Raw genomic sequence first — 72,089 nt, 5'->3', positions numbered from 1 at the left:
TATTCCCCCACTTAAATAAAATAATTATAATTTGTGGATGAAAAATAGGGAAGGTAGGCGTGTATTTTAGAGAGAAAAAAAGGGGTTGTGAATTTTTGACTAATTAAATTGAGATATGGTTCAAATCAAATTTATTTGGAGAGAAAGAATCCCAAAAAATAGGAACAAAATATTAATCCCTTTAGAAAATAGAGAGGGGTCGAAATTTTGAGGATTATTTCCACAAGGAAATAATTTAAATCCTAATTTAAATAGGATAAGAAAAGATTTGGCAAGGTATGGTAGGATTTAATTTGGATAAATATCCCAAAACAATTAATTAAATCCAAGAAAGAGAATATTTCTTCCAATAAATAGAAAGGGCCAAAAATTTCAAATAAAATGGCTAGAATGATTATGCATTATCCCATTTAATTTAATTCACACACTGGAAGCTTAATCACATTAACTTACATAACTCACAACAACTAATTTCACATAATTAACTCAAACACATAGAGACACAATTTCCACAAAAGAAATTCTAATTCACATCCACATTAATTAAAATAAAATAAGCCATTAAATAAAAAAATAATAATAAAAAAAAGTCACAATTTTCCGGGGTGCTACATCCTTCCTCTCTTAACAGAAAATTTCGTCCCGAAATTTGGTCGTCTTTCATAAACAATTCGGGGTACTTCTCTTTCATCTTATCTTCTAACTCCCACGTGGCTTCCTCGGGACCAGGGTGTTCCCACAACACTTTCACGGATGCTATTGACTTGTTTCGTAACTCTTGCACCTTTCGATCTAAGATTGCTTCGGGCCTCTCCTCGTAGCTCATGTCGGGGTGTCAGGACAACCTCTTCTTGATGGATCACATGCTTGGGTTCAAACACATACTTGCTCAACTGCGACACGTGGAACACTTTGTGCACATTCCTAAAACTAGGAGGTAACGCCAGACGATACGCTACAGGACCTACTTCATCAATAATCGCGTACGACCCTACAAAAAGTGGTTTCAATTTGCCCTTCACTCCAAACCTCACAACTCCTCTCGTCGGGGATACTTTCAAGAAGACTTTGTCACCAACATCGAATTTGATCTCCGTCCGGCGCACGTCAGCGTACGACTTCTGCCTATCTTGAGCTTCTTTGATCCTTGCACGGATTTGATGTACAATTTCGATCATCTCCTTGATAGCGTCGGGTCCTAACATCCTTCTTTTCACCAACCGCATCGTTCCATCCTTCTTCTTCACGAATAAAACATGCACTCCCCACGGTGACACACTAGGTCGAATGAAGCCTAAATCTAGTAGTTCTTGCAACTGAATCTTCAATTCCACCAACTCTTTAGGGGCCATTTGGTATGGTGCTTTCGATACTGGCGCAGATCTGGGTTCCAAGTCGATGGTAAGCTCCACTTGCCTGTCAGGCGGCGGTCCAGGCAAAGTTTCAGGAAACACGTCGAGAAAGTCCCATACTACGGCCACGTCTTCCACCTTCAAGTACTTCTTCTCATCTCCATTCAAGTACACAAGATACGCCGGACGCCCTTTTCTGATCATCGTGGTTGCTCGCAAAGCGGAGATTATGGAGGTTCGTCGGTTCATGGAGATTCCATACAAGATAGTCGGCTCTTTGCCAGGGGCTCGAAAGGGAATTTGTCTCTCCTTGCAGTGGATCGTCGCGTGGTTCTCGGCAAGCCAATCCATTCCCAAAATTATGTCGACGTTCTCCAAAGGCATGACGTGTAAAAGATGAGCTACTACTCCTAACTCTCCTAAAACAAACTCTACGTTCGGGCAAGTTTGCACAATATCAACTAGACCTCCTACGGGTGATGACACCCTCTTCCCTCTGCGTCTCGGTGGCATTCTGATCCAAAACACATGTTAGCATCGTTGTTAGTATTCCTTGTTATCAAAATCATAACTTCGTTGCATTCGTCGCACTCTGACACTATATTGAGCGCCCTCGTGTGCGGGTTGTTTTATCTGTGCCATCTACGCAAAGACGAAGGTTTTCCAACATATATTTCATCTCGTTATTTGTGATAGATCTAGAGTTCGTCACACATCACCAAATTTGAGGCTGTCCTAAGGCTTCCTATGTTCACATGCTTACGTCGTAGTACTTTCGCACATAACACATACTTATGACATCATGTAATTCATGCTCATGTCCAACATAATCATACCATAACAATATCATATTCGCACATACAACACGTACTTAGATCATCTTTCCAATCATGCTTATATTCCACATAATCACACTATCACAATATCATATTCACACATAACGTTTATTCACATGCGTACACTTGCCAAAACATTCTCATCATATCATCATCAATTTTATACATCGATCTCACATTCTTTCAACAACTTAAAACATACCTCACTTTCTTTGGTTGAGCGCGATGTTTTGGATGTTGAGCATTCGTGACACTTTTATTCTAGGGGTACTAATCTAGACTTAATCTGAAAGAAGACTCTCGGACCAGAGCGAAAGAACGAAGCTCTGATACTACTTTGTCACGACCGCCCTTACTAAGGATAGTGAAGACTGGGAAAACGTGACGAGGAGAGGGACTAAGGAGGGGGGAAGAATAGGGGGACGCAATGAAAGACAACAATAAAGGACGAGATTGAATATGAAAACCCAATTAACTTTAAAAAGAAATATTTTGGTCTATCGAATAGTTAAATAACGGATTAATGTCTCAAGGTAAATAATGTCATAACGTAGTGTGGGAAAAAATGAAAGACTTTATCAAGAACGATTCGAAACAAGGAAGCGGAAAAACAAGTATCAAAGGATAGTCATAGGATGACGCCCATGTATGAAGACACAACGCATCCGAGAATTCCTAAAGCTCACTAAACATTCATCGCAACATCCCGCTCAACCTGCAAAATTTTAAAAGAAATGCAGGGCTAAGTACTTGTTGTACTCAATGGGCTCATGCCAAAAACATTTTATAACAGTTATGTCATCCATACCAGTGAACTCGAGTTTTACATGTAGTTAAGAAATATCACCGAGAACACAAAAACATTTTTCATAGTCTGGCCAGACAAAACAATCTCCCCACTTTCTCATCAATCAATCAATCAATCAATCAATCACATCCTCTTACCATAGTGCGACGAAAGTGTGGCCACACTATTCGCCCACGAGACCGGCCGACTAGCAAGGACGGCTCACGATCCCCTCTGTGTAAACAACCTGATAGGGTTTGCGGCCCTACTCAGACCCGAATTCGTTTATCATAGCCCTATAGCCTAATGGAGCGAACTCACAAACTAGGCATCAAGCACAATCTCAACATAGCCCTATAGCCTAACGGAGCAAGCTCAAACGAAATAGGCATCATGAAACAATCTCAACATCAAAACAATCATGGCATGACATAACACTTTAAACCACCCTTATAGCTCCATAATCATATTTCGAAACATAAAAGAATTTTAGTAAAAGAAAGCCCACCTCGATTGCTTACAAACACGGTTCACAACTTTATTGAAATCCATGCTCTTCGTACCCACGTACGCACAACAATCCTTATCAACATCATAACCACATAATACAACACAATCAGCCTTCCATCAATACAATTTATCATGCATGTCCTATCGTTCCTTTCATCGTTTTCTTAAATTACACATCCCAAACGTTCACCAACATAAGGAAACACCCCATAGTATACCTCAACGTATAACACATAACCACGCCATAAGATACGTTCCTTAATCACACATGTATCATTTATTCACTCAAAACTTGACAACAAGTATTATTTTAACATGATAGAAATCTGGCAGAACTGTGCGGTCGTTTTGTAAAAATCATTAAAAATCCATCCGACCTCCGTTGGGGCTGAAATTTTACCACAATACAGTAGACCTCCGTTGTAAAAATCATTAAAAATTCATTTAAAATTCATCTATCGTCAAAAGAGGATGAAATTTATACAAAACACAGAAGACATCTCAAATTTACTCAGTTAAAAACTCGTGCCAAAATAAGATCGTTTGGTCGGTCAAACACACGATGGAATCTACTGTCCGAAAACCACAATTTTCATGCTTCACAAATTCGAATTAGGGTTTATCTATCATTCATCCAAACACATATATTCATGTTTCCAACACATAATCATGCTTTAAAAAGATCTCACCACCATGGTCTTATATATTCACATATCATTCACCAACGAATCATCCACATCAATAAATGCATACACATATATTTTCTCATGTAACCCTCAATCCCAACCGATTAACTTTGAGATCTATGATCTCTACACTCACTATATGCATGAGAGGTTCAAAATTTATGAATTCAATGATAAGAATGAGAAGGATGATTCAAAGTATACCTTTCTCTTGAAAAATAATCGGTTGAAACGACGAGTGGTTCGATTCCTCAACGAATCTTGAGTTTCAAACTCCAAATCGAAGCAAGAATGAAGAATTGATTTGGAGCACTTGAGAGAGATGGGAGGGGAGAAGAAAAACGTGTGGGGGATGAGAGGAAGAGTGGGAGGCGTGTGAATGAGGGATTAGGGTTAGGGTTTTGTATTTATATTCAAGGATTTATTCCCCCACTTAAATAAAACAATTAAAATTTGTGGAAGAAAAATAGGGAAGGTAGGCATGTATTTTAGAGAGAAAAAAAGGGGTTGTGGGATTTTTGACTAATTAAATGGAGATATGGTTCAAATCAAATTTATTTGGAGAGAAAGAATCCCACAAAATAAGAACAAAATATTAATCCCTTTAGAAAATAGGGAGGGGTCGAAATTTTGAGGATTATTTCCACAAGGAAATAATTTAAATCCTAATTTAAATAGGATAAGAAAAGATTTGGCAAGGTATGGTAGGATTTAATTTGGATAAATATCCCAAAACAATTAATTAAATCCAAGAAAGAGAATATTTCTTCCAATAAATAGAAAGGGCTGAAAATTTCAAATAAAATGGCTAGAATGATTATGCATTATCCCATTTAATTTAATTCACACACTGGAAGCTTAATCACATTGACTCACATAACTCACAACAACTAATTTCACATAATTAACTCAAACACATAGAGACTCAATTTCCACAAAAGAAATTCTCATTCAACATCCACATTAATTAAAATAAAATAAGCCATCAAATAAAAAATAATAATAATAAAAAGTCATAATTTTCCGGGGTACGTACTTCCGTCGCCGTTTGGGGAGATACGTACTTCCGTCGCCGTTTTCGCATGGGGAAACCACTATTTCTCCACATCACGAATACTTTGGCAGCCCGTGAAGAGTTCTTCCATGAAGGGTTTGACGCGGTCGGCCGTCCCAGCCACACGACGCTGCAAAAATGTACTGCAGCAATCCGCCAGCTTGCGACTAGACAAACGGCCGACATGTTCGACGAATACCTCCACATCGGAAACACCACTGGGCGAATACTTTGGCAGCCAGCATGGGGAAACCACTATTTCTCCACATCGCGATTACTTTGGCAGCCCATGAAGAGTTCTTCCAGGAAGGGTTTGACGCGGTCGGCCGTCCCAGCCACACGACGCTGCAAAAATGTACTACAGCAATCCGCCAGGGAAACCACTATTTCTCCACATCGCTCGACCGTCCCAGCCACACGACGCTGCAAAAAATGTACTGCAGCAATCCGCCAGCTTGCGACTGGACAAACGGCCGACATGTTTGACGAATACCTCCACATCAGAGACACCACTGGGCGACTGTGCTTGCTCAAATTCTGCAAAGGCGTCCGGGCAGCCTTCACCGATGAATTTCTCCGGAGGCCAAGCACGACCGATTGTCAGTTCCTGCTCGACCTTCACGAAACAGTGCACGGATTCCTCGGGATGCTCGGCAGCGTCGATTGCATGCACTGGCAATGGAAGAATTGCCCGGTGGCGTGGAGGGGGTCCTACACGAGCGGCCACAAAGGCACCCACCCAACCGTTATACTCGAGGCCGTTACCGACTACCGGCTTTGGATCTGGCATGCGTACTTCGGGGTCCCAGGGTCGAAGAACGACGTAAACGTGCTCCACCAATCCGACCTCTTAACCGAAGTTTTGGATGGTAAAGCGCCGGCCATCAACTTCATCGCCAACAACCGGCTTTATAAAATAGGGTACTATCTCGCCGACGGCATCTACCCGAAGTGGCCTACCTTCGTGAAGACGTGTAGCAGGCCTGCGAACCCAAAGCAGACTCTTTTTGCGCAGAAGCAGGAGGCTGCTCGCAAGGATGTGGAGAGGGCGTTCGGGGTTCTCCAAGCGCGCTTCAATATCATTAATTTGAAAATCCCATCTATTTCAAAATTTGAAAATCCGCACCACTCCCATCTATTTCAAAATTTGAAGACTGTACCTCTCCCATCCATCTCTCCCATTTCAAATACTCCATCTACTAACTTATTTTGAAGACTCTAACGGTCCATCTCTCCGGCGAAACTCGGCACCACCACCGTCGCTGATTCTCCCCCTCTCTCAATCCCACTCTCTTTCCCTTTCCCTCTCTATTCTCACAATTCCCAAATTAGGATGCATCTATCTTTCTCCCAAAAATCTGACTCTCTCATCTCCGGCGAAACTCGTCTCCAGCATATCACCACCGCAACTTCTCTCTCTCACTCACCCTTCTCTGGCCTCCACCTCCTGTCAGGTTGTGCGAAATTTCTCATTAAAATTACCTAGAAACCCTACATGAAAAAGCGGTGCCTCTATCTCCCTCCTCCAACGGCACTGCACTCTCCCTCTCCATCTCCATCTTTCTCTCTCAATTGGCGGAATCGACTCGTGTTTTCCCCACACCAAGAGTCATAGCCCTCGCAGATTTCACGCCCCCGGCCTGCTCGCCCGGAGAAGAAAGCCGAGGACGTGGCTGTCTCGGAGTTTGGTCCCCACCGCGGCTGCTACTCGCCATCATCAGACGCCGTCGTCTCCTGCAGCAGGTCGCTGGTCTGGATTCGTGGGCGGCGTCGGGTGGCCCCTGACTCGCGGCCTTGCCACCGCCGCCAGCTGCGCGAACCCGTCGCCTTCCGCCCTTCCGTCGTGGGTCTTTTCTCCTTTTTCTTCTCATCTTTCTCCCTAATTGAATTGTAAATTGAATTGGTTTAGTTGGGGGCGAACTTGTAGTGTGTGATCATGCGTGCAAATTAAGCTAGAAAAAGGTGAATTATGGAGTTTTAATTTGTTAAATTTCTTTGCGTCATTGTCTTTTTCCCTTTTTATTTGTATTTTTCTGGTATTTTGTGTTCCCATTTTGGAATTTCACTGTCTTTGTTGTATGTCAGTGTTTATTTAATTGTCTAGACGGGATACATGTCACCATCGACCTCCTCATGGACTCGCCGTCTGATTTCGTTGCTGCTGATTCTCGCCGAGCGGTGAGAGGCGCTCCAGGATCCACTGAGCAGTCGCTTCGGTCGGTGTCATACTCCAGCCATCTCGGCTGCATTGTCATTGTCAATTTCGTCGGACTGCCGTGGACTTCTCGGCTTAGGTAAGTTTCCACTAATTTTCCAATTTACAAATTTTATCTTCCTGTTTGGGTAGATATGTTAGGGAGTTAGATTTGGGTTTATGAGATATGGGTTCACTTCTTGATTTGTGAAGCTATTAAACTTCTTGTGATGTCCAAACATTCTTGAGTTGAAAGAGCAGGCAATCACTTGCTTATTTGTAGATTGGTGTTATCCCTTTAAGAATTTATCTTAAAATTTGGGTTCAGCCATTGTGAAAGCTAGAATGAGTTTGTAAGTTTACCAGCATATTTTTTTGTCATTTTGATCATCTAATTGAAAAACTTCCACGAACTGTTCAAGTGACATCATTTCCGCCACTTAGCTACTCTGGCCGATTTGGTTCTTATGGTGGAGGCTTTGGTGGGGGGTATGGCAGTGGGCTAGGTGCCTATGGTCGTGGAGGGGGGCAAGTGGTGGATATGACTCTGGCCCTGGTGCTAGTTATGGTGGAGCAGGAGGGGGAATTTATGGGGGTAGAGCAGGTTATAGTGGCAGTAGTCGATACCATCCTTATTCAAGATAGATGTCCTTTAAGCATCTTGTAGGAGTTCTCACATTTCTCTTGGCCATTGCTTCTCACCACTCGGAGTTGACTAGGTTTTCAAAGTACTGGCAAGGAGATGATCTGTAGAAGACTGGAGAACCTTAATATTTTGTTGTTTCTTATTTGCTGAATTCTAAGTGTGAATCTCATTGAGACACTGTTAATCTTTCTAAGCTAGACATCTTATACTGTATGAAATGTATTTTGTTCTATTTTTAGTTAGAATGGCCTTTTGCTTTTTTAGGTTCTACCTGCTAGAATTTAATGTTTATCTAGAATTGAGTATACATGCTCAAGTGATCTGTGAGATTATGCCTAACCAGACATAGCGCCTCTAGCTGTTTTTGAATCTGTGATTTGTGTCCAAGCTTTCTTGTGTGTTTTTGGATGTTCTGGCTGGATGTATTAAAGCCTCTAGTTGTAGAATCTCTTTAATGTTTCAGTTACATTGATTTTAGGTGAGTGTTGGTAGAGAAAGCTATGAAATACAAACCTAGTAGTTTGGGTATTTGCTGTTTTTTCATTGCAGGAGACCTGGGAATTTTGCTGCTAATTTTTAATTTGCTATTTATATTATTTTTCCATATATTGTCATTTGTAATGACTGCTGAGATTATAACTTTTTACAGATATCTGAGTTTATTAAGAAATATGTTATGGTTTCAATCTTTTTGTCTAGTATGTTCCAAAGTTAATATACTGTGTTGTCTTGCATGGCTTAAACTCTAAACCAGAATTTTTTTCGTTTGCTTTTTATGAGATTTTGGTACATTTGACTTGTTGACTAGAGTTTATATTTATAATGTGCTTGAAATGTTGATGCTGTTGTCAAGATGATAGAATTAGTCTTATATAATGAAGACGAGAGATGCTGCAATAGTTATTCATATTCAGCCTCGAGTGTGTTAGTTGATTCGTTTATTGGCTGTAATGGTCTTATTATGAGCTTGGTTTGCTCCCAATTGCTTTATTAACTGTTCTTCTCTTTCACTTGATTGTGTCTAAATGAAACTGGATGTCTACTTAATTGTCTTACTAGTGTGGTGTAGGTTTGATTACGTTTTGCTAATTTATTTAATTTGTATCAGTCTTATCATGTAGTAGTAATTGTTACAAATTTTTTATATTTTCAAAGTTTTGGAACGGATCTTGAAGTACGAAATCATGCAAATATACAATTTATTATCATGAATCATATTGATTAATACTGAAGCTCGCTGTCGTGTGTTTTATTTTGGTACTTAATTTATTTGAAATGCTTAGGCCATTACTAATCTACAGTTTATTCTGAATGTCTCTTAAAGCATCCATTGTTTTGCCTCCTCACTTCCTCTCCCACCTTACTATCAAACAAGCAACTTGTCACTTGCTATTTCCTGAACATCAACTATTACGACAATTCAAATGATTCAATGCACCTCATTATATACTACTCCCTCCGTCCAGTTAAGATAGCCCCTTTCATTTTTCGCACATGTTTTGTAAAAATCGTAATAAATAGTTAAATGGGGGAAAGTAAATTAAGAGAGAGAATAATATGGAAGAGACTCATTTTCTCATTTGTTTTTATCATTGCAAAGAGATACAAATGAGTTTAAGCTATTTGTCAATGTATGGCGGTTAGTTATTTGTTTTATTTGACGTTTATGTCTCAAGAGTAAATGGAAATTGGTATGCTATACTATACACATCAATTCTTTTGATTCATAAATTGTTATAATCTTTTCTCAAGGAATCGTGCATTCTTTTTTTCTGACCCTACAAATGTGTTCCTTCATAGGGAAGCTTTAGCAACAATCTTTCTACTCCCTCTGGAGAGTTTGTATCTGGCTGGTGCTTGTCTAACGTTCTAGTTTGTGAAGAGGATGCACCATTAGAGTATGTATTATCTACATCATCTTAATAATTCTTATTTCACCAAATTAGTCAGTTACAACTATTGCGTGGGTCTTAAACACCCTATATCGCCAATGTATAAATTTGAATTCACCCCTTGCAGTGTACCTCGTTCATCTTATGCTCATCAGAGAACGTCTTTGTTGATTAAAGTGATTGCAAACCTTGATTGCTTTGTTCCTGATGTATACCAGGGTAAATGATTTAGTAATTTTCAGTTTCAATCGGTTAATCAAGTAGTAGTACATATCTATATTCTAATACTCTATTGCGTGTAGGTTCACTGTTAAGTCTTTAGTTCCAGGATTTTTGAATGAAGATGATGTACAACTGCTGAAGTAATTTGAATATATGCCTTCCTTCCATGCTGAAATCGGGTATTGGTTATTTCTTCATGTTCTATCTTTCTTATTTTGCAATTTAGATAATGAAACATTCTAGCAGATGGTCACAATGCTGCTTCTTATAGTTGCACTTTTTTTTTCCCTAATAAACTTGCTTCACTCACCATAGTTATTCATTATGTGCATGAGTGCATTTGGTACTTAATGTAATTTTAAGGCTATCTAAGATTGACAATCTTCTTTGTAGGTTATTTGTAAGTCAGTTTGAGTTCCGAATCGTTCGTGCTGCATCGGAAGATCATTTAGTCCATGTAAAACCTCTCTGGCTTAACATATGGATGTCATTCATCTTTTTCCATAAATGTTAGATGCATCTGTTTTTTTTTAATTCATAATCATATCTGTTTTCTTCTTGATAAGATTTTAATGAAGTTTGTCTCTTCATGCAGGAGATTGGGAAGAGGTGGACTGCAGGAGCAACTAGCTTCCTATATTGGACTCCCGGCCTTGATGAAAAAAAGAGTAGGTATATTTTTTTTGTAAGAGATCATCTCATGTTGTGATGTAGTAATTATTTTCTCTAGTGATGATAAAAGAAAACAAAAGAAATTCTCTTTTTTCTATGATATAAAACGTTTCCTTCCTTTTGCTTAAGATTTGAAAATCATGTTAATAAAAACCACGTTTAAACAACACTTAATTTGCTCGGGGTCTTGCATGTTATGCAAATGATTCACACTGTTTTGTAGGGAATAAGCTTTATAAAAAGGAATTTTAATGCCAGAAAAGGAAGGTAGGAAGGTAAGACTGATCTTGTAAAGATGACAGGAAAGATGACAGTATATATTTAGAGATAACAATTTAATCTATCAATCAAAATTGAATGTTGGAAAGTTTCGAAGATGATCTAAATTGAATGAGTATTATGTTTTTTTTCTGATAAAGATACATCGGTAGAGGTTTGCTTTCAGCATTTTGGTATGTGAGAAGGTTCCAGGTTTGCAGCCGGTAGGAAATCCGAGCTTTTATTGTAGTCGTTAAATCTTGGTCTTTGAGGATTCTGGTAACTCTACTTCTAATCTTTTTCAGGTGTCATTCAAACCCATATAATATACTTAACTTGTGATGTTTCCTACTCATACATGAGTGCCTAACTGCTATTTATTCTTATACATGCCTGATATGTTGATTTTATAGAGAATTTAAATGTTTTTTTTGTAATTGATGTTGATTTTATAGAGAATTTAAATGTTTTTTTTTGTAATTGACATGTTATGATTAAGAGTAAATTTCAAAGAGGTTGTCTGCCTTGGCTCTCTAAGATGTGCATCTCCCTCATTTTTAATGATTTCATACACATCACCAAATGATAAACAATATATATTAGCTTCATAAATATCCAAAAATTGCCCTAGTACTACGCTACTTTGTACTGAGGACGAAATGCTTCCATGAACAGAGTTTCACCACTTGCTATTTGTGTATGCATGCAAGATTTTCTCTCTATTGATTGTCACTACTTTCACCACTTTTTTATGGGTTATTAGCGTAGGCTTCATTCCTCTTGAGGGTTGGTCTGCAAACTTGTTGTTGCTTACTAACTTCTGGAGAACTAGGTTTCCCGTGCTTCAGATAAAGTGACAAGAGTGTTCTTTGGTGCCCGATTTCTTGAGCTAAGGAGAGAGAACTATTCCGGTTTTGAAAAATTAATTGAAAAAGCCATAGGGCCAATCGACTGAATTAGAGCTTTATGAGTTGCAATCTTGTTGATATTGGTGCATATAAATGATTTAGGCAATAGGACAAAAAGCCTCATATACAAATTATCACATGCCTAACCCCACATAAACCCCTAGTGAGCCCGTTTGAGCCCCAAAAAGCCTAATTTCTTTGTTGAAAATTTTGAAGTCACTATATTAGCCTACTTATTATATCCATTTGTTGGCCTATAATTTCTACCCTAGTCACTAAAATTAAAATGCTAGCACATTCTTGGGAGGGTATTTATGGTGGCAAGAAAAAGATGGAAGTCCTGGAACATTCATCAGGTGGTATTCATTTATATTGAGATACAAAGTGAAAAAAGCTGTGTCTTCAAAGAAAAATAAAATAAAAAGGCGGCCTTTAATGTGTTAAAAAAAGCGAAGGCTAGAAAAAAAAAGGCAGCCTTTCATGTGTAAGAAAAGCCAAGGCTAGAAAAAAAAGGCAGCCTTTCATGTGTAAAAAAAAGCCAAGGCTAGTAAAAATAAAAATAAAAAGGCAGCCTTTCATGTGTAAAAAAAAGCCAAGGCTAGTAAAAAAAATAAAATAAAAAGGCAGCCTTTCATGTGTAAAAAAAAAGCCAAGGCTAGAAAAAAAAATTGAGCAAAAAACAGAAATATGCTCAAAAGAATAAGATGACTTTGTTTAGATGGTAGAAAAATCTCAAGTTTGGGGTGTTGAGCTGTCAGAATTTTGCACGCATTGAGTGAGATGTGAAGGATGTTGTGAAGGATGCTATGATGGATGTGCTAGTATTTAAAATGTGATAAGCTACTTAACCAAATATGATCACACCTTTACCATAAGCCCCATTACATCTAAATGAATAAGTCCTTTTGATATATGCATCATATTGACTTGTGAGCGATGAATTTTGCTTGAGTTTGGGAGAAAGATCTTATGTGCTTAAAATAAAGAATAGCCGGAAGAAATTCTCTTTATGAATTAGTGACGATGGTTTGAGACTCCCAAGACATAAATCGAACTTACATTGAAGCATTGGGATGCCTAGCTCTTAGGGAATTAGTTCGTGTACAATTCTTGTTCTAAAGTCTTACCCGAGAGTGAATTTGGGGTCAACCTAGTTTCTCTAAATGATTCGTGTGATTTGACGTGACTTGAAGTAGAGGATTATCTAATGTCTTGTGAATGTGCCTATTTGTCTAACTTGATTGAGGGCGAGCAAGACTTATGTCCGGTGGTATTTGATGTGTGTGGGTAATTGTTTAACTTGTTATTATACAATGGATGGAATGGAGGGTAGCGCACTACTGCTCTAGTTCAATTTTGACCACCTCACTATTTATTCCAGTGGGTTGAAGGGTATAAAGCTGCAACCAATATTTGCTTCAATATTCAATCATTTATTTTTATAAACCTAACTTTAGTTCGATATTTAGTGTGTCATTTCATACTAAAGCCATCAATGAAGAACTACTGCAAAATCTCTCTGATGCTCTACACTTGTTGGTACTTGATAAAATTGGGGTTGGACTTGCTTTGTCTAATTCTGAAGAACATGATATATTCACTATGCCTGGATGTGTTGTTTGTTATTCTCTTCTTTGTACATACATTTAGATATAATTTTTTGTTTAGTTGTAGGAAGTGGAATACATACAACATTTTATTATTTTTATCTCCTTGGAATTCTTCTACATGTTGCACTAAACCTGTAACCCTTTTCTTGGTTGTATGCAGGAAAAACTTTCCGTTTGAGTCAGATTACAGAGCAATCATGCTGCTTTGAGGCTACTGAGATAATTCAGCATATTCTAGTGTTACTCGTAGTCGATTTGATGGCCTCTCTAAGCATTTAGATTCATTCTTGCAAATGTTATCTCTTGTGCAACTAAGGTGTTTTCCGTGATAGTTCCTAGTGCATAAATAGACTAGAAAGTACTTAGTCGATCAGAAGGTCGAGGGTGCTAAGGGGACTGAGTTCTTAACATAAAAGAAACGGGTGGAAAGGGTGGGAAATTGAAGGCACAAGTCTATTTATTGATTTTTGAGCTTGCTTTGCTTGATCTTCTGCCTCTTGGTTGTTGCACCTATATTTTTCTACTTATTTAATTCACTCTTTGCTACATTTTGCAGATTTAAAATTAATCTGTTAAATATATTATGTTTTTGTGAGCTATACAGTGCCTGACGTTTTTCTACTTTTTTCTAATCCACTGTTTGCTGTCTTACTGCTTTATAAATAACACATACATAGTATCCTATTTTTCTGTCTCATATGCTTGTACAAATATGTGCTATATTAGTGTTTCTCTGATATATAAACTCCCATTGATTGTCAAATCTTGGCATCTTAATATCTGTTTTTACAGGCTCATTCCCAAGTACTTACTAGACACATTTCCTTTTTTACTTTGGCATTAGGTTTGTTGTACTTGCATCTAAAAAAAGAAATCATGGGTCTTGGAAGCTGGTTGAGCAGTCAATTGGGTCTACAACAAATGTTTATAGCATTTACCGCACAATAAGCATTGCAATATCTGCACTTTGAGAAGATTTTGCCTTTTATACATATGCAGTTTTCAGTTTCTCATTTTGCCCTACTGTTAACATGGACAATTGTTTTGTTTAGGTTCTTGCATTGCTGAAAAAATGTTTGGTATAGATTCAAGAGAGTTAAATGCTCCCTCCGAGGAAAGTTACCCGAAGGGCCAACTGGAACATAATACAAAGCGCTTGGCAGATGTCGTCTCAGATGCTTCAAATTTTCAGTCATTCATTATGATGAACTTTGTTTGCTTTCCATCTGTACAACTAATTTTAAAATCTTATAGAGTGCTATAGATTTCATGGTAAGGTTTCATGATTGAAGGTCGAAAAGACTTAAAGCATGATATCTGAGTTTCTTAGAAAATATCTTTGCTTATGTGAACACAGTAATGATGTGCCTGAAGAGATTTTGAGATCAAATTGCTTGTTTTAACAAATGGATGCTAATTTTATGAAATCTAATTTCAAATGAAAAGGTAAGAGTTTGAGCACCTGCAATAACTTAGACTTAATGATCACCTCCATGCTTATCTTATCTTGAATGTTTGTACTATGTAGTCTGGGGACAATCTTATTTGTATTTTGCATGTTATTTGCTGGTAAATTTCTTTACTTAAACCAAACCAACTAATTTTTTTTTGCTGGTATTTTGTGAAATGGAATAAAGAGGGCTTCCTAAACTGTAGTTGCTATATTCACAAGTCACTTAGCACATAGAATGAGTTTGTAAGTTTACCAGCATATTTTTGTCATTTTGATCGTCTAATTGAAAAACTACCACGAACTGTTCAAGTGACTTCATTTCCTCAATTGGTTTTTGTCATTGCAAAGAGATACAAATGATTAGTAAGAAGAGTTTAAGCTATTTGTCAATGTATGATGGTCAGTTATTTTTTTCATCTGACGTTTTTGTCACAAGAGTAAATGGAAATTGGTATGCTATACTATACACATCAATTCTTTTGATTCATCAATTGGTATAATCTTTTCTCAAGGAAATAGTGCATTTTTTTTCTGACCCTACAAATGTGTTCCTTCATAGGGAAGCTTTAGCAACAATCTTTCTACTCCCTCTGGAGAGTTTGTATCTGGCTGGTGCTCGTCTAACAATCTAGTTTGTGAAGAGGATGCACCATTAGAGTATGTATTATCTACATCATCTCAATAATTCTTATTTCACCAAATTAGTCAGTTACAACTATTGCGTGGGTCTTAAACACCCTATATCGCCAATGTATAAATTTGAATTCACCCCTTGCTGTGTACCTCGTTCATCTAATGCTCATCAGAGAATGTCTTTGTTGATTAAAGTGATTGCAAACCTTCATTGCTTTGTTCCTGATGTATACCAGAATAAAATGATTTAGTAATTTTCGGTTTCAATCAGGGTATGCTGCTTGATAGTAATGTTTAACAAGTAATAACATTTGTTTCAATCCCAGATGAGAAGGATCTGTTTCTCAACATGTTCATTCGGGTCATAGAGAAGGACTATTAGAAACTGTCAGATGGGAAAGTGTCCACAGTTAGCAATAACTTGTGTATGCCTGCTTCTAATTCTTCCCTTGGTTAATCAAGTAGTAGTACATATCTATATTCTAATACTCTATTGCATGTAGGTTCACTGTTATGTCATGCATAGTCTTTAGTTCCAGGATTTTTGAATGAAGATTATGTACAACTGCTGAGGTAATTTGAATATATGCCTTCCTTCCATGCTGTAATCGGACATTGATTATTTCTTCACGTCCTATATTTCTTATTTTGCAATTTAGATAATGAAACATTCTAGCAGATGGTCACAGTGCTGCTTCTTGTAGCTGCACTTTATTTTTTCTTTAATAAACTTGCTTAACTCACCATAGTTATTCATTATGTGCATGATTGCATTCTCTATTTTTTTAAGTACTGCCTGCTTGTTTCGGAAAATCTAAGATTGACAATCTTCTTTGCTCGGGGTCATCTTATGTAACTTTTTATTTATGATTTGCAAATGATTCACACTGTTTTTGTAAGAGATCATCTTATGTAACTTTTCTGGTGTTGTAGTACTTACCTTTTCTAGTGATGATAAAAGAAAACAAAAGAAATTCTCTTTTTTCTATGATATAAAACTTTTCCTTCCTTTCACTTAAGATTTGAAAATCATGTTAAAAACCACGTTTAAATAACACTTAATTTGCTTGGGGTCTTATATGATATGCAAATGATTCAAACTGTTTTGTGGGGAATACGCTTCATAAAAAGGAATTTTAGTGCAAAAAATGGAAGGTAGGAAGGTAAGACTGATCTTGTAAAGATGACAGGCAAGATGGTAGTATATATTTAAAGAAAACAATTTAATCGATCACTCAAAATTAAATGTTGGAATGTTTCGAAGATGATCTAAATTGACAGAGTATTATGTTTTTTATTCTGATAAAGATATAATGGTAGAGGTTTGTTTTCAGCATTTTGGTATGCGAGAAGGAACCAGTTTCCAGCAGGTGGGAAATCCGAGCTTTTATTGTAGTCGTCAAATCCTGGGTCTTGTGAATGTGCTTATTTGTCTAAGTTGCTTGAGGGCGAGCAAGACTTCTGTTTGGGGGGTATTTGATGTGTGTGGTTAATTTAACTTGTTATTATACAATGGATGGAATGGAGGGTAGCATACTACTACTCCAGTTCAATTTTGACCACCTCATTATTAATTCCAGTGAGTTGAAGGGTATAAAGCTGCAACTAATATTTGTATTTTTATAAACCTAACTTTAGTTCGATATTTCGTGTGTCATTTCATACTAAAGCCATCAATGAAGAACTACTGCAAAATCTTTCTGATGCTCTACACTTGTCGGTGTCTGATAAAATTTAGTTTCATTTTTTCAAAATGTTATCTCTTGTGCAACTAATGTGTTTTCTATGACAGTTCCTAGTGCATAAATAGAGTAGAATGTACTTGGTCGATCTGAAGGTCGGGGGTGGTAGGTGGAGTTTTTAACTTATAAGAAACGGGGGGAAGGTGTGGAAAACAAAAGGCAAAAGTCTATTTATTGGTTTTTGACCTTGCTTTGCGTGGTCTTCTGCTTCCTGGTTGTTGCGCCTATATTTTTATATTTATTTTATTCATTATTTGCTGCCTTTTGCAGCTAATTGTTGAACTGTTACATATATTAAATTTTTGTTTGTTATACTGTGACTGACGTTTTTCATCTTTTTCTAATCCACCTTTTGCTACCTTGCAGCATAATTAATTAATACATACTTAGCATCCTACTTTTCTTTGTCTATGCCGTGTACAAATATGTGCAATATTAGTGTTTCTTTGATATGTATACCCATCGATTGTCAAATCTTGGCTTCTTAATATATCTGTTAACTAGACACATTTCCTTTTTTACATTGGCATTCAGTTTGCTGTACTTGCATCTAAAAAGAAATCATGGGCCTTGGAAGCTGGTTGAGCACCCAATTAGTGTCACGTAAAGATACTTTCTATGAGGTTAGTGTTGCCACTACTGTGGGGTGACTGAATTTTAATATTCTTGCAATGCCGGAATGGAAACTGCAGCTTGTTGTTACTATGTAGTAAATACTTCAATTACAATGGATGGAATCTAGCCTACTTCGATTTCTATATATTTAGTCAAGTTCCTCAACAATTTAATTTGACTTAATATCTCTTATATGTCAGTTAAGCAGTTTAATACGTAGTCTACTATATTTGAGTTTGTTATCTTTACTGTCCGTTTGATGATTATGATTGATACAACAAATTTTGGTTTACAAATTAGTAGCATTGTAAAATACTATTCAACCTTACTATGTTAGTTGAATGTTACCCTGTTATAATCAGTTTGTCTATAATGTTTATCCTTTGTGAATGCTTCTGCTTCAGGATCAGTCATTAAACATCAATGTGTGACTCACCGTACATAGGGTATTGCTTTACGTGCTATTTTAGATGCTTTGAGGAAGCCTGCAGATTCAGAAGTTTGTTCCTTCCTAGTTTATCAGTTGATGTTATTATTGTGAATTTCAGTTTTACCTTGGATTTATAACTTCTGATGTTTTCCTTTGAGAGTATGGCATTGGAGCAGAGTGTGGACCATCTCATTGAGTGGCCACAGTATAGAGAGGGCACTCAACAGTATTTCAGCGGCTTATACCCAACCTGATGGTGGCCATAGTGCCAATACTGCTCACCGACGCGGTCATATTCAATCTTCAGCTCCACATGTAGAGGTATTAAACATGTTATTTTATCTTCCTGTTAAGTAGTTGAACCAGCGTATGAGAAACATATGACTATTTCTTAGAAAACATGACAAAAGTGCTATCTCGATGTCATCATTCAAATCGTCTTCCCACATGCCTATATGTGGTTTCTGGTTTCACCTTGTCTATGTGGCTGTGGATAATAATTCTACTCCAAGTGATTTGCGTGAACTCATGATCACTACAATTTTGTCCTTTTGGTTTCAAATTGCACGCCCACAATTTTCTCTGATTGGACCCAACAACATTTTGTGTCGATTAGCAATTCCCTCTTCGATCCCACTGCAACAGAGACCACCAAGTTCTCTGAGTTCACTCCTAATTACATGAAGCCATCACAACACACCTACCCTTCCTAAGGCAAGTAATAGTGTCTTTGTATACTTTGATGTAGTTGACTTGATACTTTTTCTATTTTTACCTTGTTTTGACTGTATTTTTGAGAGCTAATCTACTCAAAACCCACAATGCAGTCACTAAGTGGTGCTTTGCTATCAATACAATCTGCCTCATTGGATTTACCACGGTCGTCTAAATCAACCTCAGCAAGTAAATTATCAGGTTTAACTATTCTACTCTCTCTCGCTGTGTGCTTTATGGATTACATTAACATTGGGACTGGTTTTACAACTATGAGAAGAGAAACTCCCGTAGAGGTGATTGGATGTAGTTGTCTTATAAATTTTAAGTCTCTGTTTACACGTTATCTTGATCCTTTTGGGTTTCCCATGCTTTTACTCAGGATTTTCTTCCTTGTTATGAGTTAGCAATTACAAGTTCTATTAATAGCACATTTAACTTTATCCCACTAGTTAACTAAAATCTCACACTTCTGAATTCTTTCTCAATTCCCGGTTACTTTCTCGTTTTCCTTTTCCCCTTTTGTTTCTTTATTATTTGCTTTCGTCCCTGTGACATATTTATTAATTAAGGAGTAGTGGGGCAATGGAGGTGTTCTGATTTTGGTTCAGACCGTCAAGAACTTAAAAGTTATCGTCTCTGAAAATATTTCCTTATACATGGCTGCTATCTCCCACCTAAAATCTAAAGTTTTATCTATTATGAGTGCACTTTCCAATTAAGATAAGTTGATATATGTCTTTAAATCTTAGAGCTGCTGGTAAAGTTAGCACACCTTAAAATTTTTATGTGCTTGTAGTTGTGCTTGGTGGTGTTGTATGAACAGACCCTTAGTTCTTTAAAGTATGAATTTTTCTACTGCAGCTTTTGCAACACTGTGAAGCTGAAAGTGTATCATACCTGGATGAGGTGGCCAGCAATACAGCAACTCAGGATATGGCACACACTCTGTTGGACTCGAGGTATTGGTTTCTAAAATCAAAGCATCATGCAGTTTTTGTCATAATTGTAGAGAGATACATGTTCATTGCATTTATAATAGAAAAAGATTTCCCAGACCCTATAGATCTATTGTTACAATTACATTGAAAAAACAAGTTTTGTACTCTAAAAATAAACTGAATTATTTTCCAACTTTTTCTTGTGATTTTTAACTACTTATTAGTAATGCCTTGTACTTGTGCTTGGTGTGGTTGTATAAACAGACCCTTAATTCTATAAAGTAAGTGTGATTTTTTCTGCTGCAGTTTTTGCAACTCTGTGAAGCTGAAAGTGTATCAATACCTGGATGAGTTGGCCAGCAATGGCAACTCAGGATATGGCAAAGTTTGTTGGACTCGAGGTATTGGTTTCTAAAATCAAAGCATCATGCAGTTTTTATCATAACTCTCAGAGAGATATGATAATGTTCATTGCATTTATAATAGAAAAAGATTTCCCAGACCCTTTTGATCTATTGTTACAATTACATTGAAAAACCAATGAGTTTTGTACAACCTTTTCTTGTGATTTTTAACTAATTAGTAATGCATAGCCGCAATTGGTCTATAACATTGTTTGTAGTATTTACTGTACATTAAGCATTGCAATATCTGCACTTTGAGAAAGATTTTGCGTGCTATACATATGAACAGTTGTCATTTTATTCATTTTGCCTTACTTGGTGCTATCATGGTCATTTGTTTTGTATAGGTTCCTGCATTGCGGAAAAAAGCTTGGTATAGATTCAAGACAGTTAAATGCTCCCTCCAATAACTCCCTCCAAGGCAAGTTACCAGATGGGGCAACTTGAGCTTAATACAAAGCTCTTGACAAATGCCGTCTTATATGCTTCAAATTATCTGTCATTCCTCATAAAGTGTGTTTATAGGGTTTGTATTTTCTGTATGTATTTTGTGTAGTGCAAGCAGTGTGTAATGTTTTTTTGTATGTATGTGTAAAGTGTGTGTATTTGTGTAGTGCAAACAGTGTGTATATTTTATGTATTTTGTGTATAGTGTATGTACTGCATTGTGTTTTGTTGTGTGCGGACACTATGTGTATTTTGTGTATAGTGTGTGAATTTTACGTGTAATGTATAATATGTTTAGGAATACTTTTTGTAGCGTATGTATACTTTATGTAAAGTGTGTGCAGTGCATGTATATTGTGTGTATAGTATACATTGAGTATATTTTGTGTTTTTTTTGTAGTGTGTATATTGTGCGTGGTATATATACTTTGTGTGCAATTTGAACTTTGTGTTATGATATATAGTATGCATATAGTACGTAATGTGTATCAAGTGTGTGTTATTTTTTGTTTAGTGCGTAGTATGTTCATTTTATGTGTATGTGTTTTATTTATATTGTCTTTGTGTCTTTTTAGTACCGTGGTTAATGTTTGTAGTATGTGCGACGTATGTATAAATTGTGTATTGTATAGTGTTTAAAAAGTGTATTTTGTCTATATATTGTGTGTAAAGTGTGTTATTTTCTTTTGTGTGTGTGTTTATTTTGTGAATTGCATACTAGTGTGTATTTTATGTATAATGCTTGTGGTATGTGCAATTCATTTAGCGTATGTATAAATATAGTATTTAATGTGTAGTGTATTTTATTTATACTATGTTTAATGTTTATAGTATGTGGTACGTATGTATAAATATAGTATTTTATATGTACATTTGTGGTATAGTATATATTAATATGTGTAGCATATGTATACTAAGTGGTGTTTCTATAATGTTTGTATTTTCTGTATTTATTTTGTGTATAGTGTGTGTGTAGTGATTGTTTAATATGTATGTGTATAAAGTGTGCGTATTTGAGTGTTGTATATACTTTGTACTTTGTGCTATGATGTATTGTATGTATATGTAGTGTGTTTTGTTGTTTGTGGACATTATATGTATTTTGTGTATAGTGTGTGAATTTTACGTGTATGGTGCGTAGTATGTGCGTAGTATGTTCATTTTATGTAGTGATAGTGTGTATGTGTTTTATTTATATTATCTTTGTGTCTTTTTTGTACTGTGGTTAATGTTTGTAGTATGTGCGACGTATGTATAAATTGTGTATTGTATAGTGTATAAAAAGTGTATTTTGTCTATATATTGTGTGTAAAGAGTGTTATTTTCTTTTGTGTGTGTGTGTGTTTATTTTGTGAATTGCGTACTAGTGTGTATTTTGTGTATAATGCGTGTGGTATGTGCAATCCATTTAGCGTGTAGTGTATTTTATTTATATTGTGTTTATGTATTTTATCGTCCATTTAATGTGTAGTGTATTTTATTTATACTATGTTTAATGTTTATAGTATGTGGTACGTATGTATAAATATAGTATTTTATATGTACATTTGTGGTATAGTATATATTAATATGTGTAGCATATGTATACTAAGTGGTGTTTCTATAATGTTTGTATTTTCTGTATTTATTTTGTGTATAGTGTGTGTGCAGTGATTGTTTAATATGTATGTGTATAAAGTGTGCGTATTTGAGTGTTGTATATACTTTGTACTTTGTGCTATGATGTATTGTATGTATATGTAGTGTGTTTTGTTGTGTGCGGAAACTATGTGTATTTTGTGTATAGTGTGTGAATTTTACGTGTAATGTATAATATGTTTAGGAATACTTTTTGTAGTGTATGTATACTTTGTGTGAAGTGTGTGCAGGGCATGTATATTGTGTGTATAGTATACATTGAGTATATTTTGTTATTTTTTTGTAGTGAGTTCATATTGTTTATTGTGTACGAGTGTATATTTTGTGTATAGTTTGAGTATGATGTACAATATATGTAGTGTGCATCTATGTTTGCAACGCATGTATTTTGTTTATGCGTGCGTGTGCAGCGCATGAATTTTGTGTATAGTGTGTGTAGTATGTCTATAATGTCTTGCGTGTGTATGGTCTGTATATAATGTGTGTTTTTTTTGTGTAGTAAGCAGCATGTGCGTTGTATGTATATTGTGCGTGGTATATATACTTTGTGTGCAATTTGAACTTTGTGTTATGATATATAGTATGCATATAGTCCGTAATGTGTATCAAGTGTGTGTTATTTTTTGTTTAGTGCGTAGTATGTTCATTTGATGTGTATGTGTTTTATTTATATTGTCTTTGTGTCTTTTTAGTACCGTGGTTAATGTTTGTAGTATGTGCGACGTATGTATAAATTGTGTATTGTATAGTGTATAAAAAGTGTATTTTGTCTATATATTGTGTGTAAAGTGTGTTATTTTCTTTTTTGTGTGTGTTTATTTTGTGAATTGCATACTAGTGTGTATTTTGTGTATAATGCGTGTGGTATGTGCAATCCATTTAGCGTAATCAAACTGATGTCGTTTATTGTGTAACCTGCTTACTTGTTGTGTCATGAGAGTGAACCTAATTTCCTCAAACATGTGAAATATATTCTTCCCACTAGCTTCAACAATAAATGCATTAAATAAATGACTTAGAGATGTTACTAGTAATCACGTCGCTACATGCAGAGGTGGAAATGAAAGCCTTATAAAATTTCTTTGTATCCCTGTCAATGAAGTCTTTATAAGCATCTCGACTCTGTAACTTAATTTCTTGAATGGCTTATTTGAATTTCTCGATATAGGTGCTTTTAGCTGTCTTCCAATAGGGTTTCTTTAGATCATGTTCCTTGTGTGCCTTCTTCCAATTCATGTACACATGGCGTGCACAATTTCTGTGTTTAGCAAGCGGCGCTAAAGTATTGACTGCATTTGTAAACCCCTGCATATTCAAACATTTAGAATAGTTAATAAAAAATTTAGTTAATAACAGAATTAAATCATAAGTGTATATCTTCTGTTGATCACTAATAAATGTCCATCCCGCTCCATCTTCAATTTTAAGATCCTCAATGAGAAACTTTAGAAACCATGTCCAACATTACTCATTCTCTACCTCAACTATAGCCCAAGCAATTAGATATATTTCATTGTTTCCATCCTGTCCACGGCACTCACTAAAATTCCACCCAAGAAAGTCTTTAAGAAGCAGCCATCAAGTGCAATCAGAGGCCTGCAACTCATCTTGAAGCCTTTCACTAGCGAACTAAAGTCTATGTACAGTCCTTTGAAAACATCCTCATTACCCAAAAGCAAATCAAATCTGCCCTCTTTATCAATTTTTCTTAGTTCAGCTATGTAACTCTTGAGTAAACCATAATGTTCTTCAATTGATCCTCTTAAGAGCTCTACAACAGTAGTCTTAGCTTTGTAAAGTTTATTTTTATTGACTTCACTTGCATATCTTTGTGGATGTCCATTGCTAAATCCCTCACGATGAAGTTTGGTCGCAATCTAAACACATTCAAGTATTTATTGGCAATCCATTTTGAACTTATAAGCTTGTTATTCATATCCCTTGGACAATCGTGTTCACCATCATATGCCTTGATTTCAACAATCTTTTTATCTCTCACAACACTAACATAAACTCTCCAAGGACAAGGTGGATTGCATTTGGCTTCTAAGCGATATTTTTCAACCCTCTTAAAGTGTATAAATTTTTCGGTCTCTATAGCACAAGTCGTAAGGGCCTCTTTACACTCAAGACACGTCCTGAAATTGCATCTTAACCCAATATTTAAGGTTCTATGATCACATTTAGGATTATAAACAACCATCTTTCTCCTACACTTAAAACGACCAATATCATCATCATTGTCATCACTTTCAAAAGAATGCACATTGCTGGCAGAGCTTGCATAATCGGAAAATATTCTCATTATCATCATGGCCAACACAACCATCAAGGAGTTTAGTGATATCATCATATACCACTATGTTCTTTTCTTTTACAACGTTGTCGTTCTCATCAAACAGTTCAGTATCAATTAGCTCATTGTCACTCTCCTCGCTTTCAGATGGATAACAATTCACATCTATATCACAACTCAACTCTTCATCGTCACCGACATTTTTTCCAATATTTTTAGCAGCTATTTCTGACTTTTCTCCTCAAATCCATCTTCCAATCTCCTCCCACCATCTATAAATATAGTGACTGTTTTAATTTTGTAAGAAAGATATGCCAACATTTGCATAACTTCTTTATTAGATTTTATAATCACATACACATTCCGATCAGGAATTTTGTAGCACATCTTAGACCATGATATAAAGCCCAATTTTTAACTTCTTCCTCAATATCAAAATAGCCAAATTTTTTAGGATCAAAGCCATATCTTCCAATAAAAGTCTCTAATATAACTTTTTCGGAGAGGATCACCTCCCCCACCTTATACACCATTTGCTACCCCACCAATTGAATAGTGCCACATGTTTATTCTTTAAAATAAAAAGTCTCCTACAATATTTGTTACCCCACCAATATAATAGTGTCATGTGTATATTCTTTAAAATATAAAATCTCCTTCATCATTTACTACTCCATCAATATTTCATCATTTACCAGTCCATCAATATAATAATACCATGTGCATATATTTTAAAATAAGTAAATTAAAGATTAAAATATTAGTTGTTGGATTGTTGTATCCTGGTATTCTTGCCAAATCTCATTGTTTCGTAGACTAGATACAGACATGGAAGACTCATTTTACACATCCGCAATCCCATGACATGACAACTACAACTACAGAAGTCGCATGAAAGTTTGAGCATTGTGATATATGATAAGAAAAGATTAAAATAAGTAGAAAAAAAAGAGTTGTCATTATATAGTAAAAATATATAGTACTCCTAATAAACTTAGCAGTAGCTACTGTACATAAACAAAGATAATTGAGAAAAAGAAAAGAAAACAAAGGATAAAATTGTGATAAGTGGAGATGACTATCTCTGGAGAACATAGTTCACGTCATGAATCATGATGTACTTTGATTATCAAAAACATTGTATGTCAAGTTCCAGTACTCATTATTAATGAGTTTAGACCCTTCAGATTCCTGTGTAGAAGAAACATGTTTTAAACCACTCTTTGCTACTTTTGGTTTCCGTTTTCTACTAATAGCCTGTTCCAAAGCATTCTTGGGTCTCTTACTTGATTGGTATGTAACCCTTCCTTTTGGTATGTAACCCTTCCTTTAGGTTTCACGCCTTTAATTTGACTTTCATTGATATCACCATTAGTTGAAATGTCTCCAACCTTATTTGCCTCAACTGTCACACTATTTGTCTTCCCTGCCATTCCATCAATGTCATTTCCCATTGTACTATGGCATAAGTATAACTATCTTCACTCTCAACAGCTTTTCCTACTAACTGCATGAAAGAGTTACATAACTCTTTATATCGTTGTTTCTTTCTTAGTCTTTCATCAACAATGACAACCCATTCATCGCAACCTCATGTCATCCCATTCTTAGCCTGACATTCTTAGCCTGCTTGGTCCACCGCTTTAAGATATATTCATCAGGTATTCGACCGATATTCATGCATGTTAAGATTCTTAAACTATGTGAGCATAAAATACCTGAGAATTCAAACTTCCTACAACTGCAAGAAATAGAACCTTCAATAGAATCATATGAGACTGTATGTTCACTAGCTCGATAGCATGGTCTGACCTTATATATTCTTCAACTTCCAAGTTGATTCTCACTCTCGATCTTGCTTTCAAATGCCTTCCTCAACTCTTCACTGAACAATGCAAACATCTTATGTGTATATACTATAGCAGCATGCTTTAAAATTTCTAATGGAAATGTCATAACAGGATAACTTTGAGCATTTTTGAAATCTTCTATAGATTCCTTCTCCCGACGATCATCTATCAACCTTTTGAAAATGACGGAACACATCAACTATGTTGTTTTTGTAATTTACATAATGCTTCACAACTGCATTCATGCACTCACTTCGTTGAGTTGTTATGATGTCTGCACAAAATGTGCTTCTTCCATAGACCAATGCCCATTTTTCCATTAGAGAAAACATTCTTGCCAACCACTGATTATCTTTCAAGTTGAATTTCTCTAACATTTCGTTCCATACATCAAGAAATTCTGATTCTTCTTCAAAGTCGTACACACAATGACTAAAATCGGCTGCAAATGTGTTCTTGAAGCTCGAAAAAACACTAGAAAGATGAATGGCTGCATTCTGAAAAATATGCCAAACACATAAGCGATGGTAAGTTGATAGCCACTTGGAAGCTAAAGCGGCACTCATTGCTTGATCTTGATCTGTTAAGATGGTTTTTGGTCTCTTTCCCATCATGGCATCTTCAAATGCACCAAACAACCACTCAAAGGTTTCAATTGTTTCATCGTACAATAAAGCTGCACCAAATACAGTTGTTTGTTTATGATGATTTACGCCGACAAACAAGGAAATTGGTCTACCATCTCGATGTTTTCTGCATGTAGTATCGAAACAAACGACATCACCAAAATGACCAAAATCTTGTATCATTCTACCATCGGTCCAAAATATATTTGTAATCAGATCTTCCACGTCCAACTGTATTGCATAGTAAAAGTGTGAATCTTCACTTATCATCCTTTGTAAATATTGTAAAACACCTCCATTATCACCTTGTTTAATCTCCAAAGTCCTCTTTGTTCTCAAATAATTCTTCAAATCAATATGAGTGAAACCAAGATGTTGAATTCCGCCAACTTCCTTTTGCCATTACATCGACAATTTTCTTTGGACGCAACCCACAACTTTGAGCCACATCAACTTAAGTTTGTTGAACATCTTACATATGTCTAAAACATCTAAACATGTAAAATTTTTCCGGATCACACAATTCATGATTGTGCTCTTCAACAAACTTCATAATTCGAAACTTTCCTCCATATCTACAATTAATATTCATCATTGCCTTACACCCGCACCTTATTTCTGGACGCGGATTTTTTGTTGTAACACCTCTATTATTTGTTGCTCTAAAACCTTCTCTACAGCAACAGATACTAATGTCAAGGATGTTACCTGTAATTGGATCTTTATGAACAGTCTTTTTTCGTGTTCCGAAACCTGTTGCCTTAGCATATTTCATATAGACATCATATGCTTCAACTTCTGTTTCGAACTCCATTCCTATCTTAGGAATAATGCCTTGTGATATGGTCTCATCCATACCTACAAATGATGTGAGCAAGAAAGATTCTTATTTTTTTAAAATATAGATATCAAACTGCAGCAATAAAAATACTCTTCTACCTCTCATTTAATTTATTTTCAGTATATAATCTCCTTTTGTGCATCTGCTTTCAATATATAATCTTCTTTTATGCATTTAAATAAATCTAAATATTATATGCATGGAACTAATCAAGATCATTTAATTAATACGAATTCAAAAGCTTCATGTGTTTCATCAAAAAATGAATAATAATATAATATCATATGCATGGAACTAATAAAGATCATTTAACTAAAACAAATTCAAAACTTCATATTACAAATTAGATAATATAATGATTCATACATTGAAATAACTTTAATTCTAATTAACTTACCTATGCACTTAAAGTGATGTCCTTGAAAATCCTTGGAGTTAGAAATCAAATTGAAGCAATTTTGATGTTTAGATGTGCCGCAAAGTTTAAAAGTTTTAGGTGTTTGGTTTTTAGAGGTGAATGATAAATAAATGACTTTAGGGTTTAAAATTAAAGGTATTGTTTTTATTTTCTTTTTATTTCTATTCTCTACATGGAAATATTGTATTGGTACAGTAGAAGATATATTAGTATTTAATGGAAATTTTAATCCTTAATTTTATATTTTAAAGAATATACACATGGCACTATTATATTGGTGGGGTAGAAAACGATGTAGGAGACATGTGTACGACATGTGTTTTATTTGAAATTGGTAAAGTAAGAGAGAAGGAGAAAAATTTGATAAAGTACGAGAAGCGGGGATGATAGAAGGGATCACCTAATCATTTTATGGACGATTATGACAAAGAGAATTTATTTTATTCCTTAGAAAATAAACGAAGAGTTTTTACAAAATTCAAGCACTTAAAAAATACTTTATAGTACTCAGAATAATATCAAAGGAAATACAAGAAAATTATTTATGGATGGGAGAAAATATTAATTATGTGTAGTGTAAGAGCATTTACTTAAACAAATAAATTGAATTCTGAATTGCAATTTACATACCCTTACTATTTATTATTCAACTTATACTTATATCTCAATAAACTCTTTCTCCTTCATCCTTACATCCTTACATAATAAACTCTTTCTCTCCTTCATCCTTACATCCTTACATGAATGATGAATCCTACTAATTTGTTCTTATTAAAAGTATGAAATATTTTTAAAATATAAAATGTGATATGAAGGGTAGTAATATTATAAAAAAATGTTGCATTGTAGTTATATAAAGAGAAAATTGCCTCTAAAGTCATTAACTTTCACAATAATTTGGTTTTTCCCGTGAACTTTAAATGTTGCATGAAAAGTCATGAACTTTACCCCGTATGCCGATTTCCCGAGTCGGGTATTCCGGCTAAGCAGTTGCTGATGTTTCTATTTATGCTGACATGGAAGATTATTTGGAAGCTGATGATTTGGAAGCTGAGTGTGTTTACTCCCATTCCGGTCACTCTTCTTCCACTTCATTTACCTTAACCCTAATTTAAAAGAAAAAGATCTCCTCCTTCCTCACTCTAGCACCGTCACCGCCACCTCCAGCGCCACCGACTGTCGCATCTCCGGTGCACCACCTACTCTTCCCCTTCTTCTCTTTCTCTCTCTCATTTCTCCCTCTTCTTTAATTCCTCTCTCTTTCCCCCTCCTCTATATCTCCCACTGTCGGCCTCTTCGCATCGTCGCCACCGCTGCTGTGGGAGCGGCAACGATCTGTCGCCCTCCGTCCCTTCCTCTCGCTGGCTCAGCCCCCATCATCACCATCCACCGCCAACCGCTCCTCCCTCTCCTCCCTGTCCTCCATAGAGCACCTCCACGTCTCTCTCTCTCTCTCTCTCTCTCTCCCTCTCTCTTTACCTCTCACTCCAAATTTTCAAAGACAAGATCCCCAATTCATCTCCCCCTTCCAATTCACGTCGCAAATTGCCTAACCTCAGAAAAGGATGTGAAATCGTGGCTGTTCGGACGACTTCGGGTAGGACAACTCATGGCAGCGGAGCAACAGCACATGCGGCGGCCAACGAAAAGCAACGGTGATGCTCTCCCAGCGGCTAAAAATGTCGTTTTATGCAATGCCAATGACTTTCCAATACACGCCGGAAGCATGCCATGTTGGATAAGTTTTCGTCGGACAACTATCAAGTCGGGTCGGATGTGAAATTTACACAGTCCGGTAAAGTTCATGACTTTTCATGCAACATTTAAAGTTAGCGGGAAAAACAAAACTATTGTGAAAGTTCATGACTTTGGAGGCAATTTACCCTTATATAAAATTTAAAGTTTTTTGTTGTATACTTCAATTAATGCTATACATATTTATCAATATTATAAAACTATTATAATAAATTTATTTCCTATATAAAATAAATAATTCAATATTAAAACCAATTAAAAGCATATGCATCATATCATATATGTATAATATTTTAATTTGGATTTCGGATATATGATCAGAAATATGTATTTTTGTAGTTGATATATTAGCAAAATTATTAAGTACTATAGTTGAATTATTATAATGTACATCTATTGATAATGCACATCTAACAATATTACACATAATTTTATATGAATATTAGATACTATATTATTAGAGCTTTGTATTAGATTAATAACTAGTAATTTTTAATGTAGAACGCATGGTTTTTCAATTTTGTATATTAAAATTATCAATACTAAAACATAATTTTATCAATTGTCTTGTGTTAATATACTTATGTCTTTGTGTTGATATCTAAATTAACATATTAACATTTTATATTGATAGGATATATCTTTATGTTGATTATTTTAAAAATTATGCATTGTATATTTGAAATTAGTGATTATTTGATCAGAATCATATTATTAGAAGCATGCTTACACCATTGGATTTATTTCAAAATTTACTAAAATAGTGTTAACACATAGTACATGATTATTATAATGTATACGAAAATTGTTGTTAATTACAAATTTAATTTTAATATATTATTAGAATATAGATATATGTATTGAATTTATTTTCAAATTTATGAAATTTGTTAGTAATTTCTTATATGCTTAAATAAGAATTATACATATACAATGAAATTATGTCGCAGTTTAAGTAATTCATTAAAAATGAGAACACGTATGAAGTAAATTTAAAATATATTAAAATAAATTTGAAGATGATTTTGCTAGGGGAAGATAAGGTTGATCTATTGTATTCTGCTGTGATAGAACATCGAATTCAGATTCGATCATTGTTAAACACTTTTAATTCCAATCACAACTCACAACATAGCTTTACACCAACACCATGACCTCACCTGCCTCTTTCGCTCTGCGCAGGTAACAAATTATTGATTTTTCCCTAATTGGATCGAATGCTTGTGAATGGGGATTTTAGTTCCAATGCCTTTTTTACCATCATTTCTCCTATTTAATTTGGCTGATTACTCCCATTATTTCCGTTTTTTTCTGTTAAATCGGTTGTGAATTAGGTGCTGTTTTGAGTGAATTCTGTGTTTTCATCTTAATTTTCTTTATCCTTAATAAAAAAAACTCTAACCTTTTATCAACTTTGTTTTCTTTCTTTTTTTTAATTCTGATTGCAGCAGATAAAATTCATTGTTAGAAAATTGTTTTTTGAATCCCCTGATCACTGTATAAGCAGGAGATTTAGGCATTTCTTATCACTTGTCAATAATGATTATCATAGCCAAGATAAATTAAGTGTAATGACTATTAGAAATTACAATGCGGAAAATAAAAGACTATTGCAAAAAGTAAAAGACGGGGGAGAACTTAAAAGACTACATTGTGAATGACTTGAATTTTTTTTTATCTCAATGGTTACACAACCTTTTATAGGCTCTAATTCTAGTTATACATGGAAAATATATTCAAACTATACTAATATTATTTGTATTTGATTTTCCATAATCTTTAATTGCTTTCCTTATTTATTCTTGCAACAAAAATACAAATATGATAAATACACTATACTCAGTATACATACGTGGCACATACTCTACAAACATTAAAAACAATATAAATAAAAACACACACTAAACACGCTACAAATAACATACTTTACGCATGATGTATAAACACACACACTACACACACAAAGTACACAATAACTACACCACTATACACACACTACCCTCAGTATACATAGTATAAGTAAAATACACTACACATTAAATGGACTGCACATACTACACATATAATATACAAAATACACACTAGTACACAATTTCACAAAATAAACATACTAAACACACTACAAAATAACACACATTACTCACAATATATACAAAATACACACTCTGCCCACACAAAATACACAAATACACACTTAAAACACGTACATACAAAACAACCACTACACACTTTGTACACAAAATACTAAATACAAATATTACAAATATACTATACATACACGGCACATGCTACATACATTACACACTAAATAAATTATTCAAAACACATGCACAACATACACATGCACACACATCACACACACTACACACACATATATAAAATAAACTATTTATACACTACATAAAAAATGCACAAATAAAATACACAATTTATACATACGTGGTCTTATAAAACCACTACACTCAATACACATATGCGCCAAATACTACAAACATTAAACACACTATAAATAAAATACACAAACATACGTAGAATACATGTACTGCAAACATACATAAATACATTAAACACACTACAATTACGAACACAAAATACACTATTTATATACTATACAACAAATGTATAAACAAAATATGCAACTTATACATACGTGCCACACATACTATAAACATTAAATACAGTATAAATAAATATACAAATATAATATAAATAAAATAGACTATACAATAAATGGGCAGCACACATTACACGCATTATATACAAAATACACACTAGTACACAATGTAGACAAAATGAAGTATACATACTACACATACTATACACAAGACACATACACTACCCACTCTACACAGATACACACACTTTAAACAAATACATATAAAACAACTAACACACTACACAAAATACTAAATACAAATATTCTAAACAAACTATACATACACGGCACATGCTACAAACATTAAACACACTATAAATAAAATATACAAAACACATGCACAACATACATATACACACATAGCATACACACTACAAATACATACATAAAATACACTATTTATACACTACCCAACAAATGCACAAATAAAATATATAATTTATACATATGTGTTATATACTACAAATATTAAACACGGTATAAATAAAACACACAAAAACAATAAATAAAACAAACACGCACACATAGCACACGCACTACACACATACATAAAATAAACTATTTATACGCTACATATCAAATGCTCAAATAAAATACACAATTTATACATATGTGGTCCATACTGTAAACATTAAACACGGTATAAATAAAATACACAAACAAAACATAAATAAAACACACACACACTATAAATAAAATACACAAACAAAACATAAATAAAACACACACACACTATACACACATAAACATACTACACACTATAAAAAAATGGCACTCTGCATACTATATACACTATACATCATAGCACACACAATACGTTGCACACAAAGTTTATACATATGCACACTATACACAAAATATATACATAAAATATAAATCATATAAAACCACTACACTCAATATACATACGGGCCTAATACTAGAAACATTAAACACACTATAAATAAAATACACAAACATACGTAGAATACTTGTACTGCAAACATACATAAATACATTGCAGACACTACAATTACAAACACAAAATACATTATTTATATACTATACAACTTATACATACGTGCCACACATACTATAAACATTAAATACAGTATAAATAAATATACAAACACAATATAAATAAAATAGACTACACAATAAATGGGCAGAACACATTACACGCATTATATACAAAATACACACTAGTACACAATGTACACAAAATGTAGAATACACACTACACATACTATACACAAGACACATGCACTACCCACGCTACATAAATACACACACTTTAAACAAATACATATAAAACAACTAACAGACTACACAAAATACTAAATACAAATATTCTAAACAAACTATACATACACGGCACATACTACAAACATTAAACACACTATAAATAAAATATACAGAACACATGCACAACATACATAAATACACACATAGCATACACACTACAAATACATACATAAAATACACTATTTATACACTACCCAACAAATGCACAAATAAAATATATAATTTATACATACGTGTTATATACTACAAATATTAAACACGGTATAAATAAACAAACACGCACACATAGCACACACATACATAAAATAAACTATTTATACACTACATATGAAATGCTCAAATAAAATGCACAATTTATATATATGTGGTCCATACTATAAACATTAAACACGGTGTAAATAAAATACACAAACAAAATTTAAATAAAACACACACACTATACACAAATAAACATACTACACACTATAAAAAAATGACACACACTGCACACTATATACACTATACATCATAGCACACACAATACGTTGCACACAAAGTTTATACATATGCACACTATACACAAAATATATACAGAAAACACACTATAAATAAAATACACAAACATATGCAGTACTGCAAACATACATAAATACATTGCAGACACTACAATTACGAATACAAAATAAATTACTTATATACCATACAACAAATATATATATAAAATATGCAACTTATACATACGTGCCACACATACTATAAACATTAAACACCGTACAAATAAATATACAAACACAATATAAATAAAATAGGCTACTCAATAAATGGACAACACACACACGCATTATATACAAAATACACACTAGTGCACAATATAGACAAAATACACAATACACACTACACATACTATACTCAAGACACATACACTACCAAAACTACACATATACACACACTTTAAACAAATACATATAAAACAACTAACACAATGAACAAACACAATATAAATAAAATAAACTACACACACTACACACATTATATACAAAATACACACTAGTACACAATATAGACAAAATACTATAAATAAAACAACTAAAACTCTACACAAAATACCAAATACAAATATTCTAAACAAACTATACATACGTAGCACATTCTACAAACATTTAACACACTATAAATAAAACATACAAAACACATGCATAACATACATACATACATACATACACACATAGCACACACACTACAAATACATACATAAAATACACTATTTATACACTACCCAACAAATGCACAAATAAAATACACAATTTATACATGTGTGTTATATACTACAAACATTATAAAATACAGAAACAGAACAAATAAAACAAACATGCACACATAGCACACGCACAACACTAGGCGCACAACACTCACACTACAAATACATACATAAAACACACTATTTATACACTACGCAACAAATGCACAAATTAAATACACAATTTATACGTACACGTTACATACTACATGCGCGTTACATACTACAAACATTAATCACGATATAAATAAATACACAAACACAATAAATAAAACACAAGCACGCACTATACACATTAATATAAAAAAAATAACACACTATATACATACTATTTATCATAGCACAAAGTATATACACCACTCAAATACCCCCTTTATACACATACATACTAAACAATCACTATACATACACACTGTACTAAAAATAAATACAGAGAATACAAATAATATAAAAACACCACTCATTATACATACTCTGCACATATTTATATACACTATACAAGAAATGTACATATAAAATACACAATTTATACATACATACAACATACTATAAACATTAAACACATTATAGATAAAATACACACTCAATATAGATAAAATACACTACAAACTAAATGGACTGCACATACCACACGCATCATACACAAAATACACACTAGTACACAATTCACAAAATAAACATACCAAACACACTATACAAAAATAACACACTTTACACACATAATATAGACAAAATACACTTTTTATACACAATACAATGCACACATAAAATACACAATTTATATATACGTTGCACATACTAAAAACATTAACCTAGTATAAATAAAATACATAAAGACAACATTAATAAAACATACATACACACTACATAAAATGAACATACTACGCACTAAACAAAAAATAACACACTTCATACACATTGCGTACTATATACATGCTATACATCATAACACAAAGTTCACATTGTACGCAAAGTATATACACCATGCACAATAACACACATGCTCACTACACAAAAAAAACATGCACTATGCCACACATTCTATATAGACATTATAGACATACTATACACTATACACAAAATTCATGCGCTGCAAACATAGATGCACGCTACATATATTGTACATCATACTTAAAATATACACAAAATATACACTCTGTTCACAAATACATAAACTGAACAAACTACAAAAAATAAATAACACCCTTTTACACATACAATATAGACAAAATATACTCAACGTACACTATACCCACAATATACATGTACTGCACACACTTCACACAAAGTATACATACACTACACAAAGTATTCCTAAACATACTATACACTACACGTAAAAATCATACACTATACACAAAATATACTACACGTAAAATTCACACACTATACACAAAATACACATAGTGTCCGCACACAACAAAACACACTGCACTAGATAAACTATACACAAAATACACAAAAATACCTACACTACGCAAACACACTTTACACATGCATACAAAAAAACACTACACAATACACAAAATACAAACGCTAAACACAATTCATGATGAATGACAAATAATTTGAAGCATTTGAGACGGCATCTGCCAAGAGCTTTGTCTTAAGCTCCAGTTGCCTGTTCGGTAACTTGCCTCGGAGGGAGCATTTAACTGTCTTGAATCTATACCAAGCTTTTTTCAGCAATGCAAGAACCTATACAAAACAAATGACCATGATAGCACCAAGTAAGGAAAAATGAAAAAAATGACAACTGCTCATATGTATAATAGGAAAAATCTTCTCAAAGTGCTGATATTGCAATGTTTATTGTACAGTAAATACTATAAACAATGTTATAGACCCAATTACGACTAGGCATTACTAATAAGTAGTTAAAAATCACAAGAAAAATTTGGAAAATAATTCAGTTTATTTTCAAAGTATAAAACTTGTTGGTTTTTCAATGTAATTGTAACAATAGATTTAAAGGGTCTGGGAAATATTTTTCTATTATAAATGCAATGAACATGTATCTCTCTAGAGTTATGACAAAAACAACATGATGCTTTGATTTTAGAAACCAATACCTCGAGTCCAACTGACTTTGCCATATATCCTGAGTTGCTGTGTTGCTGGCCACCTCATCCAGGTATATGATACACTTCAGCTTCAGAGTTGCAAAAGCTGCAACAGAAAAAATCACACTTACTTTAAAGAATTAAGGGGGGTCTGTTCATAAAACCACACCAAGCACAGTACAAGCACATAAAATTTTTTAGGTGTGCTAAATTTACCAATAGTTGTAAGATTTAAAGACATATATCAACTTATCTTAATTGGAAAGTGCACTCACAATAGATAAAGCTTTAGATTTTAGGCAGGAGATAACAGCCATGTATGAGGAAATATTGTCTGAGCACGATAACTTTAAGTTCATGACAGCCTGAACCAGAATCAGAGCGCCTCCATTGCACATGGAAGAAAACAAATAATAAAGAAACAAAAGGGGAAAAGGAAAACGAGAAAGTAATCGGGAGTTAAGAAAGAATTTAGAAGTGTGAGATTTAGTTAACCAGTGGGATAAAGTTAAATGTGCTATTAACAGAACTTGTAATTGCTAACTCATAACAGGGAAGAAAATCGTCAGAGTAAAAGCATAGGAAAACCAAAAGGATCAAAACAAAGTGTAAACAGAGAATTAAAAATGATAAGACAGCTACATCCAATCACCTCTATGGGAGTTTCTCTTCTCATAGTTGTAAAACCAGTCCCCATGTTAATGTAATCCATAAAGCGCACAGTGAGAGAGAGTAGCACAGTTAAACCTGATTATTTACTTGCTGAGGTTGATCTAGAAGACCATGGAAATCCGACGAGGCAGATTGTATTGACAGCAAAGCACCACTGAGTGACTGCATTGTGGGTTTTGAGTAGATTAGCTCTCAAAAATACAGTCAAAACAAGGTAAATATAGAAAAAGTATCAAGGCAACTACATCAAAGTATACAAAGACACTATTACCTACCTTAGGAAGGGTAGGTGTGTTGTGATGGATTCATGTAATTAGGAGTGAACTCTGAGAACTTGGTGGTCTCTGTTGCAGTGGGATCGAAGAGGGAATTGCTAATCCAGACAATTGCTGCTGGGTCCGATCAGAGAAAATGATGGGCCTACAATCTGAAACCAAAAGGACAAAATTACAGTGATCATGAGTTCACACAAATCACTTGGAGTAGAAGTATTATCCACAACAACATAGACAAGGTAAAACCAGAAACCACATATAGGCATGTGGGAAGATGATATGAATGATGACATCGACATAGCACTTTTTTCATGTTTTCTCATATGTTTCTCATATGCAGGTTCAACTACTTAATAGGAAGATAAAATTACATGTTTAATACCTCTATATGTGGAGCTGAAGATTGAATATGACCGTGTCGGTGATCAGTATTGGCAGTATGGCCAACATCACGTTCAGTATAAGCCGCCGAAATACTGTTGAGTGCCCTATCTATAAATGCAACAAAGTGCAGGATATGATGGCATACTGTGGCCACTCAATGAGATGGTCCACAAACTGCTCCAATGCCATACTCCCAAAGGAATGTCATAAATCCAAGGTAAGACTGAAATTCACAATAATAACATTAACTGATAAACTAGGAAGGAACAAACTTCTGAATCTGCAGGCTTCCTCAAAGCATCTAAAACAGCTCGTAAAGCAATACCCCACGTAAGGCGAGTCACACATTGATGCTTAATGACTGATCCTGAAGCAGAAGCATTCACAAAGGATAAGCAATATAGGCAAACTGAAAATTTTTTAGAACAAGATAACATTACAACTAACATTGTTAGGTTGAATAGTATTTTACAACACTACTAATATGTTCTTCTGTAAACCAAAATTTGTTGCATAATCACCAAACGGACAGGTAAAGATAACAATCTCAAATATAGTAGACTATGTATAAAACTACTTAATTGGCATATAAAAGATGTTAAGTCAAATTAAATTGTTGAGGACCTTGACCAAATATGTAGAAATCGAAGTAGTCTAGATTCCATCCATTGTAATTTAAGTATTTACTACATAGTAGCAACAAGCTGCAGTTTCCATTCCGGCATTGCAAAAATATTAAAATCATGAGAAAAATCAGTCACCCTGCCACATTAGCGGCAACACTAACCTTATAGAAAGTATCTTTACTTGACACTCATTGATTGCTCCACCAGCTTACAAGGCCCATGATTTCTTTTTTAGATGCAATACAACAAACTGAATGCCAAAGTAAAAAGGAAATGTGTCTAGTAAGTAACTTTACTTGGGAAAGAGCCTGTAAAAGCGTTTAACAGATATATTAAGAAGCCAAGATTTGACAATCGATGGGGTTTACATATCTAAGAAACACTAATATTGCACATATTTGTACACGGCATGGAGACAAAGAAAAATAGGATACTATGCATGTATTAATTAATTATGCTGCAAGGTAGCAAAAATTGGATTAGAAAAAGATGAAAAACGTCAAGCACAGTATAACAAACAAAAATTTAATATATGTAATAGTTTAATTATATAGCTGCAAAAGACAGCAAAGAATGAATAAAATAAGTAGAAAAATATAGGCGCAACAACCAGGAAGCAGAAGACCAAGCAAAGCAAGCTCAAAAACCAATAAATAGACTTGTGCCTTCTATTTTCCACACCTTCCCCCATTTCTTATAAGTTAAAAACTCAGTTGCCACCTACCACCCCCGACCTTCAGATCGACTAAGTATATTCTACTCTATTTATGCACTAGGAACTATCATAGAAAACACCTTAGTTGCACAAGAGATAACATTGGAAAGAATGAATCTAAATGCTTAGAGAGGCCTTCAAATAGAATGAATCCAAATGCTTAGAGAGGCCTTCAAATCGACTAAGAGTGACACGAGAATATGCTAAATTACATCAGAAGCCTCAAACGTAACAGAATTGGCACACAACTCAGTAATCTAAGTCACAGAAATTCTTTCCTGCATACAGCCAAGAAAAGGGTTCCAGGTTTAGTAGTGCAACATGTAGAAGAATTCCAAGGACACAAAAATTATAAACTGTTGTATGTATTCCACTTCCTACAACTAAACAAAAATTATATCTATATGTATGTACAAAGAAGAGAATAGTGGATTAGAAAAAGTAGAAAAACGTCGTATAACACACAAAAATATAATATTATATATGTATATATATATATATATATATTACAGATTAATTATAAAGCTGCAAAATGCAGCAAAGAATGAATTAAATAAGTAGAAAAATATAAGCGCACCAACCAAGAAACAGAAGATCAAGCAAAGCAAGCTCAAAAATCAATAAATAGACTTGTGCCTTCATTTTTCGACCCTTCCCCCCGCTTCTTTTAAGTTAAGAACTCAGTCGGCCCCTACTACCCTCGACCTTCAGATCGACTAAGTACTATCTAGTCTATTTATGCACTAGGAACAATCACAGAAAACAACTTAGCAGCACAAGAGATAACATTTGCAAGAATGAATCTAAATGCTTAGAGAGGCCTTCAAATCAACTACGAGTAACACTAGAATATGCTGAATTATCTCAGTAGCCTCAAACGCAGTATGATTGCTCTGTAATCTGCCTCAAACACAAAGTCTTTCCTGCATACAACCAAGAAAAGGGTTACAGGTTTAGTGCAACATGTAGAAGAATTCCAAGGAGATAAAAATAACAAACTGTTGTGTGTATTCCACATCCTAGACAAAGATCGAACCCCAATTTTATCGGGTACCGACAAATGTAGAGCATCAGAAAGATTTATACCCTTCAACTCGCTGGAATAAAGTTAGTTTATTAAAAAAATGTTTGAATATTGAAGCAAATATTGGTCGCAGCTTTATACCCTTCAACTCGCTGGAATAAATAGTGAAGTGGTCAAAATTGAACTGGGGCAGTAGTACGCTACCCTCCATTCCATCCATTGTATAATAACCAGTTAAATTACCCACACACGTCAAATACCCCCAAACAGAAGTCTTGCTCGCCCTCAAGCAAGTTAGACAAATAAGCACATTCACAAGACCCATGATTTGACGACTGTAATAAAAGTTCGGATTTCCCACCTGCTGGGAAACCTAGTACCTTCTCGCATACCAAAATGCTGACAGTTTCTGATAGTCCTTCTCTATTAACCGAATGAACATGTTGAGAAACAGATCTTTCTCATCTGAGATTGAAACAAATGTTATTAGTTGTTAAATATTACTATCAGCAGCATACCCTGATTGAAACCAAAAATTACTAAATCATTTACCCTGGTATACATCAGGAACAAAGCAATGAAGGTTTACAATCACTTTAATCAACAAAGACGTTTTCTGATGAGCATAAGATGAACGAGGTACACTGCAAGGGGTGAATTCAAATTTATGTGTCCATATACATTGACACCATGCAATAGTTGTAACTGACTAATTTGGTGAAATAAGAATTATTGAGATGATGTAGATAATACATACTCTAATGGTGCATCCTCTTCACAAACTAGAACGTTAGACGATCACCAGCCAGATACAAACTCTCCATGAGGGAGTAGAAAGATTGCTGCTAAAGCTTCCCTCTGAAGGAACACATTTGTAGGGTCAGAAAAAAAAATGCACGATTTCCTTGAGAAAAGATTATAACAATTGATTAATCAAAAGAATTGAATTGATGTGTGCAGTATAGCATATCAATTTCCATTTACTCTTGCAAATAAAACAAATAACTAACCATCATACATTGACAAATAGCTTAAACTCTTCTTACTAATCATTTGTATCTCTTTGCAATGACAAAAACCAAATGAGGAAATGAAGTCACTTGAACAGTTCATGGTAGTTTTTCAATTAGACGATCAAGATGGCAAAAAAAATATGCTGGTAAACTTACGAACTCATTCTATGTGCTAAGTGACTTGTGAACATAGCAACTACAGTTTGGGAAGCCCTCTTTATTCCATTTCACAAAATACCAGCAAAAAAAATTAGTTGGTTAGGTTTAAGTTCAGAAATTTGCCACTAGATCCACAGGCACACACTATACTTGCAAATAACATGCAAAATACAAATAAGATTGTCCCCAGACTATATAGTACAAACATTTAAGATAAGATCATCAAGTCTAAGTTATTGCAGGTGCTCAAACTCTCACCTTTTCATTTGAAAGTAACTTTCATAAAATTAGCATCCATTAGTTAAAACCAGCAATTTGATCTCAAAATCTCTCAAGCACATCATTAGTGTGTTCACATAAGCAAATACATTTTCTAAGAAACGCAGATGTCATGCTTTGAGTCTTGTCGACCTTCAATCATGAAAAGCAAAGAAACCTTACCATGAAATCTATAGCACTATATAAGATTTTAAAATTAGTTGTACTGAAGGAAAGCTTACAAAGTTTATCATAATGAATGACCGAAAATTTGAAGCATCTGAGACGACATCTGCCAAGCGCTTTGTATTACGTTCCAGTCCCTTCGGGTAACTTGCCTCGGTGGGAGCATTTAACTCTCTTGAATCTATACCAAACATTTTTTCAGCAATGCAAGAACCTATACAAAACAAATGCTCATGATAACAGTAGGGCAAAATGAGAAATTGAAAACTGCATATGTATAAAAGGCAAAATCTTCTCAAAGTGTAGATATTGCAATGCTTATTGTACGGTAAATACTATATACATTTGTTATAGACTCAATTGAGTGCTCAACCAGCTTCCATGGCCCATGATTTCTTTTTTAGATGCAAGTTCAGCAAACCTAATGCGAAAGTAAAAAGCAAATGTGTCTAGTAAGTACTTGGGAAAGAGCCTGTAAAAGCATATATTAAGATGCCAAGATTTGACAATCAATGGGGGTTTATATATCAAAGAAACACTAATATAGCACATATTTGTACAGGCATATGAGATAAAGAAAAATAGGATACTATGTATGTATTATTTATAGAGTAGCAAGACAGCAAACAGTGGATTAGAAAAAGAATAAAAACGTCAGCCACAGTATAACTCACAAAAATATAATATATTTAACAGATTAATTATAAATCTGCAAAATGCAGCAACGAATGAATTAAATAAGCAGAAAAATATAGGTGCAACAACCAAGAAGCAAATGATCAAGCAAAGCAAGCTCAAAAATCAATAAATAGACTTGTGCCTTCAGTTTTCCATCCTTTCCACTGGTTTCTTTTATGTTAAGAACTCAGTCTCCCCCTACCACCCTCGACAGTCGCCCCCTACCACCCTCGACCTTTATATCGACTAAGTACTTTCTAGTCTATTTATGCAATAGGATCTTCAGTTTTCCATCCTTTCCACTGGTTTCTTTTATGTTAAGAACTCAGTCGCCCCCTACCACCCTCGACCTTTAGATCGACTAAGTACTTTCTAGTCTATTTATGCAAGAATGAATCTAAATGCTTAGAGAGGTCTTCAAATCGACTACGAGTAACACTAGAATATGCTGAATTATCTCAGTAGCCTCAAATGCAGCATGATTGCTCTGTGATCTGACTCAAACAACCCTAAACTCAAACACAAAGTCTTTCCTGCATACAACCAAGAAAAGGGTTACAGGTTTAGTGCAGCATGTAGAAGAATCCCAAAGAGATAAAAATTATAAACTGTTGTATGTATTCCACTTCCTACAACTAAACAAAAAATTATATCTAAATGTATGTACAAAGAAGAAAATAACTAACCACACATCCAGGCATAGTGAATATATATCGTGTTATTCAGAATTAGACAACGCAAGTACAACCCCAATTTTATCAGGTACCGACAAGTTTAGAGCATCAGAAAGATTTTGCAATAGTTCTTCATTGATGGCTTTAGTATGAAATGACACACTAAATATTGAACTAAAGTTAGGTTTATAAAAATAAATGTTTGACTATTGAAGTAAATATTGGTTGCAGCTTTATACCCTTCAACTCACTGGAATAAATAGTGAGATGGTCAAAACTGAACTGGAGCAGTAGTGCGCTACCCTCCATTCCATCCATTGTATAATAACAAGTTAAACAATTACCCACACACATCAAATACCCCCAAACATAAGTCTTGCTCTACTTCAAGTCAAGTTAGACAAATAAGCACATTCACAAGACATTAGATAATCCTCTACTTCAAGTCACGTCAAATCACACAAATCATTTAGAGAAATTAGGTTGACCCCGAATTCACTCGCGGGTAAGACTTTAGAACAAGAATTGTACACGAACTAATTCCCTAAGAGTTAGGCATCCCAATGCTTCAATGTAAGTTCGATTTATGTATTGGGAGTCTCAAACCATCGTCACTAATTCATAAAGAGAGTTTCTTCCGGCTATTCTTTATTTTAAGCACATAAGATCTTTCTCCCAAACTCAAGCAAAATTTATCGCTCACAAGTCAATATGATGCATAAATCAAAAGGTCTTATTCATTTGGATGTAATGGGGCTTTTGGTAAAGGTGTGATCATATTTGGTTAAGTAGCTTATCACATTCTTAAAATACTAGCACATCCATCATAGCATCCTTCACAACATCCTTCACATCTCACTCAATGCGTGCAAAATTCTGACAGCTCAACACCCCAAACTTGAATTTTTCTACCATCTAAACAAAGTCATCTTATTCTTTTGAGCAGATTTCTATTTTTCACTTTTTTTTCTAGCCTTTGGCTTTTTTTTACACATCATAGGCTGCCTTTTATTTTTATTTTTTTTACTAGCCTTGGCTTTTTTTTAACACATGAAAGGTTACCTTTTATTTTTCTAGCCTTGGCTTTTTTTACACATGAAAGGCTGCCTTTTTTTTCTAGCCTTGGATTTTTTTTACACATTAAAGGCTGCCTTTTTATTTTATTTTTGCTTGAAGACACAACTTTTCACTTTGTATCTCAGTATAAATGAATACCTCCTGATGAATGTTCCAGGACTTCCATCTTTTTCTTGCCACCATAAATACCCTCCCAAGAATTTTCCAGGATTTCCATCTTTTTCTTGCCACCATAAATACCCTCCAGAGAATGTGCTAGCATTTTATTTTTAGTGACTAGGGTAGAAAATATAGGCCAAAAAAAGGATATAATAAGCAGGCTAATATAGTACTTCAAAATTTTCAACAAAGAAATTAGGCTTTTGCGGCTCAAACTGGCTCACTAGGGGTTTATGTAGGGTTAGGCATGTGATAATTTGGATATGAGGCTTTTTGTCCTATTGCCTAAATCATTTTTATGCACCAATGTCAACAAGATTGCAACTCATAAAGCTCTCATTCAGTCGATCGGCCCTATGGCTTTTTCAATTAATTTTTCAAAACCGGAATAGTTCTCTCTCCTTAGCTCAAGAAATCGGGCACCAAAGAACACTCTTGTCACTTTATCTGAAGCACGGGAAACCTAGTTCTTCAGAAGTTAGTAAGCAACAAGTTTACAGACCAACCCTTGAGAGAAATGAAGCCTACACTAATAACCCATAAAAAAGTGGTGAAAGTAGTGACAATCAATATAGAGAAGATCTTGCATGCATACACAAATAGCAAGTAGCATAGTACTAGGGCAATTTTTGGATATTTATGAAGCTAATATCCGTTGTTTATCAATTGGTGATGTGTATGAAATCATTAAAAACTAGGGAGATGCACATATTAGAGAGCCATGACAGACAACCTCTCGGAAATTTACTCTTAATCACATAACATGTCAATTACAAAAAAAACATTTAAATTCTCTATAAAATCAACATATCAGGCATGAATGAGAATAAATAGCAGTTAGGCACCCATGTATAAGTAGGAAACATCACAAGTTGAGTATATACGGGTTTGAATGACACCCGAAAAAGATGAGAAGAAGTGTTACCAGAATCTGCAAAGACCAAGATTTGACGACTACAATAAAAGTTCGGATGTCCTACCTGCTGGAAACCCGGTACCTTCTCACATACCAAAATGCAGAAAGCAAACCTCTACCAGTGTATCATTATCAGAATAAAAAACATAATACTCTGTCAATTTAGATCATCTTCGAAACTTTCCAACATTCAATTTTCATTGATCGATTAAATTGTTTTCTTTAAATATATACTGCCATCTTCGCTGTCATCTTTACAAGATCGGTCTTACCTTCCTACCTTCCTTTTCTGGCATTAAAATTCCTTTTTATGAAGCTTATTCCCTACAAAATAGTGTGAATCATTTGCATATCATGTAAGACCCCGAGCAAATTAAGTGTTATTTAAATGTGGTTTTTATTAACATGATTTTCAAATTTTATGCGAAAGGAAGGAAACGTTTTATATCACAGAAAAAAGAGAATTTCTTTCGTTTTCTTTTATCATCACTAGAAAAAATAAGTACTACATCACAACATAAGTTGATTTCTTACAAAAAAATGTACCTACTCTTTTTTTCATCAGGGCCGGGAGTCCAATACAGGAAGCTAGTTGCTCCTGCAGTCCACCGCTTCCCAAGCTCCTGCAAGAAGAAACAAACTTCATTAAAATCTTATCAAGAACACAACAGATATGATTATGATAAAATATATATATATATATATATATATATATATATACTAAGGTAACGATCATTTCTATTAGGACCCCAAAAACAGATGCACTTAACATTTTATGGAAAAGATGAATGATATCCATAGGTTAAGCCAGAGAGGTTTTACATGGACTAAATGATTTTCCGATGCAGCACGAACGATTCGGCACTCAAACTGACTTACAAATAACCTACAAAGAAGATTGTCAATCTCAGATAGCCTTAAAATTACATTAAGTACAGAATGCACTCCTGCGCATAATGAATAATTGTGGTGAGTGAAGCAAGTTTATTAAAGAAAAAAAAAGTGCAGCTATAAGAAGCAGCAGCATTGTGACCATCTGCTAGAATGTTTCATTATCTAAATTGCAAAATAAGAAAGATAGGACATGAAGAAATAATTTATACCCGATTTCAGCATGGAAGGAAGGCATATATTCAAATTACCTAGGCAGTTGTACATCATCTTCATTCAAAAATCCTGGAACTAAAGACTCTGCATGACTTAACAGTGAACCTACATGCAACAGAGTATTAGAATATAGATATGTACTACTACTTCATTAACCAAGGGAAGAGTTAGATGCATGCATACATAAGTTCTTGCTAACTGTGTCATCTGACAGTTTCTAATAGTCCTCTATGAACCGAATGAACATGTTGAGAAACAGATCCTTCTCATCTGGGATTGAAACAAATGTTATTAGTTGTTAAATATTACTATCAAGCAGCATACCCCGATTGAAACGGAACAAAGCAATGAAGGTTTGCAATAACTTTAATCAACAAAGACGTTCTCGTATGATCATAAGATGAACGAGGTACACTGCAAGGGCGAATTCAAATTTATGTGTCGATATACATTGACGACTTAAGGTGTTTAAGATCCACGCAATAGTTGTAACTGACTAATTTGGTGAAATAAGAATTCTTGAGATGATGTAGATAATACATACTCTAATGGTGCATCCTCTTCGTAGGACGTTTGACGAGCACCAGCCAGATACAAACTCTCCATGAGGGAGTAGAAAGATTGCTGTTAAAGCTTCCCTCTGAAGGAGCACATTTGTAGGGTAAGAAAAAAAAATGCACGATATCCTTGAGAAAAGATTATAACAATTGATGAATCAAAAGAATTGATGTGTATAGTATAGCATACCAATTTCCGTTTACTCTTGAGACATAAAACGTCAAATAAAACAAATAACTAACCATCACACATCGACAAGTAGCTTAAACTCATTTGTATCTCTTTGCAATGACAAAAACCAAATGAGGAACTGAGTCTCTTCCATATTATTCTCTCTCTTAATTTACTTTCCCCTCACTTTAACTATTTATTATGATTTTTACAAAACATGTGCGGAAAATGAAAACGGTCATCTTAACTGGGATAAGACTGATAAGATTGGTACAAAGTAAATAAATTAGCAAAACGTAATCAAACCTACACTACACTAGTAAGACAATTAAGTAGACATCCAGTTTTCATTTAGACACAATCAAATGAAAGAGCAGAACAGTTAATAAAGCAATTGGGAGCAAACCAAGGTCATAATAAGACCATTACAGCCAATAAACGAATCAACTAACACACTTGAGGCTGAATATGAATAACTATTGCAGCATCTCTTGTCTCCAATATATAAGACTAATTCTATCATCTTGACAACAGCATCAACATTTCAAGCACATTATAAATATAAACTCTAGTCAACAAGTCAGATGTACCAAAAGCTCATAAAAAACAAACGAAAAAATTATGGTTTAGAGTTTAGACCATGCAAGACAACACAATATATTAACTTTGGAACATAATTGACAAAAAGATTGAAACCATAACATATTTCTTAATATACTCAGATATCTGTAAAAAGTTATAATCTCAGCAGTCATTACAAATGACAACAAATCAAAAATTAGCAGCAAAATTCCCAGGTCTCATGCAATGAAAAAGCAACAAATATGCATTTGGAATGCAAATACAGTGTCATGAGATATCGTTATACCTATAGTTAGAATGAGCATTTAACATACTAAGTCAATGGATTAATCCCTGAAAATTAGATAAGTTTGCTACCGAAACTACTAGGTGTGTATTTCATAGCTTTCTCTATCAACACTCACCCAAAATCAATGTAACTGAAACATTAAAGAGATTCTACCTGAACTACAGGCTTTAATACATCCAGCCAGAACTTCCAAAGAACACACAAGAAAGCTTGGACACAAATCACAGATTCAAAAACAGCTAGAGGCGCTATGTCTGGTGAGGCATCATCTCACAGATCACTTGAGCATGTATACTCAATTCTAGATAAACATTAGCTTCTAGCAGGTAGAACCTAAAAAGGCAAAAGGCCATTCTAACTAAAAATAGAACAAAATACATTTCATAGAGGATAAGATGTCTAGATTAGAAAGCTTAACAGTGTCTCAATGAGATTCTTAAAACTTAGAATTCAGCGAATAAGAAACAACAAAATACTAAGGTTCTCCAGTCTTCTACAGATCATCTCCTTGCTAGTACATTGAAAATCTAGTCATTGAAAATCTAGTCAACTCCGAGTGGCGAGAAGCAATAGCCAAGAGAAATGTGAGAACTCCTTCAAGATGCTTAAAAGAAATCTATCTTGAATAAGGATGGTATCGACTACTGCCACTATAACCTGCTCTGCCTCCGTTAATTCCCCATCCTGCTCCACCATAACTAGCACCAGGGCCAAAGTCATATCCACCACTTGCCCTAGCTCCACCATAAACTCCAAAGTCATATCCACCACTTGCTCAAGAAGAGAACCCAATCTCATGAACCCAAATCTATATCCCTAACATATCTAGCCAAACAGGAAGGTAAAATTTGTAAAGTGGAAAATTAGTGGAAACTTACCTAAGCCGCGAAGTCCACAGCAGTCCGACGAAATTGACAGTGACGATGCAGCCGAGATGGCTGGAGTATGACACCGACCGAAGTGAGACTCCGACGGCAGCGACTGCCCAGTGGATCCTGGAGCGCCTCTCACCGATCGGCGAGAATCGGTGTCAACGAAATCAGACGGCGAGTCCGTGAGGAGGTCGATGGTGACGTGAATTCCGCCTCATCGATTAAATAAACACTGACATACAACAAAGACAGTGAAATTACCAAAAAGGAACACAAAATAGCATAAAAATACAAACAAACAAGGGGAAAAAAGACTACGCAAAGAAATTTTTACAAATTAAAACTCCATAACACACCTTTTTCTAGCTTAATTTGCACGCATTATCACAAACTACAAGTTCGCCCCCAACTAAACCAGTTTCGCAAACCCATTTCGAACACCATTTACACAAAACTAAATAAACATACAACTGAAAGCAAATTCGGAGAGAAAAGGTTACCGGAGATTGCTTCCACGTCGGCGGCGCCTGAAGCCACGATGAGCAGCCGGCATCGGCGGCGTCGTCGCAGCCGGAGAATTCGAGGCGACTCAGAAGAGACGAGAGGCGGTCAATGAATGTGATGCTTTTTCCAACGGCAATTAAAATTTGGGAGGAATCAATCGACCAAAATTTTTAATTTAATTAGAAAGGAAAATTCTTTGGGCTGGGATTAATACCATGATGGCCCGAATGAATTAGAAAAAATTAGGGCTGATTATAGTGGGCTATATTTAAATAATTCTTTAAATTGGCTGATTGATTAATTCTTTGGTCTAGATTGATTAATGGGTTAGAAAGGATTGATTAACTTTTTGGTCAAGATTGATTTAGTAAATGGTGGGCTGATTTTAAGTGGGTTACTTTTAAATAATTTGGGGTCAATTAGAGTGATTGGATTTTATCTTATGGATTTGGTGTCACGACCGCCCATACCAGGGGTGTCACAAACGCGGCGATCGTGACCGACATGCATGGACAACAGTTTAAAAGAACAGCTTAAGACTTAAAGAAAGAAAACAACTTAGTTTGAAGAAGTTTAAGGTCATTTTTTTAAAGACGTAAAGAAACATACTTTTAGAAAGGGCACCGGAAAAATTTGACTTAAGAGGTACAACTATATATAAAAAAACTAAGGTAAAACGAACATTTAACTTAAATCTCGGAAAACACCATTTTCAGAAAGACAACGTAAACACTCGTTTAAACCTAACACCACCATACATGTTCAAACACAACACGAAAAGATTAAGGTCTTAAGACATAATTTAAAACATAGCAGCGGATAAATAAGGTTCAGGGAGAGTCAAGGATCAGGCCTATGTATGACGACACAACGTATCCTAGGGTCTTTAACCAGCTCAACATCCACCGCAACATCCCGCTCAACCTGCACGTAAGAAAAAATAATATGCAGGGCTGAGTACTTGTTGTACTCAATGGGCTCATGCCGAAAACATTTTAATAAGTTATGTCATCCATACCAGTGATCTCGAGTTTTAACATTTTAGAAAAGAAATATCATCGAGTATCACAAAAACAATTTCATAGCCTAGCCAGGCAAAACAATCTCCCCACTTTCTCAACAACCAATCATTCACATCCTCTTACCATAGTGCGACGAAAGTGTGGTCACACTATTCGCCCACGAGACCGGCCGACTAGCAAGGACGGCTCACGATCCCCTCTGTGTACACAGCCTGATAGGGTTTGCGGCCCTACTCAGACCCGAATTCGTTTATCATAGCCCTATAGCCTAATGGAGCGAACTCACAAACTAGGCATCAAGCACAATCTCAATATAGCCCTATAGCCTAACGGAGCAAGCTCAAACGAACTAGGCATCAGGCACACAATCTTATAATAAAAACAACATGGCATGACATAACAGTTAAACCACCCTTATATCGCCACATAATATTTTTCGGAAAAGTAAAAAGGTTTGAAAAGAAAGCCCACCTCGATCGCTTAGCAAATTCACAACCCAACTTATAGCAACTCTCGATCCTCGAGTTCACGAGTACACAACACCCTTGTCAACGACAACACAAGTCAGCCTTCCACAACAACATTTTACTATGCATGTCCTATCGTTTTCTCTCTCATCGTTTTCTCAAATTCCCCAACCCAACATACATCACAAAGGTGTAAAGACACACGTAACACATTCCAACTTATCACAAGTGATTTCAACATTTAAACACGTTCCTTGGACATACATGCATCATATAATACTTTTAAACTTGAAACTAGGTGTCATTTTAACAAGGCAGAAAACTGGCAGAACTGCGCGACCGTTTTGTAAAAATCACTATAAATTCACCCGACCTCATATGAAGCTAAATTTTGGTCACAATACAGAGGACACATTCAAGTTCATCCATGAAAATGTTCACACCGAAATCACGTAATTTAGTCAGTCATATCACATATTAAACTCTCTGGTCGGAACATATAATTTCTGACACCACTGCGCAGTTCATTTGAAAAATTTACCATAAATTCATCCAATTCCCAAAAGGCTGAAAATTTAACACGACTCAGAAGACACTTCAAATTTTCATCTAGTTCAAGAATCACATCAATCGGAGGTCATTTGGTCAGTCAAACAGAAAACGAAATATTCTTGGCGAGAACACGAGTTTCTGGCAGATTTTCGCAGTCAACTTCAAAAATTTATTAAAAATTCATTTTTCGATAAAACAGGCTGAAATTCATACGAGACACAGAAAACACCTTGACGTTTACTCAGTAAAAATTTCATAGCAAAATTCATTTGTTTGATGGGTCAAATACAGATCATAAGTCACTGGTCGTGCATCACAGATTTCTGGTTCAAGTTCGAAAATAGGGTTTTTAAAACTTCCACAACACAGACACCGTTTTTTTTTTCATGCTTACACGTTCCTCATACACATATTTGCCCATGACTCATATTATTCACCAAATATTTCAATCCAACACTTATGATTTCAATCAACCGCGAAAAATCAAACAAGTTCTTACGAAACACACTTTCCCTCCCGTTAAAATTTGCGATCTATCAAACCCACACCCTCTACATGCATGTAGGACTCAAGAACATGGTCAAAACGGGTAGGGTGATAGAAAGTGAGCAATATACCTTCTTTGACACAAAACGAATCGGTCGAAACGATGAACGAAGCGATTCGTCGGAGACTCTTGAAAATAACTTCAAAGGATTGTAAGAACAAGAGTTGGATGGAGGATTTTTGGAGATGGGAGAGTGGAAGGTGAAAAACGTGTGGGAGAGGGAGAGAAGAGAGGGGGCGAAATTTTTGAGGTGAATGGGGGCTAGGGTTTGATTATTTGCTATTTATTTGTTAGGTTTAATTCATGGGTAAATTAAATAAAGAAATTGTGGGGGAAATAATATATAGGCTAATGAATAAAAATCCCACAATTTAAAAGAATAAAATAGGCATGTGGGAGAGTGGAATTTTCGAAAATTCCATGTAGTGCACAACAAAGAATTTACTTGGTATTTACTTGGAGAATAAATTCATAACATAGGAAATAAAAATAATGAATACAAGGGAACAATTAAATTAAATCTCCAAGTAGGAAATAAAGGAGGGGGCCGAAAATTCTTGGGTAATTGCACAAGGAAATTATTTAAATCCCCAATTAAAAGAATATGATTTAAATTAGGTAATTTATTTATAGGAAAAAGGCTCCCATAAAATAGGCAACAATTAATTAAATTCCCACAAGGAAAATATTGCATAGGGGGCGTGTGATATGGAAGAAAAGTAGAAGAAAAATATTCACATCCCCAATTAATTAGACATAGGAATTTATTTGAATAAAAAGGGATTCCACAAATTAGGAAACAAATAAAATATCCTCCAAAATTTAGTGGAGGGGCCGAAAATTGCTAACCAAGGAAATATCCCAACTCTCTATTTATTTTAGGTGAAGAAATAAATTATAACATGATTTAATTGGATTAAATTCAAAGGAAGGGAGTCAATAAAGCACCAATTAAATCAAATGAAAATAATTCTTTCTCCTATAGGAGATTTTCGAAAACTCCCAAGGAAAATAAAACGGAGTTCGAATTTCATGTAGTACCATCTAGGGGTCATTTGGTTTGGATTTAATTTGGATAAGTATCCCAAAATAATTAAATAAGAAAGAAGATATTACTTCCAATAAATAGAAATGCCGAAAAGAATTTGAATAAGGTAACTGGCACAAATATGCATGGTCCTATTTAATTAAATCCCGCCCATTGGAAAACATATCATATTATTCCACATAACTCTCAACCATTAATTTCACATTGTTAACACAACCTCATAGAAATCAATTTCCAAAAATGCATTTCCAAAACAACATCCCCATTAATAAAACGAAAATAAGCCATCAAATAAAAAAAGTCAAAAATTTTCCGGGGTGCTACATTTGGATAGATTTGTTTCTATCCTGAAATATCCTAGTACGATTTTGATAATGATAATCAAAGATCAGTCTTACTCAAGATAAATTTATCAAATCTGAAATTCATATTTTAGATAAGATAAGGAATTAATTATTTATTTAAATCTCCCTAGATTTATTAAATACTTTCAATAATTATCCAATGTGATTAATTACCATGAAGTAAATGACTTATCTATTTATTTGGTGTTAATCTGTTTTAAGTGGATTATCTGCCTTATCTGCTTGTGTGATAATTATGCAAAAACCATGTTTAAAATGACTAAGGGATAATTACAATAGTGAGTTGTATATGGTCTCCATAAATTGGTCTATATATGAAGCAGTTTCTAATATTATCGCGACCCACCTTAGTGGGAGCAATAATCCTACGAAATAGCAAGTTCATAAGATTAGACTTCTTGATAGTAGGTTGCTGAAACTAGAAGCTTGTTTCTAATATTATCGCGACCCACCCTAGTGGGAGCCATAATCCCACGAAATTGCAAGTTCGTATGTTTAAGCATATTTATAAGATAGCTATGGAATTTTGTTAGTGGCGTACGACCTTTCCTAGAAGGAGTATCAAAACAGAAATGAAATTCCTAGATGCAAATATTTATGGTAAATGCTTAGGCAATATTTGACGGCCATGCCACCTTAGTGGTCTCTGGACTATCCGTCGGTATTGTGACCAGGAAATTGTTGGAATCCGAATTTGTATGACCTCCCTAGAGGCGTACTTATTTTGGTTTTCACGGTTGCGAGATACATAAATTATTTTGTGGTTGTTTGCGATTATGTATTAAGCATAGTATGTGATAAATATTTTTATTTCTTCTCAGCCAAATTCTTAATAATGTCTGCGAACCTTAAAGAAATCAAACTCGAGGGCCAAAATTATGTAGACTGGAAATATTAAATGGATAAGACTCTCATTGCTGAAAACTTAAAGTTTGTACTCACTAATTCATGTCCTCCATTTCCTCGACAAAATTATGCAAAGAAAGTTTGAGAATGCATTTTATGCGTGTACTCGATAAGTTCTCTAAGGAAGAAGGTCAAACTACTTTCTTTTAAGTAGTGAGACAAGTCTTGGTTTATACCGATGATAAAGGAATATCCAATGAGGACATTGTCCAGATTCTATTGGAACATCCAAAAGAGATAGAAAGTTTTGATGAATCTCCTGATTCAGTTACTCAAATAGTTTCTACACTCAGTTCATCGCCAAATGTAACAGGAAGTGATTATATGAAGGTTGTTACTGAAAAGTTGGAAACCTTTGGCATTATATTCACTTTATTACTATTGGAGGAAGATAACATGATACTTGACGAATTCATTAAGGTTGTATCTTTCCTATGTCTTAGTTCAATCGAACAGAAGACTAGCAATGGAAAGAGGGAAGAGCTGAATTGTCATCAATGCCTGCTGAAAGCAAGAAAGGCAAGAAAAATTTGGTGAAAAGGCAAAGAGAAGATGCATTGTAAGTCGGATTGACCTCTTATATAGAAGGACAATGGCTTAGATAACAATGCAACTTCTAAAGGAGAGATCTACATCCAGTTGGGCAGTTGTTGCACTGTGAGCTATTTTTTATGCTCACTTTATTGTTTTGTTTTGATGTATAAGATTTTGTTTTATTGGTACAGTTTAGTTTGGAAAGAATTCAGTTTCAGTTTCTAAACGTGTTAATGATTAAATGATGTTCGATGTCATTTGATAATGCTTGCATTATTGAGAAATGCGGATCGAATATCTATCATAGTACCATAGAAAAACAAATTATACATCATAGTATCTAAACAATATAATTGCAAAAAGATTGAGTTTAACACTATAGTTTAACTTCTTAAACTATGAATGATAAAGTATTTATGGTACTTAAATATAAGGCCAAGAAAATACTTAGTAATTGTTCAAACTAATTTTGTCTAACTCAAGTGACTATCAAGATTTTAACAACTTGTTTGTTAAATAGCTTAAAGGTCAAGTAAGTCTGGTTAATGCACTATAAGTTAGAATCCTTTGGTGGTTCAAGGGATTCAGAATACTTACAGAGATGCAACATAGAAAGACTAGTAAGTCTCAATGGTTTACACCATAGGAGACGAGCAAATGAGTTAAGATGGGAGTTAAATCCTAGTTGACTACTCCAAGCATTCTTCTAAAGAATGAAATAGTCATATAAGAAGATATCGAAGTCTCTCGAAGATAAGTTCGATAAGTGAACAGTTTTACTCAATAACACCTTATCATTGATGGGATATACGTTGGAAACAACAAGTTATACCTTAAAGAAACTATCATAACATCAGTACCTTCTACAACAAACGAGTTGTGGACTAGAAGCAAGTTTAGTCCAGCACATCTCAAGGTGTGGAGTTATTCCAACACATGTTTTGGAAAAGGTATCCAAGTAATTGGAGTTGTGTACTGAGGTATGTTTTAAGGTTGTCCCAAATGATAGAAAAGGTACAGGTTCTATAATCTTCACGGCAAGATATGTGTTTGTTTACACGAATACTAGATTCTTTGATGAAGATTATGAGGAGAACTACAAGCCTAACAAACATGATAATTCTCAAGATAATGAGAATATCTATTTTCCATCTTAACCAAGAAGTCATACCATTAGAAACTTATGCACTAAGAAAATCAACGTTTGTATCTAAGATTGTAAGAGTTGTGTCGTAGTGGGAGCGTTCTTTGCGAACATAATAAGTTCATGGGTCTAAAAGAGTCTTAAGACTCAGTCTTAGATCAACTTGAACATAATCCCTGTAACTACAAGGACGCATTGACTTATTCAGATAATCATTCTTGATAAGATGATAGATTCTGAATAACAATCTTAAATCGACAAGAATGTTTGCAAGACTTGCGATACTACCCATAGACTATTTCAGTCAGTGGGAGCTAGTGGACCTGCAAGTGTAAGCATGGATCTCAAAAGGCTAGAATAATGGCAAAGGGTTGTACCCAGAGAGAATTATATTCTCGCCTGCCATTTTTACCTAAGTCGATCTGTATATTGTCTATTGTAGCATACATAAATTAGGATGTATGTACTATGATTGTCAAGACAGTTTTCTTTAAGTAGAAGTCTTGAGGAGATCATCTGCATGGAACATCTTAATGGTTATGTAATACAGGGCAAGAAAGTTGAAAGTGCACTATATTTGGTATTCTTGGTACTCTACGATGATGACATCTATAAAAGTTGATAAACAACTAAGAGGGTTATCTAGCGTAGGAAACTGATCGTCTACCCAGTTTAAGGATGATGGATTTAAGATAATCTAGTTACATTCTAAGCATCTGTGTCATTAGATTGCTAGAAAAAGAATGTATGTTTTCTTAAAGAATCCTACATCTACACAATACTTAGACACTTTAGCATTGAAAATTCCAAGAAAATGTTTTTCTTTTTCTAAACAGAATTATTTTGTCTCTAGTCAAGTGTTTTTCGACATTGAATGAGATCAAGAAGAATGAGACAAGGTCCATGATTGGAAGTCTCATATATACTATGATGTGTATTAAGTTAGATATTAGCTTTACCGTTGGCATAGAAGCATGATATCATTTTAACCATGGCCAATGACATTGGATTGGGTAAAGAATATACTATAGTACTTGCAGAAGACTAAACGGTATGCTCTAGTTTACCAGACATCCATGTTATGTCCTTTAGGTTACATCGACTCGATTTTATAATTGATTGATGATCGAGTTATCCTCTGACTATGTGTTAACGTTAGGATTTGAAAACTGAGTCATGAAGGAGTGTGATTACATCACAAACTCTATCATGAAAATTACAAGTGTGGTTTCATCAGAAACTACTAAGGTAGTTGTAAATATCAGTAACTTCCTAATAGCTTTGACCGTGATTCTGAGTATGTGTATGAGTATTATATTTTGTTATAATTACTCTAGTCATATGTCTAACTATAGGGAAACACGAGCTGATGAAGCAAAACAATCACATATAGCGGAAGTATGAAATTAATTAAGGAAAAGTGCGCAACGAGACATTATGGGTACCAAGATATCATCAGAGAACAACCAGGCAGAATTTTTTTTACAAAATGCCTATTTGGTAACATGATTTACACATGAGGTGAAAAGTATGGTAGTTCGATGTATCATAGTTCGAGACCTGCTTAGAGTATAAGTGGGAGAGTTTTGGCAGTGGGTATACTCGAAAGCATGATTTTGAGTATAAGTGGGAGATTGTTAGGATTGGTATACTGAAAAGCATATTTCGAGCATTTTGCACGGATAGAATAGCTTGTATACAATAAACTCTATAATCCACTTTTAACCCAAGGCGAGAAGAATTAATTTTATTGCATTAGTGTTTGCTTATGCATTTATAAGATGTTTGTCAAACATTTAAATGTATAAGAAGCAAATAAGTCTAATTCTTCTGCATAGTAGACTGGTCGTGAACGACGTTCACAGAAGGTGACGTAGTCGGTCCTTTGTAGAAGGGAAATATAATTTCACAACCTAGATAGGCTTTGGCTACCTATCGTGAAAGGTTACAGTGTCATTCTGCATGTTTCCTTACCTTAGGAAATAAACAACACTGGTGTGGTATAACACTGAAGGATCTAACAGTCGAGATAAGTCTTTCTTGCTATTTACTGAAAGACGAGGTCTCAGTGATTGTTATTTCTTAATCATTGTTGATATAACATTGAGCATACGATATTGATTATGCACTACTTTGATTTATCAAGTGGTGCGGATTTTTCGCAATCCAAGAATCCAGATATCTTGGGTAGTGGTGATTAATGTCTAGAGGTGCTAGTATTGTTATTGCAATGCATCGTGTGCTGGGTGAGTCCAGTTTGATAATATCCTCAAGAGGTGTTCGAAAAAAGTTTTATTATTCAGAAACCCGGCCGGTTGGAATTTATTCCAGAATAATAAATAAAGATTTTGAACTAGACAACTCTTGGAAAAAGATATTAATTAATTAAAGTCAAATAGTAGGCTTAAATTAATTAATGGATATTTATGTCTTAAGCACGGGAAATAATAAATTAAAGAGGTAAAGTCCGGATTACTCGTAATTTGGGATTGGACGGGCAGTCAATATTATTGTACTATAGTGGCTGATAATAATATTATGTTGGACTTGTATTAAATTAGGGCTCAATTTAATTAGTAAAAGTCCAACAGGTTTGGCCCAAGTCCAACCTCCATGGATCCCTAATCTGGTCCTTAATAACTCTATATAAAAGGAGATTAGAAAGAAGATTGAGAGAAATTAACACTCATAATTTCGTGCTCCCCTCTGGGAGTGGATGAAAAATCGGTTCTTCACAGAACTAGAGTTCTGTCTTCTTTCTAATCAAGTCCTTTTTTATTCTGACAAGCTTTGTCCACCCAAAGGTCGGATTCTGAGTTCGGGATACAGATTAGAAGGTTCGTGGTTGAGTACGAAAAACATCACGTGGAGAAGGCGCAAGCAATCGATGATTCTTTGGAGAATCAGATAGGTAATTCTAAACCGTAGGAATTCATGTTTTACGTTTTAATTTCTCTTACATGAATTATGTGTTTTCTTGGATGCAATTCTGTGTTTAAGAATACTTTTACGTGTAATGTATAATATGTTTTGGAATACTTTTTGTAGTGTATGTATACTATGTTTAGGAATACTTTTTTGTAGTGTATGTATACTTTGTGTGAAGTGTGCAGGGCATGTATATTGTGTGTATAGTATACATTGAGTATATTTTGTTTTTTTTTTGTAGTGTGTTCAGATTGTTTATTGTGTACGAGTGTATATTTTGTGTATAGTTTGAGTATGATGTACAATATATGTAGTGTGCACCTATGTTTGCAACGCATGTATTTTGTTTATGCGTGCGTGTGCAACGCATGAATTTTGTGTATAGTGTGTATAGTATGTCTATAATGTCTTGCGTGTGTATGGTCTGTATAGAATGTGTGTTTTTTTGTGTAGTAAGCAGCATGTGCGTTGTATGTATATTGTGCGTGGTATATATACTTTGTGTGCAATTTGAACTTTGTGTTATGTCATATAGTATGCATATAGTACGTAATGTGTATCAAGTGTGTGTTATTTTTTGTTTAGTGCGTATTATGTTCATTTTATGTAGTAATAGTGTGTATGTTTTTATTTATATTGTCTTTGTGTCTTTTTTGTACCGTGGTTAATGTTTGTAGTATGTGCGACGTATGTATAAATTGTGTATTGTATAGTGTATAAAAAGTGTATTTTGTCTATATATTGTGTGTAAAGTGTGTTATTTTCTTTTGTGTGTGTGTGTTTATTTTGTGAATTGCGTACTAGTGTGTATTTTGTGTATAATGCGTGTGGTATGTGCAATCCATTTAGCGTGTAGTGTATTTTATTTATATTGTGTTTATGTATTTTATCGTCCATTTAATGTGTAGTGTATTTTATTTATACTATGTTTAATGTTTATAGTATGTGGTACGTATGTATAAATATAGTATTTTATATGTACATTTGTGGTATAGTATATATTAATATGTGTAGCATATGTATACTAAGTGGTGTTTCTATAATGTTTGTATTTTCTGTATTTATTTTGTGTATAGTGTGTGTAGTGATTGTTTAATATGTATGTGTATAAAGTGTGCGCATTTGAGTATTGTATATACTTTGTACTTTGTGCTATGATGTATTGTATGTATATGTAGTGTGTTTTGTTGTGTGCGGACACTATGTGTATTTTGTGTATAGTGTGTGAATTATACGTGCAGTGTATTTTGTGTATAGTGTGTGAATATTACGTGTAATGTATAATATGTTTAGGAATACTTTGTGTAGTGTATGTATACTTTGTGTGAAGTGTGTGCAGGGCATGTATATTGTGTGTATAGTATACATTGAGTATATTTTGTTATTTTTTTTTGTAGTGTGTTCAGATTGTTTATTGTGTACGAGTGTATATTTTGTGTATAGTTTGAGTATGATGTACAATATATGTAGTGTGCATCTATGTTTGCAACGCATGTATTTTGTTTATGCGTGCGTGTGCAGCGCATGAATTTTGTGTATAGTGTGTGTAGTATGTCTATAATGTCTTGCGTGTGTATGGTCTGTATAGAATGTGTGTTTTTTTTGTGTAGTAAGCAGCATGTGCGTTGTATGTATATTGTGCATGGTATATATAGTTTGTGTGCAATTTGAACTTTGTGTTATGTCATATAGTATGCATATAGTACGTAATGTGTATCAAATAACGAGATAGAATATATGTTGGAAAACCTTCGTCTTCGCGTAAATGGCATTGATAAAACAACCCGCATATAAGGGCGCCCAATATAACGTCAGAGTGCGACGAATGCAAGGAAGTTACGATTTTGATAACAACGAATACTAACAATGATACTAACTTGTCTTTTGGACCAGAATGCCACCAAGACGCAGACGTGGCCCACAAGTGGAGAACGACATGGAGGAACAATCAGAGGGAAGTGTCGGGAATCAACCCCCTCCTCCACCACCACCCCCACCTCAACCTCAAGAGAGAGAATACATTAAGGCCTTCCGAAAGGAAAACCCTCCAAAGTTTGACGGACTGGGAGAGCCCCCGAAGGCAGAGGCTTGGATACGCGACCTCGAGCGTATATTTGACTTCATGGGATGCACCGATAGGGAACGTCTAGCTTGCGTGATGTATCAACTGACTGGACCGGCCGATTTTTGGTGGGAAACTAAACGACGAACTATGAACCCTGCCCGCCACGAGGCGCTCACATGGGAAGAATTCAAGGAAGAGGTGTACGACAAGTACATTCCCATGAGCTATAGACGGGCGAAGATAGTGGAGTTCCACACCCTGAAACAGGGAAACATGACAGTGACGGAGTACGACCGTGGTCTTTGTGAAATGACCCGATATGCGCCCGAGTTAGTGGACACCGATGAGAAGATGGCCGCAAAATTCCGTTCTGGCCTTAGACACTAGATAAGGGTAGCCGTGGCCAGCCGCAGAGGAATCTCGTACTCCGAAATTTTGAGTTGCGCTTTAGATGTGGAAGAAGCACTACCAAAGGACAAGACGACGGCGAATCCTACACCACCAACACCTCAACCGAACTATCGAGACAAGAGGAAGTGGGAAGACAACCGAACTCCTTATGACAACAAGCGACACCGTTCTACTTTCCGCCAGACGCAAGACTATGACCGGCAAGCCATGCCACAGCCGAGAGGGAATCAACAGAAGGCACCCCACTGCAACCGGTGCTCCAAGTACCACTTTGGCGAGTGTAGAGCTGGAGGCATCCGATGCTTCACTTGTGGTGGAAATGGACATATGTCTCTAGAGTGCCCGAATAACAACAAAGGAGGAATGTGGAATAGGCAGGGACATGGGGAACAACAGCAACAACCACAACCCATTCGACAGGTGGCCCCACAGCAAGCGAGAGCGTACGCGCTGAAAGGAAATGAAGGGCATGAACAGCAAACCGACAAGGACTGATGGGATGAAAGAGAAGTACCCCGAATAGTTTATGGAAGACGACTAAAATTTCGGGATGAAATTTCTGTTAAGAGGGGAAGGATGTAGCACCCCGGAAAATTTTTGACTTTTTTTATTTGATGGCTTATTTTCGTTTTATTAATGTGGATGTTGTTTTGGAAATGCATTTTTGAAAATTGATTTCTATGAGTTTGTGTTAACGATGTGAAATTAATGGTTGAGAGTTATGTGGAATAATATGAAATGTTTTCCAATGGGCGGGATTTAATTAAATAGGATCATGCATATTTGTGCCAGTTACCTTATTCAAATTCTTTTCGGCATTTCTATTTATTGGAAGTAATATCTTCTTTCTTGGATTTATTTAATTATTTTGGGATATTTATCCAAATTAAATCCAAAACCAAAATATTCTTATTTATTTTTCCATGATTTTCGAAATCTCCTATTTTTGGGACAGGAGAAATTAAGTATTCTATAATTGATTTCTTACTTATTTCTTTCCATGAATGAATTGGAATATTCTAGCCAATCTTGCCTTACTTAATTCTATTAAAGATTTGGAAATTTTTCTGGTGGGAGGAACCTTAAACCACACGCCTACTTCTCATTATTTTTGGAGGATTTTACAAATTTCTCTACTCCGTATTATTTTATTCTACTCCGTAAAATACCAAATTAAATCATAAGCTAATTAAATAACTATGATTTTCAAAAAATCCTCCCCTTATTTCTCCCCATAATTCACGCCTCCCTCCCCCCCAAATCTCTCAAATCTTTATTTGATTTATTCTCCCAAATCTTCAATTAATTGTGTGATTTATTATTTCCTAACTCTATAAATAAAACCAAAAACCTAACCCTAAACCCATCTCACACGCCTCCCTCTCAAATCACACGCCCCTCCCCTTGCTCCATCTTCTCCCACACTTGTTTTTCTACTCTACTCAAGATCCTTTCGATTCGCCAAGAGTTTGTTGAAGAATCAAGAGTTATATTCGTTTCTACCGATTGTTTCGTTCAAGAAAGGTACAATCAAACCCCTATTCTCCATTCCTCTCCATCCAAACATTCTTTCGACTCCCTCATGCATCTAGTGAGTGTAGGGATTTCAAATCTAAGGATTTAATCGGTGGGGAATTTGTGTTTGCATTTATGTATGCGTTTTGAATGCAATTTTGTGAAGTTTGATTTGAATCTTTGGTGAATGATGTGAGTTTATGGGCAAACATGACTATGAGAACCTTTTAAGCATGATTATGTGTTTTCCAGCATGAAAAGTTGGTGTTTGTTTGATGGAAGATGAAAACCCTATTTTCGAAACTATGAACCTGAAATCTGTGGTGCACGACCAGTAGCTTCTGATCTATAATTGACTTATCAAACGAACTAAATTTGATATGAAATTTTAACTGAGTAAACTTAAAGGTGTTTTCTGTGTTGTGTGTGAATTTCAGCCCCTTTTGACGAAAAATGAATTTTTAATAAATTTTTGAAGTTGACTGCGCAAATCTGTCAGAAACCTGTGTTCTCGCCAAGAATGTTTCGTTTTCTGTTTGACTGACCGAATGACCTTCGATTGATGTGATTCTTGAACTATATGAACATTTGAAGTATCTTATAAGTCGTGTATAATTTTCAGCCTTTTTAGGCATTGGATGAATTTATGGTGAATTTTTCAAATGAACTGCGCAGTGCTGTTAGAAATTTTATGTTCCGACCAGAGAGTTTAATTATTGATTTGACTGACTAAACGACGTGATTTCAGTGTGAAAATTTGTCAGGATAAACTTGAATGTGTATTCTGTGTTGTGACCAAAATTTAGCTTCATATGAGGTCGGGTGAATTTTTAGTGATTTTTATAAAACGGTCGCGCAGTTCTGCCAGTTTTCTGCTTTGATATTTATTTTCAAGTTTTAAAGTATTATATGATGCATGTATATCCAAGGAACGTGTTTAATGATGTGATCGCGTGAGATACGTCGAAATATATTATGGTGTGTTTTCCATCTTTGTGACGAACATTGGGTTGGGTAAATTGAGAAAAACGCTGAGAGAGAAACGATAGGACATGCATGGTAATATGATTCTGTGGAAGGCTGACTTGTGTTGTCGTTGACAAGGGTGATTGTATTCGTGAACTCGAGGAACGAGAGTTGCCATAAGTTGGATTGTGAATTGTTAAGCGAACGAGGTGGGCTTTCTTTTCAAACCTCTTTATTTTTTCCGAAAATATGATGTGGTGTTATAAGGGTGGTTTAAAGTGTTATGTCATGCCGTGATTGTTTTGATGTTGAGATTTTTGCCTGATGCCTAGTTCGTTTGAGCTTGCTCCGTTAGGCTATAGGGCTATGTTGAGATTTTGCTTGATGCCTAGTTTGTGAGTTCGCTCCATTAGGCTATAGGGCTATAATAAACGAATTCGGGTCTGAGTAGGGCCGCAAACCCTATCAGGCTGTGTACATAGGTGGGATCGGGAGCCGTCCTTGCAAGTCGGCCAGTCTCGTGGGCGAGTAGAGTGGCCACACTTAGTCGCACTATGGTAAGAGGATGTGATTGATTGATTGATGAGAAAGTGGGGAGATTGTTTTGACCGGCCGGTCTGTGAAAAGTGTTTTTGTGATACTCGTGATATTTCTTAAATAAACGTAAAAAACTCGAGTTCACCGGTATGGATGACATAACTGTTATAAAATGTTTTCGGCATGAGCCCATTGAGTACAACAAGTACTCAGCCCTGTATATCCTTTTTCTTTATGTGCAGGTTGAGGGGTGATGTTGCGGCGGATGTTGAGTGAGCTTTAGGAATTGCCGGATGCGTCGTGTCTTCAAACATGGGCGTCATCCTATGACTCTCCTCTGATACTTATTTTCTGCTGCCGTGTTTCGAATCGTTCTTGTTAAAGTCTTTCGTTTTGCCCCACACTACTTTTTAACATTATTTACCTTGAGATATTAACCCGCTCCTTAATTGTTTAATCGATTAAAACTCTTCTTTTGAAGCTTTGTTTAAGATGTTGTCTTTCATTGCTTTCCCCTTTTTCTTCCCTGCTCCTTCGTCCCTTCCCTAGTCACGATTTCCCCGTCTGTACTATCCTTAGTGAGGGCGGTCGTGACAGCGACGTATGTATAAATTGTGTATTTTATAGTGTATAAAAAGTGTATTTTGTCTATATATTGTGTGTAGAGTGTGTTATTTTCTTTTGTGTGTGTGTGTTTATTTTGTGAATTGCGTACTAGTGTGTATTTTGTGTATAATGCGTGTGGTATGTGCAATCCATTTAGCGTGTAGTGTATTTTATTTATATTGCGTTTATGTATTTTATCGTCCATTTAATGTGTAGTGTATTTCATTTATACTATGTTTAATGTTTATAGTATGTGGTACGTATGTATAAATATAGTATTTTATATGTACATTTGTTGTATAGTATATATTCATATGTGTAGCATATGTATACTGAGTGGTGTTTCTATAATGTTTGTATTTTCTGTATTTATTTTGTGTATAGTGTGTGTGTAGTGATTGTTTAATATGTATATGTATAAAGTGTGCGTATTTGAATGTTGTATATACTTTGTACTTTGTACTATGATGTATTGTATGTATATTTATTGTGTTTTGTTGTGTGCCGACACTATGTGTATTTTGTGTATAGTGTGTGAATTTTACGTGTAGCGTATTTTGTGTATAGTGTGTGAATTTTACGTGTAATGTATAATATGTTTAGGAATACTTTTTGTAGTGTATGTATTGTAACATCCCAAACTTTTGTGACTCTTTTATTTATGCTTTTGAAATGTTGATTATGAAACTTTTGTTTCTATGTGATTAAAGTGATTTGCGTGAAATAATTGTCGTGAGTGATGTGGAATGAAGTGCTTAATAGTTTATATTTACCAATGTGGGGAAATAATTAATAGGATCATGCATTTATATTTTTTTTTCGAGTCAATTCATTTGAAATTTTCGGCCCTTGCTAATTATTAAAATAGTATTTCATTTCTTGGATTTAATAAATTGCTTTGGGACTTCTATCCAAATTAAATCCAAACCAATTGGTTCCTAAATGGTATTACATGAATTTCGAACTCTATTCTATTACCCTTGGGAGTTTCGAAAATCCCCTATTTAAAATAGGAGAATGATTTAATTTTCCGTTGATTTAATTGGTGCTTTATTGACCCCCCTTCTTTTGAATTAAATCCAATTAAATCATGTCACATTTTATTTCTTCACCCAAAATAAAGAGAGAGTTGGAATATTTCCTTGGCTATTTAAGCCTAATAATTTTCGGCCCCTTCACTAATTTTTGGAGGATAATTTATTTGTTTCCTAAATTATGGAATCCCTTTTTATTCAATTAAATACCATCCTAATACCTAGGTCTAATTAATTGGGGATGTGAATATTTCCTTTATTCCCCATCTATGCCACACGCCCCTATGCCTCATTTTTCCTTGTGGGAATATAATTATTTGTTACCTATTTGATGGGAGCCTTTTTCCTGTAAAAGAAATTACCTAGTTTAAATCCTATTCTATTTAATTGAGGATTTAAATAAATTCCTTATGCACACCCCCTTAAATTTTCGCCCCCCTCACCATATTTACTACTTGGAGATTTAATTTATTTTGTTCCCTTGTTTATGGAATATTCACCTTTATTTCCTAAATTATGAATATATTCTCTCCAAGTAAATATTGCTATATTTCCTTGTAATTAAATCAGCAAATTTTGACTTCCTCACCTTCAAAACCACACGCCTGCTTTGCTCCATGATTGTGGGATTTTTATTTATTTTATTCCTCCCACAATTTAATTATTAATTGGGTGTGAATTAAGCTTAGTACATAAAATAGACTAAACCCTAACCCTAGCCACTATTTTCACACGCCTCCCTCTCCCTCATTCTCTCCTCACACGTTTTCTCCTCCTCTCTCACTCTTTCTCTCCAAAAATCTTCCATTCAAGCTTTATTCTTGCAACCATTGAAATTATTTTCAAGAGTCTCCGATCCGTCGGGTGAATTTATAGGGATTTGTTTTCAAAACGGTCGCGCACTTCTGCCAGTGTTCTGCCTTGTTAAAATGACGCCTAGTTTCAAGTTTAAAAGTATTATATGATGCATGTATGTCCAAGGAACGTGTTTAGATGGTGTAATCACTTGGGATAAGTTGGAATGTGTTACGTGTGTCTTTACACCTTTGTGACGTATGTTGGGTTGGGGAATTTGAGAAAAACGACGAGAGAGAAGCGATAGGACATGCATAGTAAAATGTTGTTGTGGAAGGCTGACTTGTGTTGTCGTTGACAAGGGTGTTGTGTATTCGTGAACTCGAGGATCTAGAGTTTCTATAAGTTGGGTTGTGAATTGCTAGGCGAACGAGGTGGGCTTTCTTTTCAAACCTCTTTATTTTTTCGAAAATACTATGTGAAGTTATAAGGGTGGTTTAACTTGTTATGTCATGCCATGTTGTTTTTGCTATGAGATTGTGTGCCTGATGCCTAGTTCGTTTGAGTTTACTCCGTTAGGCTATATGGTTGTGTTGTGAAACGAATTCGGGTCTGAGTAAGGCCGCTAACCCTATCAGGCTGTGTACATGGTGGGATCGTGAGCCGTCCTTGCTAGTCGGCCGGTCTCGTGGGCGAATAGTGTGGCCATACTTTCGTCGCACTGTGATTGTGATTGATGGATTGATGTGAAAAGTGGGGAGATAAATTGTCTGGCCAGACTTGAATTTTTGTGTTTCTCGTGATATTTCTTACTATATAAAACTCGAGATCACTGGTATGGATGACATAACTTATTAACATGTTTTCGGCATGAGCCCATTGAGTACAACAAGTACTCAGCCCTGCATATTATTTTTCTTATGTGCAGGTTGAGCGGGATGTTGCGGTGGATGTTGAGCTAGCTTAAGTACCTAGGATGCGTTGTGTCTTCATACATATGCGTTATCCTTGACTCTCCTTAAACCTTATTTTTCCACTGCTATAATTTGAACTATGTCTCAAGACTTTAACCTTCTCTTTATAATTTGTGTTTGAACATGTATGGTGGTGTTAGGTTTCAAACAAGTATTTACGTTGTCTTTTGAAAATGGTGTTCTCCGAGAATTAAGTTAAATGTTTGTTTGACCTTAGTTATTAATTGTTTTATTTCATAAGTCTAATTTTTCCCGTTGCTCTTTTAAAAGCATTTTACCTTAAGTCTTCTAAAAAATTTTTATAACCTTAAACTTCTTAAAACTAGGTTGTTTTCCTTTCTTAAGTTAATTAAGTCTTCTTTTAAACTGTTATCCATGCATGTCAGTCACGATCGCCGCGGTTGTGGTACCCCTTTGTATGGGCCGTCGTGACAGAGTGGTATCAGAGCTTTGTTCTTTCGCTCTGGTCCGAGAGTCTCCTTTTACTTTGAGTCTAAGTTAGTGAACCCTTATTGACCAGAAGTGTCACGAAGGCTCAACATCCAAAGTATCACGCTCAACCAATGAAAGTGAGGTATGTTTAAATCGTTGGAAGTACGCGAGATTGATGTATGAAATGTATGATGATATGATATGACGTTTGACAAGTTTATGCATGTGAATGAATGATATGCATAAGGATGAGTTGTTATGGAATGAATATATGAGCATGATTGGCTTGATAACTTAAGCATGTACTATGTGAGTAAATATGATGTTATAATAGCATGATTGCATGGAATACGAGAATGATTGACATGATAAATAAAACATGCCTTGTATGTACAAACGTGATATTGATATGGTATGAATATGTGTGAGCATGAAGTTAGTGATGTTTCTAGATGTGTGTTATGCGCGAGTTTACCACGACGTTAGCATAAAAAGATATGAGTCCGTAAGATAAAATTTAACATCAAACTACGTGACAAACTTAAGACGCATCACAAACATACAACGATAAAATGTGTTTTGAAAAAGAAACTTTTCGTCTTCTCGTAGATGGCACGAACGAAACAAACCGCGCTTAAGAGCAGTCAATACAGTGCCAAACAACGACAAGCAATATACGATTACGATCACTTTGAGAGAGAAGAAGGAAAAGCCTTGAGAGAGGTTGTCGCCCGTTTCAGATGATAGGACCCGCTGATTTTTGGTGGGAAACCAAGAAGAGAACCATGGACCCCGCTCGCCTTGAGGCGCTTACTTGGGTAGAGTTTAAGGAAGAAGTCTACAACAAATATGTTCCCATGAGTTATCGGCGGGCGAAAGTAGTGGAGTTTCACACTCTAAAACAAGGAAACATGACGGCCACGGAGTACGACCGCGCCTTATGTGAGATGACTCATTATGCGCCAGAATTGGTGGACACCGACGAGAAGATGGCTGCGAAGTTCCGTTTCGGCCCTAGGCCCGAGATAAGGGTAGCTGTGGCTAGTCGCAGGGGAATTCCTTATTCTGAGGTGTTGGGTTGTGCACTAGACGTGAAAGAAGCGCTGCCCAAGAATTTGAGGATAAAAAATCCTACACCATCTGCACTCCCATCGAACTTTAGAGACAAGAGGAAGTGGGAGGGGAACCAAGCTCCTTTTGACAACAAGAGGCGTTTTCCCACTTTTCGGCAACCGCAGAATCATGGGCGCCAAATTGTGCCACAGCAGAGGGGAAACCCGCAGAGGACACCCTACTGTAGTCGGTGCTCCAAGCATCATATTGGGGAGTGCCGAGTTGGAGGCATTCGGTGTTATGCCTGTGGCGGGAATGGGCACATGTCTCGAGAGTGCCCAAATAACAACAAAGGTGGAGTGAAGAATGGGCAAGGACAGAGGCCACCCCAACAGCCACAACCAATCCGACAAGTGGCCCCACAACAAGCGAGGGCATATGCGCTAAGGGGAAATCAAGGGCAGGAACCCCAAGCCATCAAGGGCAAGGAGAATTTGGCAGGTATGGGAAAGCTCCAACAACTACCTATTATTGTGCTGTTTGATACGGGTGCTTCGCATTCTTTTGTTTCCATGTCATGTGTGAATGCCTTAGAACTCCCTACTGCTAAGCTTGAATCGAATTTGAATGTGTTTTCACCGGTTGGAGGATTGATTGACATTCTTCGAACTTGCTCGAACATAGAGTTTGTGTTAGGAGAACTAGGAGTAGTGGCGCAACTTTTGCACGTTATGCCTTTGGAGAATGTAGACATAATCTTGGGAATGGATTGGCTTACCGAGAACCACGCAACGATTCACTGTAAAGAGAGACATATTTCTTTTCAAGCCCCGGGCGAAGAACCGACTATCTTGTACGGGATCTCCATGAATCGACGAACCTCCATAATCTCCGCTTTGCAAGCAACTACGATGATAAGAAAAGGACGTCCGGCGTATCTAGTGTACTTGAATGGGGAAGAAAAGAAGGACTTGAAAGTGGAAGACGTGGCAGTAGTGCAAGATTTCCCCGATGTGTTTCCCGAAGCTTTGCCAGGACCGCCACCCGACAGACAGGTGGAGTTCACAATTGATTTAGAACCAGGGTCTGCGCCAGTATCAAAGGCGCCATACCGAATGGCCCCTAAGGAGTTGGCCGAGTTAAAGGTTCAGTTGCAAGAACTGTTAGACTTGGGTTTTATTCGACCCAGTGTGTCACCATGGGGAGCGCCAGTTTTGTTCGTTAAGGAGAAGGATGGAACGATGAGGATGTGCATCGACTATCGTGAGCTCAACAAGATGACCTTAAAGAATAAGTACCCACTGCCAAGGATTGATGATTTGTTTGACCAACTTCGAGGAGCGGGCGTATTCTCGAAAATGGACTTGAGATCAGGGTATCATTAACTAAAGGTCCGATGAGAGGATGTGCCTAAGACTGCTTTTCGCACTCGTTATGGCCATTATGAATTTGTCGTGATGCCTTTTGGGCTGACTTGATGAACCGAGTTTTCCACGAGTATCTTGACAAGTTTGTGTTAGTCTTCATCGACGACGTGTTGGTATACTCGAAGAACGAGGATGAACATAGATGGCATCTAC

The 72,089-nt window shown here is 35.3% G+C and overlaps 1 protein-coding gene and 3 long non-coding RNA genes across 20 annotated transcripts; 3 read left to right on the top strand and 1 right to left on the bottom strand.

The window, feature by feature from the left end:
• The first annotated feature begins 6,288 nt into the window (after positions 1 to 6,288).
• Positions 6,289 to 14,660, top strand: LOC121807669. 4 transcript variants are annotated; one of them, XR_006051989.1, is made up of 9 exons: positions 6,293 to 7,187; positions 7,311 to 7,519; positions 9,866 to 9,963; positions 10,085 to 10,176; positions 10,260 to 10,358; positions 10,573 to 10,636; positions 10,775 to 10,847; positions 11,075 to 11,388; positions 13,788 to 14,659. It is a non-coding gene; the product is annotated as an uncharacterized LOC121807669 (long non-coding RNA). The 4 variants fall into 4 exon arrangements; XR_006051988.1 differs by having other exon boundaries at positions 6,289 to 7,068; positions 10,775 to 11,388; positions 13,788 to 14,660; XR_006051986.1 differs by having other exon boundaries at positions 6,289 to 7,187; positions 10,775 to 11,388; positions 13,788 to 14,660.
• Positions 14,661 to 16,864: 2,204 nt separating this feature from the next.
• LOC121807675 lies at positions 16,865 to 18,589 on the top strand. The gene is made up of 3 exons (XR_006051995.1): positions 16,865 to 16,876; positions 17,990 to 18,078; positions 18,475 to 18,589. It is a non-coding gene; the product is annotated as an uncharacterized LOC121807675 (long non-coding RNA).
• An 18,501-nt stretch (positions 18,590 to 37,090) lies between these two features.
• LOC121807663 lies at positions 37,091 to 50,774 on the bottom strand. 14 transcript variants are annotated; one of them, XR_006051943.1, is made up of 19 exons: positions 50,605 to 50,774; positions 50,111 to 50,336; positions 48,177 to 48,272; positions 47,816 to 47,902; positions 47,668 to 47,737; positions 47,348 to 47,411; positions 47,076 to 47,148; positions 43,365 to 46,849; positions 43,078 to 43,235; positions 42,163 to 42,263; positions 41,958 to 42,049; positions 41,786 to 41,870; positions 39,828 to 41,304; positions 39,039 to 39,407; positions 38,657 to 38,808; positions 38,362 to 38,543; positions 37,985 to 38,074; positions 37,719 to 37,815; positions 37,091 to 37,344 (listed from the first exon to the last, which is right to left on the bottom strand). It is a non-coding gene; the product is annotated as an uncharacterized LOC121807663 (long non-coding RNA). The 14 variants fall into 14 exon arrangements; XR_006051945.1 differs by having other exon boundaries at positions 37,985 to 38,094; positions 38,457 to 38,543; XR_006051948.1 differs by having other exon boundaries at positions 38,457 to 38,543.
• An 11,241-nt stretch (positions 50,775 to 62,015) lies between these two features.
• LOC121808971 lies at positions 62,016 to 63,092 on the top strand. Its single transcript, XM_042209526.1, has 2 exons — positions 62,016 to 62,553; positions 62,638 to 63,092. The coding sequence occupies exons 1-2, from the start codon at positions 62,016 to 62,018 to the stop codon at positions 63,090 to 63,092; spliced, it is 993 nt and encodes a 330-aa protein (XP_042065460.1).
• Positions 63,093 to 72,089: the final 8,997 nt, after the last annotated feature.

Source organism: Salvia splendens, chromosome 6 (assembly GCF_004379255.2).
Source record: "Salvia splendens isolate huo1 chromosome 6, SspV2, whole genome shotgun sequence".
Classification (NCBI taxonomy): Eukaryota; Viridiplantae; Streptophyta; class Magnoliopsida; order Lamiales; family Lamiaceae; genus Salvia; species Salvia splendens.
Note: the sequence above shows the minus strand (reverse complement) of the source record. Positions and strands in the feature narration are given on the sequence as shown.

Bases quoted from the DNA above. Each gene is read 5' to 3' on its own strand.
- LOC121808971 (XM_042209526.1), top strand. From the start codon at position 62,016: ATGCCACCAAGACGCAGACGTGGCCCACAAGTGGAGAACGACATGGAG. The intron at 62,554-62,637 runs GTTCTGGCCTTA...GTTGCGCTTTAG, and splicing joins GAAGATGGCCGCAAAATTCC to ATGTGGAAGAAGCACTACCA.